At 35.8% G+C, this 72,089-nt stretch overlaps 4 protein-coding genes, 2 long non-coding RNA genes and 1 pseudogene across 17 annotated transcripts; 6 read left to right on the top strand and 1 right to left on the bottom strand.

The window, feature by feature from the left end:
• Positions 1-2,052: 2,052 nt before the first annotated feature.
• Positions 2,053-2,795, bottom strand: LOC113303975 (histone H2B.3-like). The gene has a single exon (XM_026553068.1). The coding sequence runs from the start codon at positions 2,714-2,716 to the stop codon at positions 2,264-2,266; it is 453 nt and encodes a 150-aa protein (XP_026408853.1). The 5' UTR covers positions 2,717-2,795; the 3' UTR covers positions 2,053-2,263.
• Positions 2,796-5,713: 2,918 nt separating this feature from the next.
• On the top strand, positions 5,714-7,980 carry LOC113301234. 3 transcript variants are annotated; one of them, XR_003336116.1, is made up of 7 exons: positions 5,727-5,825; positions 6,229-6,386; positions 6,466-6,526; positions 6,800-6,894; positions 7,024-7,037; positions 7,122-7,247; positions 7,613-7,980. It is a non-coding gene; the product is annotated as an uncharacterized LOC113301234 (long non-coding RNA). The 3 variants fall into 3 exon arrangements; XR_003336117.1 differs by having other exon boundaries at positions 5,730-5,825; positions 6,319-6,386; XR_003336115.1 differs by lacking the exon at positions 6,229-6,386 and having other exon boundaries at positions 5,714-5,825.
• Positions 7,981-19,485: 11,505 nt separating this feature from the next.
• On the top strand, positions 19,486-19,585 carry LOC113307230 (annotated as a pseudogene).
• A 3,333-nt stretch (positions 19,586-22,918) lies between these two features.
• Positions 22,919-26,967, top strand: LOC113303978. 8 transcript variants are annotated; one of them, XR_003337949.1, is made up of 9 exons: positions 22,919-23,405; positions 23,502-23,585; positions 23,751-23,884; positions 23,990-24,218; positions 24,314-24,384; positions 24,527-24,603; positions 25,633-25,721; positions 25,826-26,247; positions 26,696-26,967. It is a non-coding gene; the product is annotated as an uncharacterized LOC113303978 (long non-coding RNA). The 8 variants fall into 8 exon arrangements; XR_003337950.1 differs by having other exon boundaries at positions 23,990-24,136; XR_003337947.1 differs by having other exon boundaries at positions 23,751-23,890; positions 23,990-24,384.
• Positions 26,968-29,846: 2,879 nt separating this feature from the next.
• Positions 29,847-31,790, top strand: LOC113306715. Of its 3 annotated transcripts, none has more exons than XM_026555627.1 (5): positions 29,847-30,153; positions 30,242-30,382; positions 30,468-31,190; positions 31,265-31,405; positions 31,494-31,790. In XM_026555627.1, the coding sequence occupies exons 3-5, from the start codon at positions 31,011-31,013 to the stop codon at positions 31,638-31,640; spliced, it is 468 nt and encodes a 155-aa protein (XP_026411412.1). In that variant the 5' UTR covers positions 29,847-30,153; positions 30,242-30,382; positions 30,468-31,010; the 3' UTR covers positions 31,641-31,790. The 3 variants fall into 3 exon arrangements, with proteins under 3 accessions (XP_026411412.1, XP_026411413.1, XP_026411411.1); XM_026555628.1 differs by having other exon boundaries at positions 30,472-31,190; XM_026555626.1 differs by lacking the exons at positions 31,265-31,405; positions 31,494-31,790 and having other exon boundaries at positions 29,851-30,153; positions 30,468-30,669.
• Positions 31,791-38,097: 6,307 nt separating this feature from the next.
• On the top strand, positions 38,098-38,688 carry LOC113306461 (trichohyalin-like). Its single transcript, XM_026555394.1, has one exon. It carries the CDS (start codon positions 38,098-38,100, stop codon positions 38,686-38,688), a length of 591 nt encoding a protein of 196 aa, XP_026411179.1.
• Positions 38,689-48,599: 9,911 nt separating this feature from the next.
• LOC113306829 lies at positions 48,600-49,887 on the top strand. The gene is made up of 3 exons (XM_026555744.1): positions 48,600-49,340; positions 49,426-49,566; positions 49,650-49,887. The coding sequence occupies exons 1-3, from the start codon at positions 49,152-49,154 to the stop codon at positions 49,800-49,802; spliced, it is 483 nt and encodes a 160-aa protein (XP_026411529.1). The 5' UTR covers positions 48,600-49,151; the 3' UTR covers positions 49,803-49,887.
• Positions 49,888-72,089: the final 22,202 nt, after the last annotated feature.

Here is a 72,089-nt window from a genome sequence, read left to right on the forward strand (position 1 = left end):
AGAAATGGTTGGATCTATGGGTCCTAGCATCTCTATTGCTAATATCAATAGATTTATGATGTAGTTTGTATGAGTTACTTTTAATCCAAACTGGATCATTTAAACGTGTCATGATATTTAGAAATTGGTATGGAATGGTTGGATTCTTTTTCAGACTTGGTCCTGTAACTCTGATGTTGCGTGGTTTAAGTGCCTTCGTCCATATGATTGTTGGTAGAAGACTTTCTCAGATTCAAATAGAAGAAGTTTGCACCTTAACTATACTAATCGAGAGCTCTTTTAGTGGAATGGGTGATGATACTATCACATGGAAACACAGATAAATAAGGGTCACTCACTGTCAACTTTCCATTCAGAAATCCAGAAAGAAAACCACGGCACAAAGCTAGACCATGGCCTTGGAAGATAGGATTCTTTCTAATGGCTGGTGTACAACAAAAGAATAGTCGCCGTGGATACTATCTACAAGAGACAGAAGCTGTTGACAAATGGGGTTTTCTTTATTGCTTGGTAAGTGAGTCCGCAACTCAACTCCTCTTTCAGTGCAAAGTGCAAATTCTCTGCTCAGGTTTGGGACTACTTCGTAAACAGTGCACTGGTGGTGGTCTCCAATGCTGCCTTCCTAACCGCATGTATTCCATAATCCACAGAGGGAGATGTAAATTAAAGCATCTCTGGTCCCCTTATCACTACTGCTATATGTTGCTCTACTTGGAAATGCAGATATGCAATTGTTTTAGAAGACGCTATGCGCAAAAGTTGAGGTCGACAAAGTAATCAAACAAGTCAATATCCATGCCTTTTGTTTGGCGAGAAATGGTGAAGCTCTTAAAGGTTCTAGTTGAGATTCTGTGTTAGCTAGATGGGACAGTTTCTAATGAATGCTGCAAATTTCTCAGGTACCTTTGAAGATAATAGATACTAAGCCTACTCTTATTCCCATTGAGATTCTACGTTCTGCTCTAGGACTTCCATGCATAGATGCATAAAACAACAAGGTTCTCATTCCCTAGTTTCAATTTTAACTTCTTCTGGAACAATGGGAATAAGATCACTAGGCCTACTCTTATTGTATGAAAGAAAGCCTGCTACAACTAAGTTTGGAGAACACGACTTTCAAATGTTTTACACTCAAGTCCCATTTGTGTCCAGAAATCATATACAGATAACTACTTCTCTTCCTCGGCATACATAACCCAATTCATAGATGACTGTTTGGTGAATCTGCAACAATTACTCAACTACTTAACATGTGAATCATATGATTGCTAAGTTTAGCTAGTGTAGGTGTTGGCTCAAATGCCTTAGACAGCGGAGAATGCAAGACTGTGCCGTGCAACTTCATGGATCCACAGCTTAATGTCTGCTAACTTATGCTCTCACAACATTTGTAACTAACCTATCATTAAAACTGGAAAGGCAAATATGCATAGGAATAACAATTTACTGCTTACAAATTATGAGGGGACAAAGCTACTCGAGCAAACTAAACCCCTGACTTCTAACAAATTATGACAAATTAACAAGAAAAGGAAAATCAGAAAATACCTTACACATTGCAAGTCTCCGAGTTTCTTTCTTCTTTATCAAAAGGCCAGCAGGCCAGAAGAATCACAAGCCCCCACTCTAACAACAGAAAACCGACCACTTACAGAGGTTTTAATTTTTCTTTCTCGTCTCGTCCATGTGAATGGTTTTGAATCAATTCTTCAAAGAAAACACTGAAATTTTACACCTTCAGTTAGATTTCACAAGAAAATGTATGTACCTCCCATAAACACCATTGCAGAAGGATCCGCATCCATAACTCATTCTCCAACTCGTTGAAGAAGAGACAAAAGCCAAGGTAATTGCATACTCATACTCACAGTTAGAAAGAAAACAACCTACAAAACCTCTCAGGGTTGAATCTAGCAATTCACAAATCTTTTTAGCAGAAAACCCAACCAATAATACTCTTTGTTTATATTTAAATGAAACAGAGAAAAAGAAATAAAAAATGCAGTATATATGATTCAGATTCAGATAATTTAACAGTTCTAGATTTCAAAATGGGTTTCAAATTTTCAATCTATTTCTTTCTCAAATTCAAGACATTTGATTCCACAAACAAGATATTGGATCTGAAATTGATTACTTGCTTTAGAAGATTGATAGAACTACTAATTACATATATAAACCCTGATCCCCAAACAGAAACCACAAAACTAAATCTAAAGAAACCCTAATTTTTCCAAATCTAAGAAAACAGAAAAACACAGATTTAAGAACTAGTGAACTTAGTAACAGCTTTGGTACCCTCAGAAACAGCATGTTTAGCTAATTCACCAGGAAGAACAAGACGAACAGCAGTCTGAATCTCCCTTGAAGTAATGGTTGGCTTCTTGTTGTACCTCGCTAATCTCGACGATTCAGCAGCCAATTTCTCAAAGATATCATTGATGAAACTGTTCATGATTCCCATAGCTTTACTTGAAATACCAATATCAGGATGAACTTGTTTCAAAACTTTGAAGATGTAGATCTTGTAAGTCTCAACTGATTTCTTTGATTTCTTCTTCTTCTTATCTGTTGATGAAGCATCTTTGCTTGGTAATTTCTTCTCAGCTCTGGGTTTCTTTGCTGCTGGTGCTTTCTCGGCTTTCTTTTCTTCGGCGGGTTTCTTCTCTGCTGGTTTCTTCTCTGCCGGTTTCTTCTCTGCTACTTTCGGCGCCATTTGATCGGAAACTTGGACGGAAACTGAAACGCTCTGGAGAGACAGAGAAGAGAGGGTAAAGCCGTAAAGGTGTTGTGTTGGTGTGAAATTGGAAGGAGAGAGTTGAGTTATTTATATAGGGGTTTGGTAGAATATGATTGGTGTACTTCGTTTCATACGGATCGATAGTGCCACCGTTGATTGTTTTAAAGCTAATGAAAGGCTAAGATGTTTCAAAATTACTGAAAAGAGGGGGAAGGTTTTGTGTTGGGCGGGATACTCGAAATTTTGGGGTAGGATATTTATTTTTTTTAAATAAGAAAAGAAGATTCATCCATAGATTTACACTTTACATTGAGTTCATCTCTAACAAGACATTTCAACCGGAAGATTAGAGTTCCAAAAATTTATCAACTCTAAAATTCCCAGGCCTTTTAGCTAAGCTATTAGTAACTTTATTATATTCTCTATGCATAAAAGTGTATTTCCAATTTGTAAAACTTCCTAATAAAATCCTGTAATCCCTGACATAACCTAAACAACCATTGATAGCATTTACTACATTCACATAATCACCCTTCAAATGCAGATTCTGCACTGCTTCAGCTTTTGCCCACTTAATAGTTGCAAGTGCTGCCAAAGCCTCAACCTGTTCCTCATCATTAGTTATTCTACGGATTGATTGTGCGCCCCCACAGTGACCTGCATCATTAAAAGTTGTTAATCCTAATCCCATGTACTTATTCTCTTTCATAAAAGCTGCATTAAAATTAAATTTCTGAAAGCCATAATCTGGTAAACTCCATGGTGTTACAGATCTGTCATGACTTGCAGCATTTCTACCTGCCAAAATTCTCATAGAATTTGCATTCCATTCATTAACATCTTTATTAACCTGTCTTACCAGATTATTCACCTGCACTTGAGCATTGTTAAAAACCACATTGCATCTAAGATACCATATTTGTCAAATAACAAAACTAACAAATTGAATAAATTTATCTTGTGACTCCCTTTGATTACCATTAGATTGAAACCAACTAGTAATCAAATCCTGCAGATTCATATTATCAATGTTACTTGCAATATTTGAATCTAAAGCAAATCACAGTCTTTTAGTAATCTCATACTCAATGAAAAGGTGATTCACAGTTTGAGTATCCATATGACAAAGAGCGCATTCACTAGGGATAGATGAAACAAACCTAGATAATTTGCTTCTAACATAGACACAATTATGCATACACTTCCACGGAAAATGCTTTATTTTCTGTGGGAGGTTAAGTTTCCACAAAAATTTCCAAGGGAAGTTATAATTTTCACTACCATGAATGTCCTGCATAATGCATTTGTAAGCTGACCTAACACCGAACTGGCCATTCTGAGTTGGTTTACATCTAAGTATATCCTTTCCATTAGAGGGTATTATGATTTGACAAATGTCACTGACAATATCCCTATAGAAAAGACAGTTAAGAATCTCAGCATTCCATTAACCTGTTTCCCGAACTATTAAATGATTAACAACTTTCATATCTCTAGAAGCAAAATTGGCATTAAAACAAGTATCTCTACTAGGTACCCAATTATCTTTCCAGATTTCAATAGAAGCTCCATCTGCCAGCAATGGTGTTTCCTAATCAATTCTACTCCCCAGCAAATTCCTTTCAAATCCAGGACACAAAATCATTGTTGGTAGCATGCAGGGGATTAGAATCAAAAAAGTACTTATGACACAGAATCTGAACCCATAATGCATCTGGTTCATTAAGCATTCTCCAAGTCAATTTGGCCAGGAGAGCAATATTAAGATGTTCACTTTTTCTTATATTAAGGCCACCTAGTTCAATAGGTTTTGAAATATTATCCCAATTTATAAAATAGTCACCTTTGATAGGACCTTTTTTATTCCACCAGAACTTCCTCTGAATAGCATCTAGTTTATCTGTCATCTTTTTTGGTATAGGGAAAACTGAGAGATGGTGGGATGCCAGAGTTCTTAAGGTAGACTTAATAAGAACAGTTTTCCCAGGTTGATTCAGATATTTCCCTTGCCAAGAAGCTAGTCTATTTTCACAGGACTCTCCTAGATGTTTAAAAGTCTCCATTTTATTCCTTAGAAGCAATAAAGGAACTCTTAAGTATTTTTATCAGGGGGGCCAAGTTTGCCTCATATGTTTTTTTTCTTTTTCCTTTTTTTTTTCTTGAAAATGAAGGATATATTGGGAAAGGAAAAATATTTACAAAAAATATACACAGGATTAAGGTAATCCTATTGAACCATCAAAAAGAAAAGCGAAAAGGTTTTATAGCAAAGAAGCTATAGTGTCCCGAGCAAAAAGTCTCTATAACAAACATAGTTGACACTATCTAGAAAAAAAAATGTGAAAAATTAAAGAGTCTGGTGATAGTTCTGTACACTTATCTCAGACCTCATCATACACTTGTAGAGTTCACATTTTTGAACTATTTCCGATGATTAAGTTTTAGTAATTATGTGAGTTTTCATTTTAATGGTACAGTTTGCCCCTTTGGTTGTCTGAATTCTATTTGTGTCGCATGAATGAATGTACGCTTATTTTCCTCTGAGGAAGTCGTTTTAAATTATTTTTATCTTCTTTATGTACATATGGAGATTCATTCACTTCTTTATACTGTCAGAAACTAGATGAATGTGGAGATGATGAATATTCAGATTGAGATGCTCAGGTAATAACACTACACCAAATTCAGGGATTAGTAACTAGATTTCGCAACAGCTTAGTGGTTGTGGCGAATTTTCAGTTGCTAATTGTTGTTGCAAAAATTTCACAACAACTTGAATAGTTAAAAAACTTGCAACTGTTGGATTCAGTTGCGATTCGCAACTAAACCCAATTGTACGCGTGCGGAAAATCAGTGCGGTTGCCTACACTTTCAACTGACTCATTATTCAGCCCATTCAGATACTTGAGAAAGCTGACTCGGGTCTCTTATCTCTACTTTAATCATCGAATAACCTCACATTCTCCATCTCATTTTCTTCCCCTCTCTCGTTCTCCCCTGTGAGTTTTCCATGTTTCTACTACCACCACCATTGTTATCATCAAGATCAAAATCAAACCCTTATTGTCTTCGTCGAGGAACAAAGGTATCGTCACTATCAGCGCGTGAACTATTTCTTCTCCTTTTTTCTTTCACTTCTTCGAAGTAAACCCTAGATTCATATTTTTTCTTCTTCTCCTTTTGATTTTTTCCACTCAAAATCTTTAACCCTATTTCTGATATTAGATCATATTCATGCTCACCATGTTATTATGCGGATTAATCTGGTTATAAATCATTTACAAATAACAATTTTTTTGACCTAAAGAGGGAAATCAAAGTTAATCTGATTGCAAGTGCGTTTTTCTGTTCTGTGAGTGTTTTTTGGCACGAGATTTCCCCCAAAATCCCTTCTCCTTTTTCAGAAGATCTATTTATAAACCCATTTGGTGAATCGTTGACTCTTTCCTCAAATTTAAGTAATTTGGGTTTTTTTCTTTAAATGACAGATGTAGATTATCAAACAGAATCAATAAATGGGTTTGTTTTAGTTAAGGTTTGGAATTGGCTCATTAATGGATTCGAGTTTCATGGATTAGGGTTTCTAATAAATTGGGGATTTAGGCTTCATGGATTTGAATTACAGATGAAAAAGATGAAACTTATGGTGAGAAACTAAAAGAAGAAGATTGAGCTTATGTTCTGAGGTAATCTTTCTTACTCATTTTAATTGATTTGAATTACAGATGAAAAAGATGAAACTGATGGTGAGAAACTAAAAGAAGAAGATTGAGTTTGTGTTCTGAGGTAATCTTTCTTACTCATTTGAATTGAATTTCTTTCATTAAGTTGTATTATCAAATTTGGGTATTGTTATATTCAACTTTGAATTGAAGATTTGGAAGAAATGGAGTTGAGTTTCTAGTGGTGTATGTAGATGATATGTAGATGATTATTAGGTTTAAATCTATGAAATAGATTTTATATTATCCACATTGTTAACTGTGAAATGTTATTACTTGTCTCTCCTGGTTTCTTACTGTTACATTTATAATCTGCACATATTCGTGAATATCACAGGCGCCATCCAAATTCTCGTGCTTTGGATGTATACAAGGAGGTTGAGGAGTTGCTGAAAGAAGAACCACATGTGGAGTTCAGTGGCGAGGTTCCAAGTATGTCATCGTGCTTGTATTTTCTTCATTTTCTCTGACATAAATGTTTTTCTTTGCATTCTATACATCTTAATTTCAGCTATTTTCAGTTCCACTGATTTGTTATTTTGTACTGAATGTGCTCTCCAGGAAGGTCATGGATGGTACGTGGACTTGCACGAGTTGTATAATGAGTACATTAGTTTCCCTTGATGGTTAATCTTTTGTGTATCTGCTTTTGAATGCAGTATGGAGGCAAAGCTCTTGACCTTAGAAGACAACAATCTCGTTCATAGGCAAAAGCAGTAATCACCCCTTGATATGCTGCTGCAAAAGAAAGCCTTCTCACATAGACTTAGGATTTTGATTTTCAGGTAACCACTCTACTATTTACTTGTTTATACAATGCTAGTAAGTGATTCTAATATGTTGAGCATGCGAGAATTTAACTAATAAATTCATTAGATGGACATTTGTTTATTAGCATTCAGAAACAAAGTGACTACTGAATCTCACTTTAACAAGTAAAGGTTCCCTATTTTTGCATATATGTGTTGGTAACTTTATAGATGGGGTGCACTCATAACACTTTTTCGGAACTGGTGTTATTGTGTATCGTTCTCAAAAAATGGGTTTCGTTGTTGTTGACAAAAACACGGTTGATGCATCAGTTTCAGATGTACTGCTCTCGTTTGGCTTGGTTATTTAAAATTGACTATCTTTTTGAATTGTTTTCCAGGAATTGGAAAAGGAACATACTGCGGAAGGTGTACAAGCAGCTGAAAGCTTTGTGGTCCTTGAAGGCTACAAGTAGTTGGGAGGGAACCTCAGATTGATAAAATATTGATGATTCCTTTGTATAGTTGGGATTTAGGAGGGAATCACAACTGGAAACTGGACTGTAACACTCCCTCCCTGCTCACCCTATGTTTCTCTACTGAGATTTCTTTATTTGGCTGTTACTTGTCATTATTTGAAAGCAAAACAATTTAGGAAAGAACTCTATGTTTGCTATTAGTTACATCCTTTCTCATTCCTTATAAACCGAAGAGTAAACCCATGTATGCCTTCTTTTGAATTGGAAGATTTCTTTGTTCAATAATAAACAATTGTGGCGTAGAAATTTATGCATGTTTGTTTTGCCTCTAAAAGCTGAAGCATTTCAGTGAATTTCAGTACTTCTACAACAAGTTGCAGGGAAACTCTGCTTTATGCTGATTTTGTTAAAGGGAACGCTAAGTTTGACCGGTCAAAATCACTATTTTTTTATGTTGCAAATATTTCGCAACTGCAGTATGTTGTTGCGACCTCCTAATTTCGCAACTGTTTGAAAAGTTGCGACAATTTTACGTTGCAACAGTTTGAAACTGTTGCGACCGAAAATTCGCATAAGCTTATGAACCGTGGCGAAAATTTGCAACATTGACTTTCGTAATAGGTTGAAACTATTGCAACCCCGCTTTGCAACAGAACTTGCCATTACAAATTGCTAAAAAAATGGTGTAGTGATGTAATGCTCGTATCAATACTTGTTTATTTGTGGTTGTCTTTTTATCTTCATTATGTACAAGGAGATTCAATCACTTCTTGATGTTGTCAGGAACTAGATGAATGTGGATTGTAGATATTCAATCACAATGTTCTGTACAGGTATGTGTCTTCGCATACTCATCATGCTTATGGTTTTTCACTGCCTATGGTTTATTTGTTCGTCTCCATGTTGATGTAACCAATGAAATCAGTATGAAAATGTAGTTGATATTCTTGTCTTGATGATGGTTCTGTATTATGTTCGACTAGTCATGTAACCTAGCATATAAGGTCTGACATTCTACTCGTATTCTGAATGTAGTTCGATACCTTTATGGATGCCGTTTCTCTCTTGCAGATGGTCTCATGAGGGTCACTGATGTCATGGTTGATGGTAAGATCGTTGTTGCTGCTGGATAAGTTAATGTTGGAAAGGGTTGTGCTTTTGAAAAAATTTAGGACTTGTTTCACTTATTATTAAGAAACCTTGAACTTGTTAATTAGCAGCTGAATCATTTTTGTTTTTTATGAGTTTGGACTAAATTTATGAGTACAATTCAACGTAATAGAGTTGTCATTGTGTATTAGATGAATCTGGTTTTGTATGGAATTTGAATTTGAATTGTAATTTGAATTTTAGTATTTTAATATTAATATTAATTTTAATTTGAATTTCATTTGAATTTGAATTGTGATTTAAATTTCAATGTATTTTGAGTTTCAGTTTACTGTAATTTGAATTTGAATCAGAATTGTTTCAGCCCAGTCAGAATGACAGCGGTCATCCAACCAGATCTGACATATATTTTTATTATTAAAATAAATCAAATGTACGACGTCATACAGATATCGTGCTTAGTGGCATTATGAAAGCATCGTTATTTAGGAGCACCTTGAAGACTGGCTATCCCATTTCCTCATATTATCTACCATTTTGTCTACTGAGACAAGTCATATGACTTTGCTATAATGATGAACATTACAAGAAGAATGCAACAAATTAGAAGTAGTCAAGTTACTTATGTTGAGCACTGCTAGATCGAACTCGCAAGTTTTGCTATCTAAAGCTTGTTGTCAATGTTAGATGCACAAAATTATATATTAATTTCTAGTCTACTAAAGTCAAGTCTAGGGCTAAAATTAGAGTATGGTAGTTGAATATCATACATGACGGAATAACCCTCGAAGAGTGAAGACTGAAGAACAAAAGAAGGTATTTGAATAACTTCATCAAAGAGGTATGTGAAGACTGAACAATCCTATTGACTTTATGGCATATATCATTATATCTTATGAGACTATGTCATATAATTTTAGTAGATTTAATATTCCAAAGAAGAAATTTTGGGTTAAGATTGTCTTGATAAATCTCTCGAAATATGATTTAAGTAATTGATATTCTTAAATGCTTAATAATCCTGGTTAAAAAAATTTTATTGTTCATGAAGTATTTTTGTTTGAAGTTGATCATTTGTGAATTTCTCAAGCAATAATATTTATTATCTATATGACGATTGAGAATGTTCGAATTATTTGAAGAGAGTTTTCAGAACATTGGGTACGCATAGCCTGTTGATCTGAGTTCGAGAATGAGGGAGGTACGCGTATCCCTGGGATCTGAGTTTGCAAACGGCCAAGGTATGCATACCTAGTACTTAGAGCCTGAGTCCGCGACCGTACTTAGGTATGCCTACCACCCGGTTCTAATTTAAGCAGATGCTTATAAACTGTTTTTACAAATATGTTTAACTCTCATAGACACTTTTAAGATAACTTTGTTTACTAAATCACTCTATGTTTGTGGACCACAGTTTTAGTCTAGAGTGTTATTGGACACCACTTATGCTTGTAAATTTGATAGGCATACTTACCAACAAAAACATTATTATACACAGTTCCAGAACTTTGGATTATAATGCATATTCTCATGTCTGATTTCAAGGAAGACTTCTCACATTCTTACATGAATTCTTAATAAGAATTAATTTCATGTAAACCGAGATGTGTTTTGCTTGGATCTCAAGTTATCTTAGATTGAATTCAAAGCTACCTAGAGCCTTAAAATCTATAAATAGAGAGACTCATGCAACATGATTTCTCAATCCTTGGCACTCTTGTGCCGTAATTGCTTGCCAAAGTCGTCCTTTATAACCTAGGTTTCCTTTATAAAAAACATAATTAGGTTAAGAATGTGAAGACTTCACCTTAGGGATTCGTGAAGCCCGATCTGATTATTTTTTATCCGATAGTTCATGTACTTGAATCTTGTTCTTATTTACCTTAGAGGTTTTCGTAATCTCAGATCAGGAACGAGATAGAAAGAAATTGCATTCTTCTCTGACTTTGTGATTCCTCAAGATAGATATCTAAACTCTTATTTGATTTGTTTGGATTGTTCTTACGAGGTGGTTAGTAATCCAGGCTTCTCAGCTAACTGAATGTAAGTGTTTCGGGTTTGTGAGGTTTGTTGGATTTTTTCAACTGCAAATAGTTTTAAAAACCTAGATGAAAAAATCAAAAGGGAAATCATATAGGCTTATCTGTTAGAGGCAGATTGGTACCAAAAGTATTCACTAAGGTTGAAGCAACTCTTAGGTTGTAAACAATTCAGCTAAGGGAATCAATTTCATAGAATCTTGCAAGGTTCAAGAGACGTAAGGAACACTACAGCAGTTGAATTTCTTGGAGGTTTATTAGGTCTCAACCGCATTCCAACACAAAGTATGATAGTAAAAGCTGGACGAGGTCCCGAGGTTTTTCTGCAGGTGTAGTTTTTCTTGTTCATAATTATTTTTGTATTTAATATTTTATTATTTTATATTTATCATAGGAATAATACAAGTAATACATAATCATCTGGATAGTTATCACCCACTCTTGTTAAATTGAATATCTTGAAAAATATATTGCTAGTTTCATACTTGTTAGAACTCGAATCCTCTTGATTTGGGTACGACTAGATTGATCTTGGATATTAATTTTTTTAGATCGTTAAAGAACTCTTATATACAATCTGGTTCATAAAGTACTCTTTGTGAATCAGAAGTGATTTAGATATCTATCTTGTAGAATCACATATTTTAAGACGAAGAGTACTTTGTGATTTCTATATATCTTGTTCCTCATCTACAAATCAGAAACTACAACGATTAATAAGAAAAAAATCTGGATAACAAGAACTATTTGGTGAAAATAGTGTGAGCGGGATCCATGAATCCGTTAGTGAAGTTTTTCAAAGTCGTAACCTAATATAGTTTCACCAGAGGAAACTTAGGTTTTAGAGGACAACTTTAGCCGCAACTAGGATAAGGAAGTTCCAGGATTGATATTCTAGTGCGGTGAGTCCTCTATTGAGTCGTGATGTGATGAAGTCGCCCTCGTGACAATACCTGTAAGGGTGCACCTTTTGACCCTTGGATATTATCTTATATATGTACCCAGACAATATTTATTAAAAAAAGTATTTTTTATTAATTTTATTAACTTTTAAGTCCATATATTTAAGTTTATTTTTCCTTTAATTCCTCTGGCATTTAGTCAGTCATATTAAAAATTAATTTTTAGTTTTCAGTTTCTAAACCTAGACGCGGGTTTTTTTTTTTTTTTTTGGAATATATATGAGGATTTGTGATTGACGGTGTCTTTGAAGGGATGCATACTTATGATTAGTAATTGGTCTTGCGAGGTAGAATTCATTAGGCATCTTCGTAAGTTTTGAAGGGAATAAGTTCATCCTAATCCTGAGTTTGATTGATATCTTATTTTTTTGAAGATCCCTCAGCATATAGATTTCACACTTTAATTGATATCTTTCTGAAGGAAATCTAACAGGATTTCTGTTAAACATAATAGTCATAAAAGTCTTCACTTCGGTTGAAGCAACTCATAGGCCTGTATAGGATGTCAACTAGGGGAATCATGTTGTGTAGGGTCTTACGAGATCCAAGAGACATAAAGGAGCACACAACTGAAGCTGAATTACTCTTAGGATCGATCCGCTCTCAACTGCGTTCCAGTATGAAGTTTGATAGTAGACTAATGTCTGTAGCGACTTAATACAATATGTCATTCAAGTTTTGGACTAGGTCCCATGGTTTATTGCTTTGCAGTTTTTCTCGTTAGCAAAAATTCTGGTGTCTTGTGCTATTTCTTTTCCACATTATATTGTTTATATCTATAACAAAAATATCACAATTAGTACGTTGAATAACCTAGGAAGTTTTTGAGCCTCAAGGATTGTATAGAACCTACAAGATTTATTATTGAGAATTCATATCTTGAAAGATTTATTACAATACTTGTTCTAATTGGGATTCGGTTCACTAGTGGAAAATGGATTTTTTTAAGTCTGTTTAGGTTTTATAAGTAAGACTACCCTAGGCTTTCTTTATATACATGGCTTCCAAAGATAGTCCTTTTTGTAACAAAAGTAAATCAATTTCCCATAGCAGTCTTAATGTTAGAGGACAATTTTGGAAATATAGAAAGCTGATGTGATTTGTAGATAGTGGTAAAAGTGGTTCGATTCTCAGACTTGTGAAGGATATTAATTAGACTTAAATTCTAATATTAAAATAGAAAACTCACTAAAAATTATAGAAAACTCAATCAAAGATGATATCAATACTAAAAGAAACACTGAGGCTAAGATTCCACTATTTTCCAAGTTCAAAGTGATTAAACCAATACTTATATTTATGCAATTTTCTCGTTTAATTTGATTCTAAAATATTGCAACAAGTAGATTTTCAAAAGTAGTAATTGTAAATACCAAGTATGAAGCATCAAAAGTCTTAAAACTAAGCATACTCCATCAAAATAGATCACAATCACTCAAATAAAAATCATATTCAATAATAGTTCAAGGCAAATAATCATATAATTATTGCAAATAAAAAGATAAAATAGAATATACCACTTTTTGTTGGGAAAATAGCTTCCTCTATCGCCTCAGCAATGGGGTTTAGCTCCTCATATTAATCATGATCTCAAAATATGTGTTTGTTGCTCAAAAGATGATTAAAAGAGTGAAAAGTAATAACACAGACTGTTTGCAACAGTGTATTGGTGTTGCAAAACATCTGTTACAATGGAACGGTTACATAAAACTGTTGTAAATACTGTTGCTTTGTCGCTGATTTTAAGACCCTAGAATACGACTGTCCTGCACAGCTTAATGTTCTTCAGCTGTTAAACAACGACACTATTCTGCGACTGTTTTCCGTGCGTCAATGTTCTTCGCGTTCTTCCTCTTCAGCAGCAGCAGCAGAAACAGAGTTTGGTAAAGCTCTGATTTCTTCTTCTCTGGCTCTCCTTAGGTCCCCAAACTCTCGACACCTCTTCTATATTACCCAAGACATCTATTTATATCAAAAATACCGATTAAATCTCTCCCAAATCTTCCAAAACCTCTTTCTTTCTCTCACGGCCAAGTTGCGCCAATTTCTTGTTTTAGAATTTCTACGCGTTTCTGAGCTTTCCTTTTTATTCTAAACTCTTCCTTAGATATATACAAATCTTTGGGAAAGTTTACAACACTTTAATCTCTCTAAATTCCCTAAAACAGGTCACACACGTGACTTTCCATATTTTCAGTTGTGATAAAAATCCGTCAATTGAGCCCAGTCTAATTGATTTAAACACCCATATCAGATTCCTAGACCCATAAGGAGTCTATCCTATGAAAATCAGAGGTTTAATCGACCTCAAACTCCTCCAAACCACGATTGCCAAAATCTGTTCTTCAGTGCTTTTTTTTTTTTGTATCTCATTCACTCTAATTCACCCTAGCATTGGTAACAACTTGAATTGTGAGCCCCACATAATCACTTAGAGAAACATAGTTTAAAAACAAAACAAAATAAAAATAGAAGTGAAAAGGACTCAACGAGATATGGTGAAACTATCATGTTATTTCTAACACCTGAGCTCTGTGCTTTTATGAATAGACTATTTTAGATGTTGCCATCTAGTCAGATTGGTTCCTCAACTCCTACAACCAAAATGCTTCCATCCACTTAGATTGGTTAGTGCCATCCTTAATAGGGATAAATTTCTAGGCTCTGGAGTTTATTTATTGCAACGAAAAGGTAACAAAAAGTTCTACCCCACCCCCAAACTTAAATCTAACATTGTCCTCAATGTTTCTAATCAAAGAACAATACCAAAAATATAAGTAACATGAGGAAATAGTAAAGAGAGAAGTCGGAAAGATAGTACCTGGGTGAAGTGTAACCAAAAACCTACAAAAATATTATACAACATATAAAATCGCCTCGATGGTCAATCAAGGTAAACAGGGTCCTCCAGAGGGACCTCCTCAACATCACCTGTAGGAAAAGGCTCTAAAAAGGGCTTCAATCGCTGACCGTTAACGTTCGAAGAACTACTACCATCTGGTGTCTCAATCTCAACAACGCCATGAGGAAAAACAGTACGGACCACAAAAGGACCGGTCCACCGAGAGCGCAACTTCTCGGGGAATAGATGCAAAAGAGTGTCATATAGAAGAACTTTTTGACCTGGAGAAAATGACTTTCGTAAAATATTCTTATCATGCACAAGTTTCATTTTGTTCTTATACTCCTTAGCACTATCGTATGCATCTCTACGAATCTCGTCCAACTCATTGAGCTGGAGCTTTCTTTGAGCTCCTGCCTTTTCAAGTGAAAAGTTTAAGTTCTTAATAGCCCAATAGGCTCGATGCTCTAACTCAACAGGCAGGTGACATGCCTTGCCAAACACTAAACGATAAGGTGACATTCCAATGGGTGTCTTAAACGCAGTACGGTAATCCCATAAGGCATCAGTAAGCCTCGACGACCAGTCTTTCCTATTTGGATTAACTGTTTTCTCTAGAATACGTTTAATTTCCATATTGGAAACCTCTACCTGACCACTAGTCTGAGGGTGATATGGGGTTGCTACTTTATGGGTAATACCGTATTGTTTCATTAAAAGAGCAAACGGTCTATTACAAAAGTGTGAACCTCCATCACTAATTATAGCTCGCGGCGTACCAAAACGTGTAAGTATATTCTCTTTCAAAAACTGGACTACGACCCTGTGGTCATTCGTTTTACACGGAACCGCCTCAACCCACTTAGACACATAGTCTACAACGACAAGTATGTAAAGATAACCAAACGAAATAGGAAATGGACCCATAAAATCAATGCCCCACACATCAAAGACCTCAATCACTAAAATAGGGTTCAAAGGAATCATATTTCTACGGGAAATGGTTCCTAACTTCTGGCAACGCTCACAAGAAACACAATGACTATGGGAATCTTTAAACAATGAAGGCCAGTAAAGTCGACACTGCAAAATCTTAGCAGCAGTCTTCTTAGCACTAAAATGACCCCCACATGCATGTTCATAACAAAAGGAGATAATACTAGACTGGTCACTCTCAGATACACATCTCCTAATAATCTGGTCCGGACAATACTTAAACAGATAAGGATCCTCCCAAAAGAAATGCTAAACCTCGGCTAAAAACTTAGAATGATCTTGCTTACCCCAATGTTGAGGGGTTCGACCAGTAACAAGATAATTCACTATATTTGCATACCAAGGTGATTGGGAAACAGAGAACAATTGTTCATCAGGAAAGCTATCCCTTATAGGAAGGGAATCACTAGGGGAACTAACAACTAGCCTAGACAAGTGGCCTGCTACTACATTTTCTGCACCCTTTTTGTCTCTAATGTCTGGGGAAAATTCCTGTAACAATAGGATCCATCTAATCAATCTAGGTTTGTATCCTTCTTAGATAAAAGGTATTTCAAATCAGCATGATCTGTATAGATTATGATCTTAGAACCTAATAGGTAGGACCTAAACTTATCCAAGGCAAACATGATGGCTAAAAGTTCCTTCTCGGTAGTTGTGTAGTTCATTTGGGCATCATTCAGAGTTTTGCTAGAATAATAAATCACATGAAGTAGTTTGTTTTCTCGTTGTCCTAAAACGACGCCTATAGCATAATCTGAAGAATCACACATAATCTCAAAGGGTAGGTTCCAGTTAGGTGCCTGGACTATCGGGGCAGTAGTGAGTAAAGTTTTAAGCTTCTCAAAAGCCTCTAAACAAGCATCATCAAAGACACAATTAACATCTTTTGCAAGCAAATTGCAAAGAGGTCTAGAAATCAAGCTAAAATCCTTAATGAATCGATGATAAAAACCTGCATGCCCTAGGAATGACCTAATATCTTTTACGGTTTTTGGGACTTGTAAAGTCTTAATAAGGTCACTTTGGCTTTATCTACCTCTATACCCTTTTAAGAGACGATGTGCCCTAACACAATTCCTGATTTAACCATGAAATGGCATTTTTCCCAATTAAGCACTAAATTTTTTTCCTTACACCTAGTCAACACTAATGTCAAATGATGCAAGCACTCATCGAAAGATGAACCAAACACTCAAAAATCATCCATAAAGACCTCTAAGAACCGTTCTACCATATCAGAAAATATGCTCACCATACAACGCTGAAAAGTTGCTGGGGCATTACATAGCCCGAAAGGCATGCGTCTATACGCAAAGGTACCAAAGGGACAGGTAAAAGTGGTTTTCTCTTGGTCTTATGGGCAATAACGATCTGATTATAACCGGAGTAGCCATCTAAGAAGCAATAGTGACTATGTCCAGCTAATCGCTCTAGCATCTGGTCGATAAAAGGAAGGAGAAAGTGATCCTTACTTGTGACCTTGTTCAATTTCCTATAGTCAATACACACACGCCATCCCGTGGTCACTCGGGTTGGGATTAATTCATTATTATCATTCTGGACTACAGTGATACCTGATTTCTTGGGGACAACCTGAACAGGGATGACCCACTTACTGTCTGAAATTGGGTAAATAATACCCGCATCTAACAACTTAAGAACCTCTTTTCGAACTACCTCTTTCATGTTAGGGTTCAGTCGACGTTGCATCTCCCTAGAAGGTTTGGAGTCTTCCTCTAAATGAATCTGATGCATACATACAGTAGGAGTTATACCCTTAATGTCTGCTATAGTCCACCTTAAAGCTTCCTTATTGTCTTGAAGTACATTTACTAGCCTACTTTCCTGATCACTATCCAAATTGGAAGCTACAATCACAGGTAAAGTCTCAGATGGGCCTAAAAACACATACTTTAGAGTATCGGGTAGTGGTTTAAGGTCCAACTTTGGGGGCTCTTCTAAAGAAAGAATTAGGGTAGTCTCAGAAACTGGTAACGGTTCGAACCTAGCTTTCCATCTATCAGTGTCTAACACAGGGGTAGAATCTAATAGCATTCACCTATTCAATAGTGCTATCGTCGTCAAAATCTAAACCAAAATGGGATAAACAACTTTCTAATGGGTCTTCAGACAAGATGTTTGGTAATGACTCCTGAACTAAGGCTTCTATCATGTTCACCTCCTCAACACATGTGTCATCTAGCTCATGAGGTTGCTTACTGACATTAAAAATGTTCATCTCTATAGTCATATTACCAAAAGATAAACTCATCACACCATTTCGACAGTTAATGATTGCATTATACGTAGCTAAAAATGGGCGACCTAAAATCACAGGTATCTGGTTCTCTGGTTCAGGGACAGGTTGGGTATCTAGGACCACGAAATCCACTGGATAAATAAACTTGTCGACCTCAATAAGAATATACTCGAAATCACCTCGAGGGATTTTAACAGACCTATCAGCTAACTGAAGTGTCATCTGAGTAGGTTTCATTTCACCAAGTCCTAGCTGTAAGTATACATGGAATGGCAGTAAGTTCACACTGTCTCCTAAGTCAAGTAAAGATTTTTCTACCCGGAAGTTACCTATTGTGCAAGCAATGGTAGGAGAACCTGGGTCTTTGTACTTTGGAGTTGTGGTGTTCTGAATGATTGAACTTACGTGACTAGCTAAAATGGATTTCTTATGGACGCTAAGTTTTCTCTTTCGCGTACACATATCCTTAAGGAACTTGGCATAAGCAGGAATTTGCCTAATTGCATCTAATAATGGAAGGATTATGGTAACTTGCTTAAAAACCTCCACTATGTCATTAAAGTTCGATTCCTTCTTTGTTGGTACTAATAGCTGAGGAAATGGGGCTCTAGGCCTAAAATCAGACCTTTCAGGAACCGAATTCACATCATCAGAAACTTTATCAGTCTCTTCAGCTACTGGTCCTGAGAGGTGAGATCCTGAGGGGTGAACTACAGTATGTTCACTATCGGGCATGGTTACCTTATTGTCTACAACTCTACCACTTCTAAGGGTTCTACCAGCATTCAATTGATTCGATGGTTTTGCACCTAATTCATGAACTCCTCTAAGGTTGGGTTGTGTTTGACTATGAAACTTACCTTTTTCTCTCAAAGAATCACTTATCATACCAACCTGGGTTTTTAACTCGGAAATAGCCTGACTATTTTCTTGTCCTATCCTGTTACTAGCTTGTAGACTCTGTTCTACGGATAACTGGAATTTTGCATTTTGCTGAGTTAACAAGGCGAGAGATTCCTCTAAACTTAGATTTTCTTATCTGACTGATTCTGAAACTGAGCTAGTCCTGAAGGATTCTTAGTATAGCCAAAACCTGGGGGAGCATTAGAATTACTAAACTGACCTTGACTTTGGCCCTTAGACCACGAAAGGTTCGGATGGTTTCTCCAACCAGGATTATAGATTTCTGAATATGGGTCAATCTTTTGACGGTTATCAAATCTAGTGTTATTATAAAGAGCATTGGCCTGCTCTTCAATATTCTGGCCTTCCCAAAAAGGCTCCACTCTACCACTAGTCTGGCCCACTTCTAAGGCTTCTAACCTTTTTGCTATAGCAGCAATTTTGGAATCTGATTCATAGCCTCCTTCTACCCTATTAATGTTTCCTCTACTTAAAAGAATTGTTTTCTGGGGTGCCCTACTATTTTCCCATCACTGGTTTTTTCGGCGATTTCATTGAAAAATTTCATCGCCGCATCAACAGTTTGGTTTTCAAATCCACCAGTGCATAGATACTCAACCATGGTCGTTGTGGAATAATCTAAACCCTCATAAAGGATCTGAACTAGCCTAACCTTTTCTAAACCATGATGAGGACACTGGGATAATAAATCATTGAACCTTTCCAAATACCTATATAAAGATTCTCCCTCTTGTTGTGAAAATGTGCATATTTGCGTCCTAATAGACGATGTTTTGTGCCTAGGGAAAAACTTATTGAAAAAGGCAGATGTAAGTTGTTCATATGTCTCAATTGACTCGGAGTCCAAACTATACAGCCATGACTTGGCCTTATCTTTCAGGGAAAATGGGAATAACCTAAGTTTCAAAGCATCATCATCTAAGCCTCTAATTCTTAGAGTACTGCAAATTTCCTCAAAACCCTAACATGGTAATAAGGGTTTTCATTTTCTTTCCCTAAAAAGATTGGGAGCATCTGTAAGGTCCCAGGTTTCAGTTCATAGGGTGCCTCTGTTTCAGCTAACTTAATACACGAAGGACGGGTAGTCCTAGTTGGATTCAACAAAGCTTTCAAAGTTGCCATTTCTGGCGCTATCTGAGCAACAGGGATTCTCTCCTCAGTCAAAGGACGTTCAAAAACAGACTCTTCAAAAGTCGGACTTTCTAGATTAAGGTAATCGAGACGCTTCGAACTACTAGGTTTCTCTTTAACAAATCTACCTAGTGCGTCTCTTTTACGTTCAAGCATACAATATAATTTTCTAAATTGGAAGGGTAAGCAAACACAGATCAAGGCCGACTCAAACAAATCAAACCTATTGATTTCTAGCAAACAAAAAGCATGATGGCTCCACTTAGATTGTTTATAGACCAGCTTCTAATCCTTCAAACGAGAATTCGTTACAATTTAAGCAAACCCCTCTGGAATCAATTCGAGTTAACGTAAGTTGAATAGAGGCGAGGGAAGCTCGGTGGAGCTTCGATACCCAAGGCCTCACGGTATTACAAGGCGGCGCAGTCACACATTCAACTTACAGAAACCGTCAAGAACTTCGAAGTATGCTTAAAAGAGTAACCAATATTTTTCGAATGACTTTCCTGTTAAGCTCGTTACCCTATCGGTCTCGTTCTAGTCAAAATTTTAGGCTTAGGTTCGCGTAGGTTACGTGTTCCTAAAGCGGGCAAGAAGAGAACGATGATGAAATCCGAACCCTTATCTTGTATGGCAAGGCCTTGCCCTTTACTAGAAAAATAAATGTCCGTATTCAGTCCTCAACATATATGCATACGAAGGAGTCCAGTAACTCACTGACAGGGGATTCGCGAGTGTTTAGAATCTTATCTCCCGTTCCAGACGGGGAATGAATCAGTTGTAGTCGACTCGGGCCACTGACTCCGATGTCTAGTGTACGAACCCAAGGTGCAGAGACAATATCGTAATTGTCCTCCTTCTCTGCAAACAATTTATATTTAAAGTACCCTTCCATAGGGTAATAATAAAAAAAATAATGCCCCAAAGTCCAAAAGTCCAACAAAAAAAATAAAGAAAAATTACAAAAATAATAAACCCTAATACAATTTTTTTTTAAAAAGAAAATAAACAAACCCTAAACTAAAATTGTCTAAAATAAAATTGTCTTCTTTTCTGTTCTTTTTTCTTTAATCTTTACCTCCAAGTCTTTATGAAATCACCAAACTCTTTGGCTCAATTTTCTTTATGATCCAGAACCTGTAGACACAAGATAAATACCCAAAACATAAAAAAGACAAAAATAAAAATAAATAAATAAATAAATCTAAAACCCTAAAAACAAGTCCGCGTCGGCGGCGCCAAAAATTGATGTGATTTGTAGATAGTGGTAAAAGTGGTTCGATTCTCAGACTTGTGAAGGATATTAATTAGATTAAATTATAATATTAAAATAGAAAACTCACTAAAAATTATAGCAAACTCAATCAAAGATGATATCAATACTAAAAGAAACACTGAGGCTAAGATTCCACTATTTTCCAAGTTCAAAGTGATTAAACCAATACTTATATTTATCCAATTTTCTCGTTTAATTTGATTCTAAAATATTGCAACAAGTAGATTTTCAAAAGTAGTAATTGTAAATACCAAGTATGAAGCATCAAAAGTCTTAAAACTAAGCATACTCCATCAAAATAGATCACAATCACTCAAATAAAAATCATATTCAATAATAGTTCAAGGCAAATAATCATATAATTATTGCAAATAAAAAGATAAAATAAAATATACCACTTTTTGTTGGGAAAATAGCTTCCTCTATCGCCTCAGCAATGGGGTTTAGCTCCTCATATTAATCATGATCTCAAAATATGTGTTTGTTGCTCAAAAGATGATTAAAAGAGTGAAAAGTAATAACACAGACTGTTTGCAACAGTGTATTGGTGTTGCAAAACATCTGTTACAATGGAACGGTTACGTAAAACTGTTGTAAATACTGTTGCTTTGTCGCTGATTTTAAGACCCTAGAATACGACTGTCCTGCACAGCTTAATGTTCTTCAGCTGTTAAACAACACTGTTCTGCCACTGTTTTTCGTGCGTCAATGTTCTTCGCGTTCTTCCTCTTCAGCAGCAGCAGCAGAAACAGAGTTTGGTAAAGCTCTGATTTCTTCTTCTCTGGCTCTCCTTAGGTCCCCAAACTCTCGAAACCTCTTCTATATGACCCAAGACATTTATTTATATCAAAAATACCGATTAAATCTCTCCCAAATCTTCCAAAACCTCTTTCCTTCTCTCACGACCAAGTTGCGCCAATTTCTTATTTTAGAATTTCTACGCGTTTCTGAGCTTTCCTTTTTATTCTAAACTCTTCCTTAGATAGATACAAATCTTTTGGAAAGTTTACAACACTTTAATCTCTCTAAAATTCCCTGAAACAGGTCACGCACGTGACTTTCCATATTTTCTGTTGTGATAAAAATCCGTCAATTGAGCCCAGTCTAATTGATTTAAACACCCATATCAGATTCCTAGACCCATAAGGAGTCTATCCTATGAAAATCAGAGGTTTAATCGACCTCAAACTCCTCCAAACCACGATTGCCAAAATCTGTTCTTCACTGCACCTATTTTCCCGCCAAAACCTGGTTTTTGAAATGTTGAAGATGGTTGCCCCTTATCCAGGGTAGGGGTGCGATTAGCAACTTCCTGGAAATGGGATGCCCCTTAGTAATTAGGTTACCCCTTATCCAAAGTGAGAGTCCGAATAGCAAATGTCCTTCGGGTGCTTTCCGACAACTTTTCGAGCCAATTTTTTCCAAAAATGTTTATTGGCCAAAAATACCTACAAATGAATAAAACACCATAATAAATACAAAAATGAGCCTAACAATATATAGAATCGAGACTAATCGGACACAAAAATGTATCTATCAAAAGCTTCCACTTGGATTTCTATTAAAACTGCCTAAGAACACGTGGATTTTTATTAAATGTGCGTGAGGAACTTGTTTGTGTGGTCCCACTTGAATTCAGTTTCTGATGGAAACTAGGTTCCATAATAACTTCTAGAAACAAACGTGCCTCTCCCATCACTTCTTTCTGACTTATCCTAAACTCATCTCATAGAGAATCCTTTTCTTTTCTTACCTGCAACTCTTTCTCCATCTTGAATCTTGATCTCCTCCGCTAAACTAGAAACTGAAACCCTCTCCGATAATAATGGCGAAATAGAAAAATCAACCAGGGAATGTCTCGATCCTATACCCAAACCCTTTTCTTCATCTACTACAACAGTTTTTTTCTCACTTTCAAAACGAAAAACCTTATCTTCTGAACTATTTTCATCATCATTAAATAAAATCTTTACTATCTCTCTAAAAACCCAAACATTCCCAATTTTTTGTTCAATTCACCAGATCTATTCAAAGTTGATTAGTAACTGGTGTTGTTTGTGAACCATTTAAAAAAGTTACAAAAGAACACAAATTGAAAACCTTAACTGGTATTGGATTTCTTTATGTGATGGGTAATTCTCAGTATTACATCTACAAACATCTAATTGCAGAGTAAGAAACACAAAATGAAATCCCTAATTTTTTTATTCTCAGTTTTCTTATAATTTTGCTTTATACTTCATTGATTTGTTAATTTTTCCGCTGAAGCATATCGGTATGAACATGTGGAATATATCTAGGTAGAGAAGGGACACGAAGCCGCTCGAGAAATTGTATGCTGGGCAGAACTGGGTCAGATTTGTTTTTTTCCCGATTCAATGATAGTGTTTGCCAAATTTAATTTTGTTTTGATGGATTTGTTATTTCAATTTCTTGAGCATCAACAAGTAAACTTAGGGTTTCAGATTCCTACTTTGTTTGTTCATTTGAATTGAAGAATCTTGGTTTGATTTTCAGGGGTTTGGAATGGGGTGCTGGCTATTACAATTGATATATTAACAAGGGATGAAACGGCAACTTCATTGTCTGAGGAAGATCTATTGGGGATGAGTGGTATTACTTAATTTGTATGTCCTTCACTCTCAGTTCTGGTAAAGGTTTTGTTCTAACTTGGTTGTCGGGTTTCGTGAAAATTCTGATTGAACATAATGTTTTCATTGATCTCAAATGTATTGATCTCTTTGGTATTATATTAGGACATTGTGGAGAATTTGGTGTTGGTGGGTAGGTTTGAAGGAGGAGGATCATGTTATAAGAGAGTATTTTTGGTGTCTGTGGAGGATTAGGAGGTGGTGGTGTTGGTGCTGCAGACGGTGATGGACTAGGAGAGGCTGCTGGTCGAGGTAGAGGTGGTGGTCATGGGCATGAATAAATATTGTAGACTCTTGTACATCAAAGCCTGTTTGAACATAAGATATTCTGAAAGTATCTTATTTTGTGTTGTTTGACATTGCGCGCTCTTAAAGTTCTTACATCACTGATATGTATGGTGTCTGGCTAACCTTCTACTATTTATGCAGACAAAGGATGGTGTTCACAAGCCTAAGGGCACATGGATACGGAGAATGGGGAGTATGTCGAAGACGATGAGGTTAGGTTCTTCTTTCTGTACTTGTAAGTTTAATTTTTAGTTTATCATGTGGATGGTACTATCTCTTTTTTTTTAAATAAATGTAAATGGTACCATCATTGTTTGCAAAAATATAATTTTTTTATTGGTTTTTGATTTTCAGTTATTGCCGCCCTGGTTTACCACCACAAGTTTTATGCTCGCGAGGTGCTCGATAGAAATCCTGAAAGAAGATAAAAGGTGTAGAAAGGCATATTTGACTCTTGTCTTAGAAAATAGTTGTTGCTATCATGTTGTTTAAGTGTAGTTTCCTCTTGAATAGTTTGATATATATTTTGTGGTCCAAGTAAAAAGTGGTCCAAGTAAAAACCATGTTCCCATGTGATAATGTAGCTAATTCTTAGCATTTGCTAGCAATTTAGATTGTTTCCTTTGACCAGAAAAATAGCATAATGTGCGCGGAATAGTTAATACACGTAGATAAAAGATATTTTGTGTAAAATAAGGTTGGTCACATGTTTTTTAGGAGTGTCTTTAGATTACATCAGTTCATCATTTGGATATCACATTGTGTGTAAGGCTTTATTCTCATACATTTTCCAAGTATACTGTTTTCCTTTCCGACCACAATGTGTTAATGAAAATCCTTTGCCGAATTGAATTCCAGTAGCCATATTTGTTTTCTTGCTTAAAAAGGAAGCTATATGCCAATTTTCCTTGCACAAAATTGAAATGCATTAGTGCATACAACCTTGGTGGTGTGATATCCATAGTGGGGTTGATTAGTACTACTTCAGATTTTCTCCAACTTGTTATGTTAATTTGAACTCCTTAAAAATAATTATTAAGTCCTGCTTATTAAATCAAAGAAATAGAATGTTAGTGGAATGAATATGGATTAACGTTCGGAGACCCGTAGTTGGCAGTAACGGTAATGAGTCTTCAATGGGTTTTAAGAGATGGATTATGTCAGGAGTTTATATGTTGAATGATCTTGAAATTTCAAAGCATGATTCAAGAATTGGTTCTCCTAAGATTATAATCATTTCTATAAGATCTCATATCTTTGCTTACCCAAATACGGACCAGATCTGTCCTTCCCATATAAAATATGCAAGTAACTGCATAAATGCCAGAATACTTGTAAGATTTTTTGTTATGGAATTAAAATAGGTATATTCTGCTTCTTCTTTTTTGTAATGTGTTTGACTGAAGTGTCCTTATAAGCTTCAGATAGTATCTGATGCCGTATTTTTTGGTTTTTGTAAGGTCCAAGCAATTGTCCAGGAAACGCTGAATAAACACGAGACACCTAAATAACTTGCAACAAAAGAGATGGTGTGGTTCATGGTAGAATGGTAGGTTTATCGTACGCTTTATCTTTTGTATTATTTGGGTTCCTCTAGAAATTCAGTGGAAAATTTCCAATTTACTACCTAAGGTAATTGTTTTTTGTATGTAGTCTTGTTTTGCTGTGATTGGGTTCGAGCTGAAGAAAAAACAAATGGATCATATATGGATGCAGAGATAGGTTCGTCAACTTCGGAAGGTTTATGAGAAGCTAGCCAAATTGTTTATTGCGCTGATGAAACTAGGAAGCATTGGCATCTTGTTTTAGAATCTCCCAAACGATCAGGCCTAAATGTGAATGCTTATGAAGCTCCATATGTGTTTACCGCATCTGTGAATCAAGCTCCACTAATTTTCAACAACTGTAGCTGACAATGAGTATTGGGATAGGGATCAGGTAATAATGCTTGTCTGAATACCTGAATTTTGCTTCTTTTTATTTTCTCTATGTACATGGTGATCTAGCTGAATGCATGGTCACCTCTTCATGTATCAAAAACAAGCTTAAACCAAGGATCCAAGACCGTCATTCAGGTATATATCTTCTTTACAAGTTAACAAGCACCACCATTAGCTGATTAAAACTGCATTATTCTCTGATCGTTGCTTGCAGCAGCTACTTGAATTTTTTATTGCACTACCATTGTTGTACTATTATCACCAGCTTCTCCCTCGCCAATTATTCTTTTCACACTCATAAAAATTTCTTCTAGTTTTGCCCATGTAACTATTCTGAATCAAACTTTTGTGTCTAATTTTATGGTTTTCGCCTTTCTCTTCTTCAAATTTTGCTGTCTGAGCAAGTTGTTTGGTGTCTGAATGCGTATTTCCAGTAAACCTTTTTGTCGTCAGGCTTATACATACCCATATGAAGGCTGAATCACTTGAAACTTTTTGCTCTCTTTTCAGTTCTTGTTTTTATTACTTATGTCCTTGGGTTGCTTACTCTGATATTTTTTTTTTGTCTTTGGAGTTGTTGCAGATTAGTTTGGAAGATTGTTAATCTGGATAGGGCGGATACATGTTTTGATGAACAAGAGATGGATTGGTTTTATTTTATTTTATTGTTTGTATGTTGGCTTCAACCAATTGTAAGAAGACATCTTGAAGAACTTAAAATGGTTTGAATTCAGTAGTTGTGTAAAGTTTTTTTTTTGCGGTTTTGGCCTGAGTGGCAACTCAATTCACATGTGAATTCAATTAATAGTGTGTAACAAGTTTCAAATTTGAATTGAATGGTGAATGTTTTGATCAGTTTATGCAAATGAGATTCTAATTTCAATTTAATGAGTTTTTAATCTTAGGTTCACTCAGAAATAAGTCAGATGATTCATATGAATCAGATTTTCTGAAATAGGGTTTAGTCAGAGTTACCAGTTAGACTAGGATTCGGACGAATCAGCTTTTCTTTAGTTTTTAATAGTTAATACAAAACTAAAGAAAAGTCTGTGGATGTTGGTGCCAACTGCTAAGCTGCCAAAGATAGTCGTAACTTTAAAAATTAAAAGAAACTCAGGCATAGTCGCTTTTGGAAATAAGACTACAGATTTGGGGCTCCCTAAAGCAGTCGTGTTTAGGGGATATAAGGCTTTTTCTGGTTTTTTGCATTTTCCACTAGTGGCTCTGTAATAGTTCGGATACATACTAGGTTACTACTTGGATATTGATTTTTGAGATCACCCAAGTTAAACTTGTCTTCATATCATGTATCAGATCTTTATTGTTGATCTGTGCTACTGATTTTGACAAGTTTCTCCATACAAGTCTCCGAATTAAAATTTGGTGGTGTACTTGGTACCCCCTCTTTTTCAACAACAACCAATCTTCTTGGTCATATGGAGATGCACATCCCGCAGCCTATGATATTTTTTTTGAAGCACCCTATGATATTCTTGTAATCAACATAAAAATTAGTGATGTGTTTCTTGTAGCAACAACATCATTATCTTTTTGGACATCTTGTGAATTAATACATACAAAGAAAAACTAAGGGTTTTTTTTCTTCTTTTTTTTCTTGATTCCCTAGACTGGTGGTCCCTAGACTACTTCGAAACTCCTTTCGTTGAAGTAGATTCTAGCAATTACGGGGTTCGAACCTCTATCTCTATAGTGGGAGGGGGCATGAGAACCATCAGACCACTTGATGGTTCTCGAAACTAAGGTCAAAAATATTTAGAAACATAATATATCGAAACCTGCAAGACGAAAAGCGTTGAAAGTAGGCCATTAACATTCAACTAAACTACCAACGACATGCTTTTGTGTCTCCTATGATTTACAAAGTAAAAGTGACGTCAGTAAAATAATAAGACTTTGTGTTTGATTGTCGGAATCAGTTAGTTACACACAATTGTTACCCACCCAGTGGCGGAGCCAGATTTTTTTTTTAAGGGGTGCCAAAAAAAAGTTTATATAAATATTTGGACTTTGGTGGACTAAATCCATTTTTTTTGGTAGGCTAAACAAGAAATGACAAATAAATATAAGGGACATTTAGTGATTTTGTAGATTTTAGGGGGCTAGAGCCAGGATTAGTTAACCCTTGGCTCCGCCCATTTACCCACCCAATTTTGGGGAGGATAAAACTCTGGGATTGCCGTATTCATAATATCATCCAAACTGTATTCTTTGGTGGATTGAGGTAGGTCTAGGGAAGTGTCCCTCGTTTTGTTTTCCCGAACATTTTTTCCTGATAAAATATTGATTTTTGGTCAAGGTAGAAAAAAATCAGTAAAAATTACGTGACTCAAGAAGGGTTTGGAATATTTATCCTATCTTAGAATAGTAGAAAAGAGTTGCAAAAGAAAAAAGCCGATGGGAAGGAGTGAATTTCCGATTGAGAAGAAGATGCATTGCGTATTGGATTACAAAAAAGCGAATCATGTATTTTATTCTATTTTTGACGCATAGTTATTCTATTTTGTTCCTTCTATTTTTGGAAGTAGAAATCACGGCTCTCTTGCAAGAAAGTTCTAGGACTGAATCCTCCGTATGCCACTTTTATAGCATACTCCCAAATCCAAAACCTTTTCCAGTAGCAAACACCCGGTCGGCTAGAGAATATCTTCTAAGAGTCGGACATAGGTTTTACGCCGGCCTGTCCAAGTCTTGCACAACTTGCACTACGGCAAGCAAAATACTTGACGCTACCCGCGTCGCGATTGTTTTGTTTTATTTTGGACCGGATGGACAGTAATCACCGTGTTAATGGGATTACAAATTCTCGATCATTAATGCGGATATACTTACACCATGTCCCGGTTGCAGAAGTTACGGGGTGTTTTCCCTTCACAATCCTGCCAACTGCAGCGCTACAGGGGGCTCTCCCCCTTCACAAACTGCAGGGTTGCTTTTACGTGTTCGCTGATTTGCGTTGTAAAGAAATTTATAGGAAATAAAGAAGAGGGGTTGTTAGTCTACATACCTGAAACCCACCTCTTCCATCATTTCAAAAAAAAATTATATTTTAAGTTTGAAACTCGCCAGCATCAAATTGCCGGTGTCACTGTAAATACAATGGTAAAGTCATTGGGTGATGATACCAGAGACTTAAGTTCGAAACTTGCCTCATCAAATTCTTTACCGATCAAAATATATATGAGTTTCAAACAAATATGGGGTTTTATGGACATATCGATTATACATGAAACCAATCTAGTTTTTTAAAACCGAGGACGTACTATTATTTATTGTACGGAAAATGGGTCATTTGTCCAAATATTTTTAAAACATGGTTCAAATGGACGAGTAAAGATTAGTATGGGTGAAATGGAGACCAAAAAAATAACAAAAATGAAACTGGATTCATCCTGGCTTAAATTTAAAAATGAGCAAGGATGAAACTGGATGCATCCTGATGTAAATTGAAAATAAGAAAAAGTATTTGAAAATGGGTAGGATGAAACTGTTTACATCAAGAAATTGTTGATTTTGATCTTTTTAACCAATTTTGTGTTTATTGTACGGTTTGACCGGGACTTTAGCATATACCAGCATGTGAGTGTATTAGCTTTTTATCTACGGAAAAAGCAGTTGGAACATATTCTGGCCGATGGAGGTCATCAAGAGATAAAACACTTTTTAAATGTTTTGTATTATTAGCACTCATTACACATGTGAATTCACTATAGGACCCTAGGTTGCGAGTTATAGGATACTTTCTTTTTTCCAATGGTCGAGAAAATCAAATCATCATTTGGGTGTACATACTATTTTCAGAGGGGGACTGATTAAGAACTTCATTAGACATTAGGAGGAATTATGGAAAACGACGATGATGCTATTACAATACGGATCCAGTCTGCCAAGAACTGGTTAGAAAGTCTAGCTAAGGGTCAAGAATCTACTGAGATAGAAACTAAACCCCTTCAAAATCTCTACTCTATTCGCGTCCGGAGAAACTTAATTCACTGCAATTTCATAGTGCCCCAAAGCTTATCTGTAAGTAAATGTTTCACTTTCATGGAGTTAGAACTCATTCTTGGTAAATTGGATCTGATTATGGTTGTGATTTTGATTATATATGTAGGATGGAGATGGGAGATGGCATGTAGGAGCAATTGCAACACAAATCGACGTTATTGGGGCTACTGTTGCATATACTTCCTTCGGAAAACACTACGTTTCTGTTGATTTCAATATTTCTTACTTCTCCACAGCAAGAGTTCAGGTATGTATAAGTTTGCTCCAATATTCTTGGAACTGGTTTGCTCCAATATTCTTGGAACTGAATTTGAGTTGAAATGGATGGATAGGAAGAAATGGAGATTGAGGCAAAAGTATTGGGACATAAGGGGAATCTTTCTTCGGTGATGGTGGTGATTAAAAAGAAAGAAAACGGTGATTTGGTTGCTATAGGTAAAGAATGGATGTCTGCTTTTAGCAACCATCCTAAAAGTAAGATGTAATTGTAATCCATCAACTATTAATTACAATTTGATTACATGTTTCCAAGTTAAACCTGTTCTTGATATTTCTTTTTCCTCTTTGGAGTATGATAAATAAGTGTTTGATTCTGATAACAATGACAAAAAATCAGCATAAAAATTAAAGAACAGAGTAGTTGATTCTTCCGTTGACAAAACCAGCTAAACAGAGTTGGCCAATAAAAGAGGTCGAAATGTGCACCCTCGTTTATAAGGGATGCACAAATTCGCACTCTGTATTGAATTATTAAAAAACATTTTCAATGACTTAGCCTTGTGGGTCTGGTTTTGAAATGCAAGTCAATTTTGCATAAAGTCTATTCCCACTCGGGGACTGTTTAGGAACTTCTGTGGAGAGATTAGGCAGGAACTATGGAAAACGACGACGATGCTAATACAATACCGATCCAGACTGCCAAGGACTGGTTAGAAAGTCTAGCTAAGGGTCAAGAAGCTAGGGAGATCGAAACTCAAGCCCTTCAAGATCTCTACTCTGTTCGCGTTTGGAGAGGCTTAATTCGTTGCAATTTCATAGTGCCCCAAAGCTTATCTGTAAGTAAACGTTTCAAGAGAACTCATTCTTGGCTGAAGTTGAATCTGATTATGTATGTGGTTTTGATATGTAGGATAAAGATGGGAATTGGCATGTAGGAGCAATTGCAACCCTTATTGATATTATTGGTGCTACTGTTGAACATACTTCCTTTGGAAAACGCCATGTTTCTGTTGATTCCAATGTTTCTTACTTCTCCACAGCAAGAGTTCAGGTATCAGTCCTCCTCCAATACTCTTGGAATTGATTTGCTCCAAATCCAATATATTTGGAACTGAATTTGCATTGAAATGAATGGTTAGGAAGAGGTAGAGATCGAGGCTAAAGGACACAAGGGGAATCTATCTTCTGTGGTGGTAGTGATTAAAAAGAAAGAAAATGGTGATTTGGTTGCTATAGGTAAGGAATGGATGTCTGCATTTAATCACCATCCTAAAAGCAAGATGTAACTCCAATCAACCAGAAATTAGTAATCACAATTAGATTAATTACATGTTTCAAAGTTAAAATTATTCTTGAGCTTATCTTAATTAATTGATGAAGTCATTTTTTCTTTTTGATTATTGCTTAGAAATTTAGACGGACCTTTATGTGTTGGTTGTAAAGTAAGACGTCATGATCTTAACAAATAAGTCACCCACAAATAGCTCTAATTCACATTTGAACAAATGCTATGACTATTATTATATTGTTGGAAAACGATTAATAAAAAATAATTTTTCAAAGTTTAAATAAAAATTATAATTTATTGTTTTCTTTTGTGAATGAAACTTATTAGTCTCACATTGTGGAGTTTCCAATTTTTAGTAGTTTTACAGACCAAGATCCAAAGGGATCAATCTTGTTGGGAGAGACTGCCCAAGGAAAGAAAAAGGTGACTTCCAAATCAGGGAGAAACTATATAAACCTTTTAGTCCCACATCGGGGAGTTTTTCTTCTTAAGTTGTATTTGTCAATTATATAAACAAATTCACTATTTTTGTAAAATCTATGGGAAAGGGGTTGCTCTATATTTAGAGGGACCTCTAAAGGAAAAAACATTTTATATTGTTTTCTCAAGTGTTCGAGATTTTCTTTTATGGTTTTTTCGGAGTTTCCAAGCTCAAGTTGAGCATCAATTACATATGCTAGTAGTAGGTGTAGTAGGGTGTTTTATCCTGGAGATATCCGTCCTGTGAGGGCTATAGCATCGCTCTTGAGTGTATCCGGGCGCTAATGTCTTAAGGACAACGTGTTGAACACGTGACTCACTCTGTTTTTCCAAAGTTTTCCTTGTTGCTGTTGCAGAGATATGGGGAGCTCGTCCGTTTCATCAAATCGATCACTTCCATTATAAAGGGGCTAAGTATCAATAACTTTTTCTTATTTGATTTTTCCTTTTTTTTTTTATTATTGCATCCAACAATCTTAAGACATTAGCATTTGTAATAATCGAAAATGGTTGGTTGGTTTGTGAATCATGGATGTTAATTGTGGAGTGAAAAACAAAAACGAATTTTTGGTCAGCTGTAGAGTTTCGAGTTTATCTCTTAACCTAGAAGTAATTTCGATTAACCCTTTTGACACAACATAGTAGACATCCTGATAGTTACTCACGTAAAATTTCAGAATTTTTGGAGTTGTAAAATATTTTTTTGATATTTTACAAAACAGAGAAACGTTCCTGAAAAATTCTGACGGGAAGAATTTTGTTGTTAACTAAAGTAGTTTTTATGAGGTAACCATGAGTTTTTTGATATGGTGGTTCAAACGAAGTTTATAAATCTAGATATTATCTTCAAAACTCATATTTTATCTGAACTAAGGTTTGTAAGATGTGGTGTATTAGGTGATTGGGAAATTACCGTGTCCGTGGTCAGAGTATAAACGAAGTTTGTGATATGAAATTGAAAAGGAACATGGCTACCAGGCGCATGTGGATGAACACAAGTCTTCCAAAGATGACAAAGGCGAGAACATCAAACACAACTCTAAGCGTAGTCTTCATAAGAAAGGTATGTTTCATAAAACTGAATCCAGCATTACTTTAATTAAGGGTGATTGTTATGTTTGTAAAATTCCTGGCCATACGGCAGTAAAGTGTAGATAACATAAAACCTTAATAAGTGGAAAGTTAATGCTAATTTAGTTGAAACAAATTAGAACGAGTTCATTGACATGATGTCAGAAGTTATTTTAATAACCAATGTGAGAGACTGGTGGGTGGACTCTGGAACCACTAAGTATGTTTGTTGAAACAGAGACCTGTTCACCTCTTATCAGAGGATAAGGGATGTCGATAAACTCTATATGAGTAACTCATCTGCGACAGAGGTTGCATAAAAGGGAAAGGTCGAGCATAAGCTCATATCTGTAATATTCTCACACTGAATGAAGTTTTCATGTTCCGAGCATATGAAAGATCTTGTATCTTATTATCTTGAAGATGGTAAAAGATTGAAGATCTTAATTAAATGTGGAAAACTTTTTATAACTAAGGGAATTGTTTTTTTTTAGGCAACAATTATAGGACTTAGGGTCTATATAAGTTTAAAGGAAAATCTGATGAAGTGAACACAGTTGATTCTTGTGTTTTTTTTGTGTGTCTTTGATTGTTTTGCATGGTAGACTTGGAACTGTAAAATTATAAGTCAATGCATAAACTGCCTAGCATAGGCTACGTACCCAAATTTAGTTTGGATCTTGAACACAAAAGTGAAATGAATATGCTATAAAATATTTTAGCACAAATGTTCAGAGTAATTCTAAGCCCTTAAAATTAATTCAGTTAGGCCTAGTTGACATGAGTTCAACCCAAAACCACTATAGTAAAAGATGGTTTATAACTTTCGTGGATGATTGTACGAGGTACTATCTTGTATACTTTCTTAGGGATAAGGATGATGCCTTAGAAGACTTAAGATGTATAAACTTGAAGTTCAAAACCAATTAGAAGCCTTGAACATAACAATTGTATCCTTAAGAAGATGATAATTGCCATGTTGATTAGTTCAGGATTACCTGTGGCCTTGTGGAGGGAGGCAGTCCTCTTAATTAGTATATCCTGAATATAGTACCCTTAAGGATCAGATGAAACTCCATATGATTTATGGAAAGGTAGATGACCTTCTTATGAATGCGTCAAAGTGTGGGGTTGTTTGACTAAGATTGTCATTCCTCTTCCTAAAAAAACTAGATAGAAACCAAAAATGTTGATTGTGTCTTCATATAGGGTATGCGGAGTATACTTCTACATATAGATTTTTGGTTGTGTGTTCTGATTTTTCATACTTTAGTGTGATTTTTCTGACTTTGTTATGAATACTATTACATAATCTAGGGATGCTGAGTTCTTTGAACATGTTATTCTTAAACATATACCTCATTAGAGATGTGTTGTTGATCCCCTAGATTTGTTTTCAAATAGTCAGAACTTATCTTAAAGGAAGATGAAGTTAAGGTTGAGCCTAAGAGAAGTAAAACAATTAGACTTGAGACTTCTTATGAAGCCGACTTCATAACATGCCTAGCTTAGTATAAGCCCTGGACTTGTAAAGAAGCCTTGATATCTACTGAAACACTATTCTAGTAAGAAGCTTCATTTAGTGAAATGGACTCAGTCCGTCGGAACCTGACTTGGAGGTTTCTAGTTTACCTCCAGAGAGTAAGACCATGAGATGTAAATGAGTCTTTAAGAGGAAACATTAGGTATATGGAACTGTGGAAAAATATTAGGCTAAGTTGGTAGCTAAAGGCTATAAACTAAAAGAAGGTGTATATTTCCTTGATTCTTATTCACATGTGACGAGATTTACTTCCGTTGAGATGCTAATTGTTATTGCTGTCATAAAAAAATTAGAGATACATCAGATGGATGTTAAGACAACTTTTCTAAAATCGTGAATTAGATAAAGAAATTTACATAGACCAACCTGAGGACTTTGTAGTGAAAGGTTATGATGACAAAGTTTGTAAGTTGAACAAAATTTTGTATGGTTTATAAAATAAGCACGTAAACAGTGACATGGAAAATTTGATCATGTGATAATGTGTAGTGGATTTAAGTTAATGAATCTGACAAGTATATTTACAAGTAACTTGTTAAGGATGCCTGTGTGATTGTATGCTTGTATGGTGATGATATGCTTATACTTGATACAAACATAGATGTGATTAATTCCACTAAAAACATGCGCTGAATGAGAACGTTGACTTGAAAGACTTAGGCCATGTTGATGTAATCTTAGGGATGAGGATTAGAAAATAATCTAACATATATAGTCTTAGTCATTCTCATTATGTTGAATTTGTACTTAAGAGATACAATCAATGTGATTGTAAGCCTGCTTGTACTCCGTACGATTATTCTTGTAGACTCAAGAAAAAAGGGTAATGGAGTATATTAACTTGAATACTCAAGAGTTATAGGATGTCTGATGAATTTAATGAACTGTAAGAGTCCAGACATTGCCTATATTGTGAGTAAGTTAAGTAGATATAATTGTAGTCCAGAGCAATAGCATTCAGATGCACTGAGTAGAGTATTATGGTACCTAAAACACTCTATTACCTTTTATTTGATTTATGAAAGGTATCTTGCTGTCCTTTAGGGACTTTGTGTTGTAAACTGGATAGTTGACTTAGAGGATTCTAAGTCTACGAGTGGATATGTTTCACTCTAGCATGAGGGTTTGTTTTTGGAAGATTTACAAACAAACATATATTGCTCAATTCATTATGAAATCTGAGAGTATTGAGTTAGATAAAGCACGAGAGGGGGCCGAGTGCCTAAGATGCTTTTTAGAATACATTCCTCTCTGGCATAGGCCTGTGCCAGCTATATCTATACATTGTGTTAGCCAACCTATAGTAGCTAAAGCTGAAAATAACTAATCTCAATCGGCGTTATTTTCATTGATTGGATAAAGTCCAAGGAGAATATCGCGCAACCTTTGACGAAAGGTTTATCCCAAGAGATAGTTAGAAATGCATCGAGGGGGAAGGGGATTAAGCTCATAAATTAAACTTGCCATGAAGGATACTCAACCTTGCTGACTGGAGATCCCAAGATCAAGGTTTCGAATGAGACAACTAATTTGTGGTGGGTAAAGGTAAACACTATCAGAGAATTTTATTCTCTCTCCCTTCCCTATGGTGTAGACGTGATAGTGTGACTGCATGTGAAGGATGACTTTTAAGAAGTCTTAATGAGTTCTATAGTTTCAATTTAAGATTGAAGTGGGGTGTAGCAGTAACACTCTTTATGGAAACTCACCTATCTTAATGAGGAAGTGGGTCGCTTCCTATAAGAATATGAGCTTTGATTCTCTAGAGCATTCTGAGAAACAGGATATGTCCAGGGCCAAATTGGACAAAACGACACGAGCTTGGCAGCAACCTTGGAGATATCACCCGTGGTTGTTATCGCGAATTACATCAAATGCTAGCAGTTCAAGACATAGTTCACTGTCTCTAGCAAGTAATTCCGGTAATATCTCACTAAGCAAAGGTTCAAGACCTCATGGACACCTCTGCCTAAAATGGTATTTCCTGCATTTTTTATGTGATTTTCGTTTTGATCATTTTGGTATTACTGGAACTTATTAGTTCATGCTTTTTCACTTTGGTATTACCTAAAGGTCACTAAGGGTTCACTAGTTCATACTTTTTCACTTTAGTGAAAGATACCTATAGTCTCACCATGTGAGAAATAAAGATGAAAGCTCTCAATACTATTATGATTTGTGCAATCCAAAGTATGACCCTGGGGTCAACACACTTTTGTTTGAGAGAGAGGACGTAGAAATGACTAGTATGATTTCAACACTTGCACGATCAGTCTGATTGGATCGTGAGATTGGGATGTTGATTTACCAAGATCTATCTGTGTTTTCATGTTTTATTGAGTTTTCATTCATGTGGGGGATTGTTGGAAAATGATTAATAAAAAATAATTTTTTAAAGTTTTAATAAAAATTATTATTTATTGTTTTCTTTTGTGTATGAAACTTATTAGTCCCACATTGTGGAGTTTCCAATTTTTAGTAGTTTTAAGAAACTATATAAACCTTTTAGTCCCACATCGGGGAGTTTTTCTTCTTAAGTTGTATTTGTCAATTATATAAACAAATTCACTACTTTTGTAAAATCTATGGGAAAGGGGTTGCTCTATATTTAGAGGGACCCCTAAGGGAAAAAACATTTTATATTGTTTTCTCAAGTGTTCGAGATTTTCCTTTATGGTTTTTTCGGAGTTTCCAAGCTCAAGTTGAGCATCTACTACATATGCTAGTAGTAGGTGTAGTAGGGTGTTTTATCCTGAAGATATCCGTCCTGTGAGGGATATAGCATCACTCTTGAGTGTAGCCGGGCGCTAATGTCTTAAGGGCAACGTGTTGAACACGTGACTCACTCTGTTTTTCCAAAGTTTTTCCTTGTTACTGTTGCGGAGATATGGGGACCTCGTCCGTTTCATGAAATCGATCACTTCCATTATAAAGGAGCTAAGTATCAATAACTTTTGCTTATTTGATTTTTCCTTGTTTTTGATTATTGCATCCAACAATCTTAAGACATTATCATTTGTAATAATTGAAAATGGTTGGTTGGTTTGTGAATCATGGATGTTAATTGTGGAGTGAAAAACAAAAACGAATTTTTGGTCAGCTGTAGTGTTTCGAGTTTATCTCTTAAAGAAGGGGTAAAAGAAATGCTGAAAGAAGAAGGGGTGAAATTCCTGAATAACCAGAGATAGGAGAAAGAGAGAATCAAAGAAATGCATCTCCAATTAGACCTCATCGTACACAATAACAAAATAATGATATTGATTATGATCGAGTGAGTATTCATACGGCACGAACGAATTCTATCGAAGAAGATGAACAAAGAACTGGAGAGGCAGGAAGGATTGAAGGAAACGAAGAAACTATGACAATTGTAGAACTTAGACAAATATTGATTGCACAACGACGAATAGAAGAGGAAAATCATGCGAACTTGATACGTCAGAATGAAGATTTGAGAGAAGAGAACCTTAAACTACAAGAACATAGATCAAGAAGCACTACACGATCAAGATCTAGGACAAACAGAAGTTCATCAAAACGAAGTCAATCTAACCAAGGAGGTGCTAGGAGAGAACAACCTTTAGATAATATTGATGAGAACTTACAGGTAGGTGATAACTTACAAGATCAACGCGAGGAGAGACGCATAGAATATGATCGATACGAACAACCGCGTGAGCATCATCACCAACAAGAAGGCCAAAGGAATAACAAACGTCAAAATCTAGGCGAACGACATCGCACACATTATGAGACAGATAATGATGAAGAAAATGATCCAGAACAACGGAGAATTCTATTGCATGACAGAGAAATATTGAGAGATCAATATGCACGCGAAGAAGAGGATGGAAGACATAATGATATTCGTGAACGCATGAGAGATGAAAGACAAAGGCGTAGGCGAAGAAGAGAAGAAGATGAAGAGAGAGAGATCCAAAAAGCCATGTGACAGAATAATCATGAGAATAGGTTGAGGCAAGCGAGATTAAAAATACCTATGTGACAGGACTTAGATCAAACTATGAGTGAAGAAATTCTTAGAGAAATGACAGAACTAAGAGAAATGATGACTGCGCGAAGACATGGTGGAAGGAGACAGCTAGAAGAAGCAGTAGAGGAAGCTGGAAAAACACCCTTTTCAAGTAAAATTCAAAACACAACAATACCACCTAAATGCAATTTACCGGTATTCACAAGTATATTTGATGGAAGTACATGTGCAGTACAACGCATAAAAGCTTGCAGTCGATCTCTGTTGCAATGGGAAGCGAATGATGCAGTGTTGTGTAAGTATTTCCCTGCCAGCTTGACAGGGGAAGCTTTGCAATGGTTCGAAGGGATGCCAGTAGGAACCATAAGATCATTTCGTCGTTTACAAAACGTCTTTTTGGGATAATATATCAGTAATAATATGTCAAGACCCTGGATTGAGACAGCCTTTGGACTTCGCAGAAGGATCAATGAGAGTTTGCGTCACCTAACCACACGTTGGAGAACCATGTGTACTGAAATGGCAAGAAGGGTAGATGAAAGAAATCTTATACTAGATTTTAACAATGCTCTTTACCTACAGATTTATTATATACCCAAATCTTCAGGATAAAAGACACCATAACAATGTCAGAGCTGCGCGAATTTCAAGAGGAATATATAGCACTTGAGGAGAAGCAGAGAGATATGGAGTCTTACCCGGTTGCGATACCCCATGTGAATAATGGGAACCCAAGTTTTCTCCCAAGAATGACAAATGCGGTTGTGAGTACATCTCAAGGAAATCAAGGAAAGAATATTAAGGAGGTGGAACAAAAGCTGGTAGCAATGGGTAGTGAAGATCAAAGAATGGACAATCCACCAGAAGGTTACGGGTGCTAACAACCATATTATAATAAAAGACAAGGAACTGGAAAGGTGGTTTGGGAATAAATAAACTTGCCAAAGTTGAATACTACAGTGGGCAAAATCTGGGAGGATGTTATATTAATGGAAGAAATTCCTGAACCACGTAATGTAGGATATGAACCACCACCTGGGAGAAGGAGCAAAGAATTCTGCGTATACCATCGCTTCCATGGTCACACAACGAATAATTGCAGGAATGTGAGGAAATCATATTGCGAATGATTGAACAAGGAAAACTGGACCACTTCTTAGCAAAGCAGCCATAGAATTTACCACCACCATCGCCACCAGGAGGAAATGCATATGGTGCAGAGAAAGGAAAGAATACATATGTAATTGAAGTTGGTGCGAAGGCGAAAAGCTTATACTGTAATTCGATTATACATTCGTTCAAGAATATAGAAGACATTCATGACAACATCTTAAGTCAGGTGCATGCGAGAGATAGTGATGGAAGAGAGATATTTAACCTTGCGAAGGTATCACCACTTAAGGATTGGAAAAAGAAAACTATTTCATTCAGTGCGGAAGAAAAACCAAGAGCAGGAGAACCAAATGAATGTCCATTAGTGGTGAGGTTAGGGATTAACCCGAAAGCAAAAGTAGAAGATGATGAAGAAGATGAATCGAATACTTGGGCTATAAACAAAATACTCATAGATCCTGGGAGTTCTGTTGATATCCTCTTTTATCATACATACAAGACTATGGGTGGAAGAGATGATGAATTAATTCCTTCAACTTATAAAATTTGCGGCTTTAATGGTGCTGCGAATAAGCCAAAGGGAGAAGTGACAATGCGAATTCCTCTACAAAGTCTTCCAACAAAAATTGTATTCTGTGTTGTTGACGTGGAGTCACCTTATAATGATCTAATTGGGAGACCATGGATGCATAGTATCTTGGGTGTGGCTTCGAAATTTCATCAATGCATAAAATTTCCTTTACCTCAAGGTCTTGGAATAATAAGAGGAGATACTAATGAAGGTGGAAACTGTCTGGAAATTGATATTGACAAGTGTGAAGAGCGAGAATGCAAACGAAGAAATTGGAAGATAGTCAAAGAGGTGAAAGATTAATGGTAGATGTGGTGTCTACAATTGGAAAAGCAGATAAGCAGGGTATTGAGGCAGAACCTTCTGCGAATAATAATACTAAACGAGCCAGAAAGAGTACTTCTAAAGAAGGAGAAAGAACGCAGAGGCAGAAGTTATGTTCTCATGAAATGTGTGAATATTCTCGCACAGTGGAGACTTATGAAATCATGCGAAGTAACGTTCTGAGAAGCATCTGCAAACTTAAAGAGATGTAAAAGGTGAATGAAGAAAGTGAATAGTACGAAAGGCACAAATGTTTTTCTTCATGAGTGAGAAATTAATAAGAATTCTATGTACTAGAGTTGTATAACTCAAGCATAAGAATGTAATGAAAAATTCTATTTGCATATGATGATGTCATATCAATAGAAGGCAAATATAAGTCCTAATAATAAGACCTTAATAGAAGGCAACGGAAATAAAAACTCTAACTAGGGAGGCTAGGCATCCGAATGTGGCGTGCAACCTAGTTCGCATAAATGCAAGAGGCAAAAAGTAAGACCAATCGCACGTCATAGTCGGGGAAAACCTGGTAAGCATGACTCAATGGAAAGCCACATCGACCCTGGAACTTGAGTCATGGATATTTGGGGTGAGAAAAACGAGTATGCCCATCCAGGAAAGACACCTAAATCGAAAGATTGGGGTAATAAGATATTTCCTAAGGAGTGAAGAAACTCGATCAGGGCGCCGAGGTACACGGTTGAGTCAAGAGTGCCCGGGGCGTATGGAGCATACCTTGCCACTCTTGAGAAGTCCTGACTATGATGCACTCGGTCTGAAGATACCCCACTTAGGGTGCAGTCTTGTAACCATAAACCTTATAGGTGGAGGGTTAAGAGGATGCGAAATCAACTGGTTGATGTATTACCGGATGGGAGGATCCAACCTTAACCCCGTAGAGGTAAGCCTCCTTGAAGGGGAAACCAGGGGGAAGATAAGGACGGCACCCTCCATTAGGGAGATGAATTGTGTCAAAAGATGTAAATGTCATGAGGCTTTTTACTCACGGGAGTATTAAGGCTTGTCATGTCACATCAGAAACCTGAAGAGGTAATGATACAAGAAAAAGATAAGGCGAGATCAATGGGTCGATACATTATAATGTAAAGACTTCCTGCGATTTCGTCGCACAAGAGCAAAGAGAATTTTGGGCAAAATAAGACCTTTAATTAGGAAGGCAAAATAAGACCTCATGAGAAAAATAAGATGTATGCTAACTTTATTTTGCAGGAAAATGATTATACTGCGAATAACTTCGTATGATGAAGAAGAGAAATAAAGCAGAGAACGACATTATGTTCATTAGCCTATCAGTGTGCGACAATTAACAGAGGCAAGAACGGGAATGAAAACATAAGAAGAATGTTATTTGCCCCATCTGATAGTCTCATGCACATGCGAGAAAGGTGTACAAGGGAAACATATATTAAAGGAGCAAAAACTAATTCTTAAAAGGTGTACATTGAAGTAGAAATTCCAAACATGAAGATATACAAGGAGCAGAAAAAGAATTTACAACAAGCAAAAAATAATTAATTTTTTCCTAAATTATCTTCATCATTTTGCTCAGCCTCAGAATCACTTACTTCTTCTTCATATTCTTCCTCACTATCCTCAATATCAGGAACATCTTCATTTGGGGGAACTTCTGTGAATATATACTTTGAGAGAGGAACATCATTATCAATGCAGACTTTCTTAACAGAAGCATCACGAGCACGAGTGGCATCCTTGCCATTATTTGAAACAGTGACGATATAGTTCTTCTTTAGCTGCTGATACTTGGCATTGCAAGCAGATAATTGTGTTTTTAATTCTTCAATCTCCCTAAGATAATTCTTCTCTTTCTCTGCGAAGAACAAATAAGCAAGTTAGAGTTAAAAAAGGTATTGTCCTCAAGAAATGACAAGTATGACAGAGCAACAAATGACCTTCATGATTGGAAATAATGTCTTTAACCAGTGCTGAATGTTCAGATTGAAGGCTCACGTTAATGGCTAAACCTTTCCTAGCATCATTCAGAACCCTAGTAGTCCAGCTAAATTCATCTTCACTTTCTATAAGAAGTTGAGAGCGAATTAAATTTCTCTCGTCAATAAGTGCGTTCTTTTCGCTCAAAGCTAAGTCACGTTCAACTTGATAAGGATAGATTCTTGGAATTTTTCTAGTTCCTTCGCACCCTTGAGAGAAACCTCATATTTTTCACTAATGAGTTTGTTCTTCCTGGCCTCCAAAATCTGAATTGTTTCTTTATTCTCGTGAAGACGGCATCTAAAGTTATTGAGTGTAGTCAATAGAGGTCTATGATCCATTCTAAGAGCAGTATAGTTCAGCCTTAACTCTTCCAAATTAATATTTTAAATTACTTTAGTAGGGTAATTGTTTAAAGAAGAATTGAGATGTTCTAAAAGAATTTCCTCATCGGGAAAATTAGATGCCTCATTAGAAAGGTTATAAACGTCTGCAAACATAGAAAAATAAGAAGTGTGAATTATCACATAAAGCAAAGAGAATGGGAATGATAAAAGTTAAGTACCAATGAGTTCATCATTTATTTCTCGGATTTCGCGAATACGTTCAAAATTGGAAGTATTTTCAACTTTAAGTTTGGTATTTTCTCCCTTCAATTTGAGAAGTTTCCTTTGGTAATCTGAGGAAACTGCATAAGATAAGCGAGATACCTGTGAAAATATAAGGAAAGCATTATATAACGAGGAGAAAGAATAGAAATAATATTAAAGAAAGTGCGAAGATGTGAATATTACCATAGAACCAAGTGCATATTGGAAACTTGGGTTTATTGCAGAAGCAGCTCCGCGAAGAGATGGGTCATCCAAAATGGGAGCTTCGCTGACTTTAGAAACCATTTCAAAGGTGCATTGTAATTCATCATTATTAATAGCTGATAGGATATCAGAGAAAAGACTGGATAAGTCTTTCATGGAGGAGGAGGTCGATGGATCTTCAGAAACAAGAAAATCATCATTTTCGGATTCAGGACTTGAAGAAGGGTCAGGTTCTTTACGCTTCCTGGATGAAGATTTAGACACAGGTTTCTGGGGTTGATTCTTAGCTTTACCCATTGTTTTAACACCCGAAGTTTGAACCTGCGCGAATAACCAAGATAAGGAAAAGAGGCAACAATATTGTTAAAATTTGAAAGAATATTCCTTACCTCGATATTCTGCGAAGATGACGCATTGTGCGAAACTTTGGACCTCTTAGCCATAGTCTTTGACCTAACAGCCTAGAATTGAAGGGGTAGAAAAATAAGTAATAAAGAAAATAGAGTCATGCGAAGTTTAGAATACTTCTGCGAAGATCTCATACCGCTTTCTTATTCTCATCTTCGGACAGAAACAATCTCTAAGGCTGATAAGCAGAAAGTTTCTCAGGCAAGGGAAGATCGCTACCATCAACAGCTCTCCTTGACGCAAAAGGACCTTCTAAGACCACAGAACAATTAAGCCAACACGTTTCATTAGACCTGCGAGCAGTGCTATTGGATTTGTCGTTCCAATCTACGTCTCGCATAATTTTCTCATCTTCAACAATACCATCTTTTCTTCTTAAGTGAATGGCCCACTTGGTGGATTCGTTCTTCATGATCGCAACATAGTAATGTTTGAAGAAATTATCAAGAGTATAATCAGCATGATTGATAGCTTTGTCACGGAACAATTCATTTCGTACCTCATAAGCATAAGAAGTTCCTAATCCTGCTGCGCGACGCGAATACTCCAAAGCTATTCTAATAGCATCACCACTTAACTGAAATATTCCCCGTGCGAATCGATCATCAGCTAGAATTTCGTAGAACAAGGGAATTTTTGGATTATACAGTGGTATAAGAAGATTATTCAGAAGTTGTCCTAGTGATACCATGACCTTCTGATTAGTCCATTGTTCGGAATTGATTAATTCAAGATTGAGTTTGGATGAATAATCAGAATTAGAAGGAAGGGAAAGCGAATAACCTCTGGTATCAAATTCTTTCTTGAGTCTGTTGAATTCTATCTCCATCTTTTTGCCAGCAGGAGCCATTATAAGAATGGGAATGATGGGTTTAAAAGTAAAAAATTCCTGATCAAGATCAAATCAGTAAGATTATAATCAAATCAGTAAAACTGAGATTAAGTTGTAAGGAGAAGAGAGGAAAACGCGGAGAATGATTAAAGAAGATGGGGAAGAGATGATAGACTGTAAAAAAAAAAAAAACTGATGATGATAATTGCAGTAACAGGTGAAAAAGAAAGGAGAAGTAAAAAGAAGAAAGAAGAAGACGAAGGAATATAAGGAGATTACGAAGAAGATTTACTCTCGATTTTCGAGGTTTATCTCATTTAATGCGAAGAATAAACGGATAGGAAGAAACGATTATAAGGACGTGTCAGATAATGAATGGTCAAGAAAACACACATAAAAGAAAATTCAAATTTCGGAAGTGTGTCGGCAAAGTAGAATATGAAAAGTTGAACATGTGTGATATTTTAGGATGGAGATTTCTCATATCGTTCACTCTATAAAGAGAACGAAATGAGAAGAGGCAGAATGTAGGAGTGAAATATCGCACATTCATTATGTGTGCGAAGTAAAGGTTATGTAATGTAAGCGAAGATCATCGCACATAGTAAAATGGAGGTGACGTATTTGATGATGTCAGCATAATCACGAGTAAAGTGTGAAGATCTGTGCGAAGTGTAAAGTGTGCGAAGATGAAGGAATGTACATGAGCGATTGTATCGCACAGTGATTCCGAAAATAAGGGATCTATTAGCTGTCGTCTACTATTTAGTACCCTATATAAAGGGAAAGACTATCATGTAATAGAGAGATCCTTAGACTGTGTTAGACAAGAGATCAGGAGAGAGAAAGTTTATTTGGAGAGCATGTAAAACCTTTGTATCATCTTGTATCCAATTTAAGATTTTAATGAGTAAATAAATGATCTTTATCATGTTTTCTTAGTATATTGTTCAGATTCTTATACAAAGTGTGGTTGTAGGATTTCCTGCAACTACATTCTTCTTACTACTTGTAAGAAGTTTTCTGTACCTCCTTCTTTTTAATAAAATCTCTTCTTTATCAAAAAAAAAAGTAACCGGAGCTGCGAGCTGCTAGAGTTTGATTAAATCAACCAATTCGCCTCATCAACAATACGCCCAGTGCCGACCCCATAGGGAAGCAGAGAAAGCCCCACTATGGGGCAACAAGGCCTGGGGGAAAAATAAAATTGTTTTGAGGTTTGGGTTTTCATCAAAAAATGTTATTTTTACGGGTTTGTTCATAAAATTATTTGACATGTGAGGCAAAAGTTGAATAGATTTAGGACTAAACTGGAATTTCATAAACTCTTCAAACTAAATAACCATTTCATCCTTAAAAATTAAAAAAACAAAAAACATCGAAGATGTTAAGAATTACTCCCTCCGTTCATTTTTAATAGGCTGGTTTTGTTTTTAGAGAAAATTAAGGAAATTAAGTGAACTAATCATTGAAAATAGTCTTCATGACACTTGTCAATAAAAGAAGTGAACTGCAATGGTCTCCATAACACTTGTCAGCAAAAGAAGTAAAGTAAAATGGTCCACACGACACTTGTTATGAAAAGAAGTTAAGAGAATGTGGTCCCAGAAAAACTTAAGTAATAAGTGACTTTCCCAATTAGGAAACCAGACTATTTTTTTGAAACATTTATTTATAGAAACCAACCTATTAAAGAGGAACGGATGGAGTAGTAGTTACGCCGTAAAGGAATTTTAATTATCGTCATTAATCTTTCGTTCTTCTTTTGTATTGTTGTATATGTAATTCTCTTTGTAGTTAATTACTGGTGTTAGCATTGATGAATGCCAGACACAAAAAATGATCATCGGATTTGTAGTTATAGAGTTTGCAATTGCGTTAAAATGATCCTTAATGAAATTACCATCACCTATAGAAAACTTCTAGTTATAGATTTTGCAATTGCGTTAAAATGAACCTTAATGAAATTACCATTACCTATAGCCCATGATTAAGATTCATAATATATGATACCCAAATAAATACTAGTTTACTAGATTAATCTTTTATCATATTAATTAATTTATTATCTGTTTTAATTTTTCATTCTAATAAACAAAAAAATCGTTGAGAAGATAACAAAAATAACAAAGATCGGAATCTTGAATTATTCCTAAACCAATTCCTTGAAATTCTCATAAGACAACTCATTAATTAATTCCTTGAAATTCTCATTGCCAGCTAACATTAATATAAAACGTAATTAGCTCATCTAAATTCTGTTTAAAAATAATTTTTACCTCTTTTGCGTTTACCACCCCAATTTGAATGTGAAAAATCTGCTTTGCACAACTGCATGGTGAATGCGAAAATCCTAGTTTTCACGATACATAGAGAACGACGATTTTAATTTGTTGGAACCATTTTTATGTGAAAATCCAAATTATCCAAAATTTCAGTTGTCAATTTTTTATGATAATTACAAATTTCCATCTGTTATGATCAGTTAAGTTTGTGAAAATTACAATTATCAATGGGTCCTTGAAAATTCACTTCATAAAAATAAATCGCCTGAAAATAATGTGAAAACATAATTTTTTTCATAAGAAATATGGTCGAGTCTTTTATTTTACATGTCATTTGACCTTGAAAATTTTAGTTCTCAAAAGGTTTAGTGATAATCTAAATTTTCAGGTGTTATATTTTGTGAAAATGACAATTATCATCGACTTCTGAAAATTGATAATCGCAATTATCATCAATTTCTGAAAATTCTAGTTTTCAGAATTATCAGATGTTCCATTTTGTGAAAATGACAATTGTCATCGACTTTTGAAAATTGATAATCGCAGTTATCATCAACTTCTCAAAATTCCAGTTCAAAATTCTACTTTTTAAATTTAGCGATAATTTCAATTTTCCAACGTATTTTCACAAGTTATAAACAAAAACATTGACGCCATATTTACTTTAGATCGTCAATCAAAGTAGAAAATGAATTAGAACTTCCGAAACAAACTAGAAAAAATAGAGTGTTCATCAACGATTTATATGATTATTGATACAAGTACAACAAGCCTACTAATATACCTTTAAGCTAAAAAAAACAATGAACCAACTATCTGTAGGAGGATGATCCCACACGTGGACTACCAGCTATATGAATCCATTAAGGATCAAACTTAGCATGGGATGGCGGTGTACAATGGTGATGTAGTTATATATAATGGTGGCGGTGTACGTTCGGTGAAGATTAATCCTAATAACACTCACAGAAGAAAGGTATTGGAAAAGAAAGAAATGAAAAGAGGAGGAAGAAGAAGATAACTTATCTACCTGCATCTTAAAGAATCGGAAAGGTAAAATATTTTAGGTATGAAAAATATCAATTGAGAGGAAATAATAATGACACATTTTATCGAAGATAATATCCATAACTGCTAGAATTAGTGGTAAATATTTTTGACCATAGATAACGCCATAATTAATTGACCAGTTATCAACATAATTTATTTTAAAAATATTTTTGTTAATAATATTTAACCAATTAAGGTAAAAAACGCCCTAAAAAAACACCCACAACTAACTGTTGACCGATAATAAATGGAATTATCGTATTATTATTTTCGTTGAAAATACAAAGGTTAATTTAATCCTAAAAAAATGTGAAAATCTAATTCAATCTAATACTACTAATCTTAACCGTAAACTTTGTTTTTGGGCCACACCTATTCGTAATCTTAACGACGAGTTTCTGGAAGAGAGAGGAACTCCTCACAAATTTTATTTATATATACATCGTATGAGTTTAATTTCTTCAGCTTTTAAATTTTCCTTTTCTCATCATGCCTCTGCCCCAATGTGTAATAGCATTAACTTCTCTGAGTGGAGTGGGAATGTTTGATATCACTTAAGATATCATGGATCTCGATCTTGCACTGCAAGTGAAAACCTGTATTCGTCGTTGAAAGTAGAAGGAAGATTAGGATCTCCAAAATCAGCAGGACAAATAAGCAGCATGCTAGTGCGAATAAAATTGATGCAAAGGATTTTAGAGCAATGTATGTCATTCGCATTAGCATAATGATTACATCACATTTCTTCTAATATTTACAGAGATCTTTGTCCTTCTTGAGAACCATGCCTAAGCTTGGATTGCTTCGCGCTGCATCATCACAGCATCCGAAAACAAAATCTTAAAGCAAACCGAGAGACAGATTGACGATGCAAGAAATGGGAGAACTGAGTCAAGAACCGATTCGCAGAGAAGCGAGAGCGACTGTTTTTCTGCTGACCGTTTTTCTGTTCTGTAGTTTATTTAAGTCAATTATTTGGTAGATGAGTCTGTTTTCCACTTTCCACATCGGGGCTGAAGAAAGAGAAAGGAGAGAAATTTACACAAGGAATAATGACGAGAAATGATGATGATGATGAAGTTAATACAATACCGATCCAGATTGCCAAGGAGTGGTTAGAAAGCACCGCTCGTGGTCAAACTGGTCGTGAGATCGATCGTCAAGCTCTTCAAAATCTCTACTCTCTTCATGTCCAGAAAGGCTTGATCCAGTGCAATTTCGTAGTACCCAAAAGCTTATCTGTATAAATTCCTAACATCTCATAAAATTAGACCCAGAATTGGTTTGGTCCTGTTCTTGATTCTTAATTCTTGTTCTATATTGTAGGATAGAGATGGGAATTGGCGTGTAGGAGCAATTGCAAGCCTCATTGACTTGATCGGTGCTTCTGTTGTGCATACTATACATGGAAATATCCATGTTTCTGTTGATTTCAATATTTCATTTTTTTCTACTATTAAGGTTCAGGTGTGTATATTCTCATTCTTATGCTGCTTATCAAGAAAATTTATTAGAAGTGAATTTGAATTTGTTGAAATTGGGTTGAATAGGAAGAAGTAGAGATTGAAGCTAAAGTATTAGGAGATAAAGGAAGTTTATTTTCATTCACGGTGGTGATTAGAAAGAAAGAAAATGGTGATTTGGTTGCTGTTGGGAAACAATGGATGTCTCTATATGATCTCAATCATAGAAGTAAATTGTAATTGGAAATTTGGAACTCTTAATAAACCGATTTCCATTGATGTAATTGCTCGCGTTAAATCACTTCTTAATACTCTTTTATTTGTATTTCCTTTGTCAAAAATGGCAAATAAAAACAAACAAATGTGGAAAACACGACATGGAAGATATGCAGGGGTACTCATTTTTCTTTTGTTTAGATCGGTAGAATTTTTGATGCCCACAAATTTCGAATTCAGGTCACTGAACTCTTGCTGCCGGCCGGAATAAGAAAATGAATTGCAACCCAGTATGAAGTTCAAGCTCAACAAAACCTCGTGTGAAGGAATGTTTTTGGACCAAAAATGAGTATAGTTTGTGTTTTAAGTTGGCTTTTGCATCTCAATGCATATGAGTTGTCAAGTGTTCAAAACAAGTCTTTTAGCAATGTGGCATACCGTGGGTGACATGACTTTTAAACGGAGATGGGGCTTAAAAATTGAGTTTCTTCCTATGGGGTGGCTAATCCACCCATTTGCCATGCCAGCTGGTCTGGCAAACTGGCTGCGCTATTATGGTAGAAAAGACAAGTGCTCGAGTCTCCACCGAACGGTTGAGACTACACCGCTAGCGATCGAGTCTACACCTCTAGCGGTCGAGACTACACAACTAGCAGTGTAGTCTCAACCGTTCGGTGTTAAAACCTCCAACGACTCTTTCTCCACCGCTATAAAAATGGCAAAATATCACACAAAAATTACACCAAACTTTTTACACAAAAATTTTCTGTCTTTATCTATCTTATCTTTCAAAATTGCAAAGTTTGAATCCCAACTTGAATTGGCTACCCAACTTGATTTTTCTGGAGTGGTGCTTGAAGCCGCCCTTAATAAGATATGTGAAGGTTATAAAGAAATAGGTAAAAACCAAAGAAGTCTATAAGTTTTGGATATTAACCAAATCAAACCTCCAACTAAGAAAAGACAAAGAAAAGTTCAAGGGAAGGAAAATTTGAAGGCAAAGAAGAAGATAAACAAAGGAGACTCCGTTCATGAGCGCATTGATTGGAAGTTTGGTGAAATGAAGAAGATAAACAAGATGAAGAACGTCCCAAATTTTTAATTTATTATAAGTCATGTCATAATCTTGATGAATGAAAGAGGCACTAATGTAAATCAAAATTCTAAACTTTTAATGAAAGATGTACTAGTTTTATATTAATAATATCTTAAAATTAAAATTTGATACAAATGAAAGATGCATCATATTTGGTCATCTAATCTAAACTGATCATATTTGGGCAACACCCTCAAGATAAGATAACAACCATCAAATTGAAAATATTTTCCCGCTCTGTTGCGCCATTCGAGACGACACAATTGCTTCACATCAAATTCGGTTTGGCCATTTTGTCGGTTTCGATAGCCTTCAGTAAGTGCAGCAACAAACAACTTCACATCCTTGCTGATTATTCCGAAGCGAAGACACAATCCATTTGCATTTAGATTATTGAGGTTCAATATTTCTTCTTGAAATCTATGAAATATGCGACTCCATACAATCTCTTTATGTTGATGTTGTCCATCATTGGCTATATCTTGCATAACAGAAACATAATGCCTGCAAATGGATTCATCTTCAGCTATGCTAAATTTGCGAGCTCAAACTCGAACTAACATATTGGATTTGTGGAGTGAAAGAATGGAGATTGAAGAAATGGTGTGAGTTGAAATGAAATTTGATATTGTATTTATAAGATGATGAAATTGTGACCGTTAGATGAGATGATATGAGCGGTCGAGTATAGACCGCTGGCAGTAGAAACAACACCTAACGGTCGAGTCTCGACCGCTCGGTGGAAATTTGACCTGGCCTGGTTAAGTGGAAAATTTTCCACTTAGCCAGACCATTTTGCTTGTTTGCCAGCTCCATAGTGGGTGCAAAACTGGCAAATCTATTGACTTGCCACACCCATAGGAACCGACCTTAAAACTTAAATTTTTACGTTTATCTCGTGTTGGTACTTCGTGGTACTTGGTATTATTGATGTTGCTAGGTGGTTTCGTCTTTTAAAACAACTTTAACAAAAATGTGACACAGTACCGTTGGGTGACTGGTGACAACAATGTTTTTATTAGCAGATGGTACACTAACCAAGTAGTACATATTCTATTGAATTTTGGTGTCCCGTTAAATCCTAAATATGAGCATGACTAATTAGTCCATAATGCTTCAACGGAAAGAAAAAAAAATCTATAATATTGGAAATCGGGTGCCGGAGGATAAAATTCAGAGAACAGAAAAGATGTTGTAATTCCGATTTCAAGGTCTTGTGATTCTTTTCATCAAATATTTCGACCCTTTTCAAATGATTGGCGAGTATAATTGGTCAATGAAATAATGATTTCAAGATACAATGAAGCACTAACAACGCTGTTGGACTCAAGAGTTGTACTCCCTTGTCATGCATTCTTCTCCAACAGACGCCTTCAAAAGACATCCATCAATGGTACCTCTTGGAAAAGACACCTTATGTGAAGAAACACCTTTGTCATGTATTCTTCCCCTTGGCTGCACTAGCTTTTACAATCAATCTCTCAGCAGCCACAACAACTGCCACAATAGCAGCAGATAGCCTCTGCACATTTATCTTGTTTATGATAAAAAAAAAACACCACAATGTCAGCATCTTTGAGGTTTTCAACTATACTCAATTGGAACCTAGGCCTGATTTTTGGGAATTTAGAGCAATATAATAATGCTCTAATTACTAAGTCGGCCTAGAAACTGTGTACAAAATATGAGAAACCTTGGGTGAAAATTATAAAATCAAAATATCCTCCATATTTGTGACTTTATACATATGCAAGACAAGCATTATAACTTTTAATGGATTTGGAAGGGGATAAAGCAACAGTTAGAAACAATATGGAAATATTATTGATGGGAGGTTAGGAGTGGGACTAAAGCTTTAGTTTGGTATGATAAGTGGGTCAAAGAAGTTGATAAACCACTTGTTCCTAATGATAGTAATCCCGAACCAATTAGAATTGTCTCTGTGTTTGATCTCATGCTAAAAAACCCTAGAAGATGGAATGCTCATATTATACATACACTATTCCAGGTGACATCGTTGATTTAATTCTAAAAATGTACCTAGTACAATATGGAAGAGATAAAATGATATAGGAATCTAATAGAACATGTGAGTTCAGAGTCAAATCATCTTACGAAGCTCTGACTTCTGATGCTTATCTAAGGAATCAATCAATCCCAAGTGCAATTTGGAAACAACTTTGGAAGATAAAATCCCCTGATAAGGTTAGATCTTTATTTGGAAATGTCTAAAAAAGATTGTTCCCACTATAGAGAAGTTAAGCCAATACATGAAAGACATAGACAAAAGATGTCCCCAACGTCACAAAAAAAAAAAACAAAAAAACTGCAACATCTTCTTATTGATTGTGACTACTCTAGATCTATCTGGTTAGCTATGAATGTAAATAAAACATTCAATCTCAACATACTGAGGTGGTTTCTTGGATTATTAGTTGGTTTACAAAAACACAACTCTGATGCATAATCCATAAACTTATGGACTCTAAGAGTAATGATTACTACCTGGTTTCTCTAGAAGAATTGATGTCTAAATGTTTTTGAAAATAAAAATTCTAATAAATGGTGTACTGTTAAAAGCATACAGAACTTGGTGATTCAGTGAAGTTCTGATACTCAACAACAGGTTATTGAAGTTATATCATATAACATTGAAATTTGGTCTCCACCAAAGGAAAATCAGCTGAAAATAAATGTTGATGCTTTCTTTGGTCATTTTACAAATTACTCTGAAATTGTCCTAATTATAAAAGATCCTACAGGTTCAAGTTGGGCATCAGAGGCAGATATTTCTATAGAGGACTAGATGCAGAGAAGGTTGAATGATTGGCCATGAAAGAAGCTATATTGTGCGCTAAGGAGCTAAAAATCGATAACTAAAACTTTGGAGCTGACTGTACATTGGATGATTCAAGGGATTGTAGGATAAATAAGGCATGTTCTTGCTACTTTTTTTTGTATTTTGGTGTGAAGCATGTTAAAAGAAAAACTAATATTGTAGCTCATGTAATACCTAACAATGCTAGATCTGACAAATCATATTTTTATTTTTGGTGTAACATCTCAGATGACTTTTGCAAGCTTATTGGAGATGATTGGTTTGCCTGTCGGAAGTTATGTAATTCCAACTAACGAATGAAGCTGTTCTCTGTATAAAAATAAATAATTATTATAAAGAAAAACTTCTAATTTTGTAGTTTGATCGTATATAGGTTCTAAAACAAGTACCTAAAACTGAAAATCACATACCTAAAACAAGTACCTAAAACAAGTACCTAAAATCACATAGTGTCGCCATATTTTCTAAAATAGCAAGGATGCAAAGGCAGAAAACCACTCTCAGTTAGAAAGCGCTTTGCAGATGTCATTGTGGTACAATGATAAAGTCATTACGCAGATACCAGCGACCTGAGTTCGAAACTCATCAACATTAGAACGTGGGATTTTGTTTCTTTTTATACCTATCTGGGAGTGAGGTGGTAAATCTATTTGAGGTTTAAACTTTAATATAACCTTCGGGCTTGAATTTTTTTTTTCTTTAAAAAAAAAGAAAAAGTAAGCGCTTTGTCAACACATCAGATGTGCGACATAATTGTTTATAAAATCTCTAGAATACCATAATTTAATTGCTACAACCAACACGTCAAAAGAAATGTGGAGTGTAATAACCCTCTACGACTGTAACTTGGTTAACGATCATCACTTCAAAAAAAGAAAATGTTTCGAAGAGTAACACTACCACTGCTACCTTAATTGGTGTAGATTTTATAGTTTTTTCTAGCTGGTTTCGTCTTTTAAGACAAGTTTAACAAAATTGGGACAATGTACCATGAGGTGATTTTTTTTTCTTTACCATCATATGGTACACCGAACGGTACAGAGCCTACAGATTCTACTGAATTTTGGTTGAGTAGGTGTTTAATTTTAATGGTAGTATGAGTACCCATCATTTTTTATTTTTTGGAAAGAAAAGTTACTTTTATTAATTAGAAACTTATATCGGGTACAAACGACCCAATGAATCATTCTTTACAATTACATTAGAAAAACTTGGGTATGCGTTATTCCAGATACAAGTGTTACCCTGTCCTAGGAGTAATAGTTTTCCGTCTATCGTAAAGTTAGCCAATCCATCTGCTCCCTTATTTGCTTCTCGATAAGTATGTGTTAACTTGAATTCTCCCATCAAGTGTAGATAGTGGTGTATATCTGATATCATATTTAGAATGACCCATGGTGTTTGTGTTTTATCTTTTTCGATTAACTTCAACAGTGTAATCGAGTCCGTTTCGTACCAGATTTTCCTCCAAGCTTGTGTAGCTACCCTTCCCGTTTCCAGTAGGAAGGTCCACGTTTCAGCCACCAATGCAATCGTTGTTCCAATTGGTGATGCCATTGCCATTACCACCAGACCTTGTGTGTTTTTACAAATCCATTATGTCCCTGCAATCTCTGGTGGCTCGCGTGATTTACCTATGCTTGCTCCATCTGTGTTTATTTTTATCCAGTTGTTAGGTGGTGGAAACCATTTTACCCATATCAGTTTTTGAAAAGACGAGGGTACCCAAATACACCACAATATTTTGTTTATCAACCTATAAGTCCTCTACTGAATGTGATCGTCTATGGACATAGTCAAGACAATACAACAATTCGGTTCACACTTCGTGTGATCGTCTATGGATACGAGTTCAAGATAATACAACAACAAGATCACTTGTATGATTGACTATGGATACAAGATCGAGACAATATGACAACAAAGTGTGTACTTGATAATAGGTTCGGTAATAACCGAAACTCTATAGGATAAATATCAAGTATTACAGAGTTAACGTACTTGTGTATTTTGCTTAATTATACAATTATAATGCGGAAAACAAAGTAAAATACACATCAAGATTTCGTTAACGAGGAAACTGCAAATGCAGAAAAACCCCGGAACCTAGTCCAGTTTTGAATACTCTCAGAATTAAGCCGCTATACAAAATCTAATACCAACTTTGTATAGTTGAGACCAAGAAGACTACCCCTATCTACTTAATTCCCTCAGTATCCCTACGCCTTCGACTTCTAGAGTCACGCACGTGAATAGAAATATCTTTGGATTGTATTCCAAATAGCAAAGGAAGAATCTGTTTGGTAACCACTCTAATCAATCTTGCTAGAAGATATTAATGAGTCGTTGACAAAGGATCTTATGTTTAATCTAATAAGCTCCTTTGTCTGGTTAGATCAATCTAAATATTTATTACCGAAATAATCAAATTCTGGATTCGCAAATTATCAGTATAGGCCGATCTCACGCAACTAACCAATCAAGTCTATCAAAGATAAACCGATTCTAGTCGGATCCCATCCGATCAAGGTTTGTGCACTAAATCCACAAGATACGAAAACTAATAAAAATTCTGCTTCGCCTTCAAATCTTCTATTTCCTTCAAAAACCTGCACAACAACACTTGAATCCTCTTATGATCAATCGCACATAGAACAAAGTCTGTCAACAATGGATTATCACAAGATGAATTTAGATCTAACAACAGTTCGAAATATCCCAATCGATACTTTGATCTAGTCTAAGTAAATCTTATATCAGAAGAGAAGATTCTCATGAATAAACAAACTAGGTGAAATCAAATTTTCAACAACCATTAATCAATCAAATCAATAATCGAAAACTAAATAATACTGCCATTATCTAGTTTCCCACTAATGGTACTCGTAGAGCTTCTTGATCCCACCAAAATCTTCAAACGAGCAGTCGTAAAAGAATTCACCTATTAGGATACTTTCCTCTCCGAATAGACGGATCCACCAGAAACTACAAGAAATGAAGTTTGCCTGGCTCTTAGGATAGTTTGCTAGAATTATAGACCAAGGTTGTTTGGATACCACGGAATTTCCAAAACCGAAATTGTTCTTAAGATATGCAATGAATGCCCAAATTCGGTTTTCCTAATTCTAATAAATGTAGTCCAATATTTCCGAAATCTATCATAGAAAATCTTCAATTAGTAAATACGCATTACTAATTTTTTTCTCTAGAGCTATGCATTAATTTCTGGTAATTAAAGGACATAAAACCAAAAACCTTAACTAAAAGACCTTCAATTTATTTCGATATAGGGTCACCTTGAGCATCGAGGAATATATTTGAACAATAAATGATAAAAGTTATGTACATGTTCAAATATGTTGACATCATGAAGATTCTCCTCTTGGTAAACCCTTAAACCCTAATTCACACACAACATGAAAAAATATGTGAACCACAGTTTTATATCATGAAACCTATTATACCATCACTCCAAAGAATGTTGTGATCGGATATAATAAGATTCCCAAGATAGGTTGTAATCCGTTAGGAGACCGGTTACACCTTGCTTCTCGAAGCCATCATCTGACCGGTTACACTTGTTTCCCAAGATAACTATGTGACTGGTTACACTTTGCTTCCCGAGGTTATCATGTGACCGATTAACTGGTCACATGGTGTATTGGAGATCAAAGTTACACTTTGCTTCCCGAGGTTATCATGTGACCGATTACCCCAACCTCCAATACACCATGTGACCAGTTAACTTTGATTTCCAAAGTGTTTATGTGACCAGTTGCATCTAGCATCCCAACATAGTGCTGTGATCGGTTACACTAAGTGACCGATTCTAACCAGCTACTCATTATAGGCCGTGACCGATTATACCTCAAGTCTTAACATATTCAATAGGTTCTACCACTGTCAACTCCATTGGTCATCCAAAAAAGATATTCAAAGAATAACAAGACCAATCATGATTTCCCTTTCGATTATGAAAACAAGTTCATACATCTACTTCCTTAAACTAATGTAAAGATACATAGTTTTATAGGATAAAATCATATTTATACGATGCACACATAGTCAACTAAATATATACAATAGATTATGTCGATGTCATCTTCACGAAGTTCCAAAAGATAAGCGTTTATACTTCGTACTATGCTTCCTTGATACTTTGATCATATTATTATGAACAAGCCTCGTCACTAGAGTAGTATATACAATATATACAGCTTCACATGTTATGTTTTCAATATAGCACGACTTGAAAGATACATTAGGGATTGAAACAAGATCAAGTCAATATTACTAACCTCAACTTCTTCTCATTCTTCAGGTCTTCGGAGTAATACTTGTATGTCTCAATATTCCTAGACTTTTTAGTCTAACCTAAACGAAGTTGACTCTAGTATTTAATAAAGCGACTCTAGATGATTTTTTTTACTAAAATGTGACAACCAAACTTGACATACCAACGCTTGGTGAGTTCAACCGAACTATGCTCTAACAGTTTTTTTTTCCAGTTTACTCCTGTTGTGGAGTTGTGGTTGCATGGTGGTAATTGATAATCTCATGGGAGGAAAGTGCTTGTGGGACCATCTGTATTCCTGTGTCAAAATCAAAGCAATTTGGAACGTCTGATTTGGCATCTGTATAGTTTTATTGTACACTGTTAGAGCACTTCTCGGTCGAACTCGCAAGCGTTGCTATCTCAAGCTTGTTTGTCAAGTTTAGTTGTCAAAACTATAAGTCTTGATTTCTAGTCTACTTATAACTATGTCTCGGATTAAGATAGAATGTGTAGTTGAGCTTTAGACTTCACGGCGTTCATCGATTGAAGACGAAGAACTACTAAGGGGATCTTGTGGAACTTCATCAAAAAAGGTATGTGGATATTCGAACTCATCTATCACTCAGAAGTCTATTCAATTCTATCTCCTATTGAGACAAAGTCATATAGCTATATAGACTTTACATTATACACATTTGATATTTCGAGATGAGTTTAACTCGCTTATATCTTTCTCGAAACATGTTGGAAAGCTTTTTGCTTTAACCACGTTCATCCTATTCTTGACGAAAGTCAAAATATGATCATGTGAAAATCACCTGGTAACATCTTACATGATTTGTGTGAGATAGTCATTTGATGTAGGCTCGGAATGTTTCGTATTGATCATTCGATCACTTGAAAATTGCTTATAAGCTAATAGTTTGTGTGAGATAACTATTGTCATCTTCTAAGAATGTTTCAATGATTGAAATGGGAGTTAAGAGATAAAACCCATGTCTGGATACATTACAGTTTGTGTACTTAGTGTACGAAATTTTTTGACGGAATTCAGGACCGGAAGTTTGCATACCCATTCGCAAACTTATTCAACTGTTTAAGTCAGGGTACTTAAGTTTGCATACCCATTCGCAGACTGATTTAACTGTTGAAGTCCGGGAACCAAGTTTGCATACCTGTTCGGAAACGGTTTCAACCGAGTTCGGTCCGGAGCTAAAGTTTACGTACCCGTTTGCAAACTTTCGGCTTGTGACCAATGTGCGGAACTTAAGTTTGCATACTCGTTTGAAAACTTAAGTGGTTTAAGTTCTAAAATCGGTTAAGTATGATTTCATAATCATGAACAAATACATTTATAAATTAAGGAATGCAATCTTTGCAAACCGTGGCTAAAATGTTCATGAACTGATTCTTTTGAATCAATCCAATTTTGCTTCAATTGTGTCTTATATACTTCTAAGAGAATATAAATAATTGAACAACTCTATGAGTAACACAATTAGATTCATTTGATTATCAATTGATCTAGAAGTGTTAAGATGACAAGGTTAAGAGAAAAGTGTTCATATGGCTAACTTCGGTTAACTGTTATTGAGACAACTCAATATACACGTTTAGGTACGGTTACCCATATCTAAATGAAGGTATATTTCATTTGTGTGTAACAAGCTAAATTAAGACCATCTAACGGTGGAAAGATATTAGATTGAATCTTGAATCAGGTTTCATCTAACGGTGAATATTGATTGCTTTGTTCCAAAGTTATCAAACCCTGATTTGAAGACTATATAAGGGAGAACTCTAGCAACTGGGAAACGTAATCCCTACACCTCATGTGTGATACTAGTTGCGGCTAGAGTCGATTCTCCTTTAACCTAAGTTTTTCCTAAAATCATTATAGTTTAACGACTTAAAGACTTCATTGGGATTCAGAAGCAAGACCCAATTATTTTCTCTGTAGTTGCGTGTTCTGGTCTTATTTTGTTCTATCGTATTGAGTACTATATTTTCTAAGATTTGCTCGAGATTTATCTCCGATAGGTAAGATATAAAAAGTAGTCAGAAACCTCTTCATCTCATTCTTTGTGATTCCACAATAACTTGTTATACTACCATATAGTTAAGTTATTGTGAGGTGATTGATATTTCTAGTATGTTCTTCGGGAATATCAGACCGGATTATCAATTGGTTCCTGTTCACATTGATTTACCAAAAGACAGAACAAAACTTCGTAGGTATTTCTGTGGGAGATAGATTTACCTATTAAAATAGACTTTTCTGTGGGAGACAAAATTTTTTATCAAGTCTTCGACTTTGGGTCGTAGCAACTCTTATTTGTGGGTGAGATCAACTAAGGGAATCAAGTGCGTAGAGTCCTGCTGGGATTCAGAGGCGTAAGGAACGTGACTGTACCTTAATCAGTGTGATATTGGTTAGGGCTCAACTACATTCCAGTACAAAGTTAAGTTGTAGTAGGGTAGAGTCTGTAGCGGCTTAATACAGTGTGGTGTTCAAATCTGGACTAGGTCTCGAGGTTTTTCTGCATTTGCGGTTCCCTCGTTAACAAAACTTCTGGTGTCCGTGTTATTTCTTTTCCGAATTATATTTTCTATATAATTGAAATATCAAAGGTTGTGCATAGTTCAATCAATTGGTAAATATAATCTTTGGTTGTTGATTGAAATTTATTGACGCTTGGATATTGGTATTTGGTACCATCCAAGTTATTTCTCATATTGATCCGGCTCACATATTTCTATTTATTCGATTGCAAATTGATTTGAGAAATTGAGATATAAATCTTGGATACTTTTCCGTGATTGAGTATAACTGTCTAGTTGATTCTCTTGGAATTGTATTGGAGTTGTCCATACATATTTCCGAACGAAATATTGGGTGTGCACCCTTACATTTCTAGCCAACCAGATATTCCAAATAATGAAGATACATAGTGCGAAGGTATTTCTATCTTGTGCAAAGAGGGTGAACTCTTTGAAATCCTTTGGCACCTGGATTCTTGTTGTTGCAGTTTGTCGTTGTATCCGTCTTATGTGTTGCTGGGAATGATTTTTCAAACCTCCATGTTGTAGACTTGATGTTTGTCCAATTAAATTGGGCAGTGAATGTGGTGGTATTGTCAATTTGTTATACAGGTTATTCCTATTATCATTTCTATTTGATTCAAGATGTACTTCCATGAGATTCCAAGTTTCTCGTGCATCATTGCATTCAAACAAACAATGTTGAACTTATTTTGTATCTACATTACAGATTGGGCATAAGCCTCAAAAGTTGGTAAACCTTTGTGACTGACTTTCCAACAAGAAAAGTATGATTCTTGGGCGGCAATCCACTTATCGTATCCTTTTGGACCGAAAAATATTTTCTTGATTTGTTGGATTGGATGACTGGGTTGCAGACCCTCCTGCCAAATTTGGTTGATCATTTTGTATCGATTTGATTAGAGTTTCATACCCACTTTTGACAGTATAGTGTCCAGTCTTTGAAAGTGGCCAAACTTTACAATCATGATTAGGAGGGTTTTGGATGTGTATACTTCTAATAGCATAAGAAATGGGCGGTGTGAAGAGTTGGTTCAACAATCATGTTTCCAAGTAAAAGAATACGGCTTAATGAGTGTACTAACCAGATTTTCTCCCAATCTCCTGGAGTTGTTATGTTAGCATGCGCCGGAATCCAGTTTTCTTTTATGAATGTGGTATTGTCATCTTTAATATGCACAACATAATTTTCCTTCATAAACTCATCCACCTTGTTTAGATTTTTCCAAGCTACGCTTGCTGTGTTCGGTGGTTTGTGTGTTGCATTCAAAATGGACCCTTGAGGGAGATATTTGGTATTGTACATTCTGTGCATATTGTTGTTGGTTGTGCATGAATTTTCTATATTCATTTCCTAGTAGATCCAAGTTGTGTTTCTTGTTATCCCGAATTCCAAGTCCCCCTGACTTACTGGCAAGTTGAGTTTAGCACGTCCAATGACGTCTAGCTTTCTTGTGTTTTTTTCATGGCCCCAGAATAAATTTCTCGCTATCTTGTCCATTTTGTTGTCCACATGAGATGGTAGTAATCGTTCCATCATGATGTTATATTCCGTATGATGCATTTGTCTATTCATTGATAGACACATTTTTGTGTCTAAGTTGTCCTCAATTTTCTGTCTTTTGTTGGTACTCAATTTTGTACTTATTATGGTGTTTTGTGTGTTTGTAGGTATTTTTGGGAAATAAACATTTTTGGAAAAATCGGCTCGAAAAATTATGCGGAGCACCCCCGGAGGACAATTGCTACACGTACCCCCACTTTCGCTAAGGGGCGCCCACGTCTATGTGTATCCCATTTGTCTATAGCACCCACCGGTTATTTGGCACCCAAGACGTTGGATAATGGCTAACCTCCTTCTTCATTTGAATTCTGAAAAATGGCGGGAAAACCAAGTTTCAACTGCCAGAATTAGGGTTTGGGATTTGAACTTGTTACAGTGAGACTAAAGGGCTGGAATTAATGGGTATACACCAATGGGCTAGACAGGGATTATGTATGTGTTGGTTTCGATCCAGTTGGGATGAATACCAAGATTCGAAGAAATCAGGGAGATACTCACCGGAGGAGATATTCACAAGATTGCGCGAGCAGCAGAGAAGTTTGCACGTGCTTGGAAGACCCTAAAAACTATTTGGAGCGTGAAGGAGTTAAATATGGCAATTTGGAAGCTTCAGAACGCATGTAAAGATCAAAAATCTGAATTATTTCCTAAACTGGCAGTGAAGAATAATGTCGAGTAATGGAGAATTATATGAAGTTATTACGTGAGAATTTGTTGTTGTTGGGTTATAAATAGGTGCTGGGATATCATAGAAGGTTTACGGAGAGTTTGGGAGAGTTTTGGAGAAGACAGTGGCGATAATCAGAACCACCAGAAATATTTTTCTGTTGCTGCTCATCTGAAGAACATGAAGAACAGACCATCCAAGACAGTAGTTTTTCAACAGTAGAAACGACACACATGCGTGGGTCGTAGAGCTACAGAATCAGCGACAGTACTGTTCTATCGTTCTTTTCAGTTTGTAACAAATAAAACGGTTACAAACCCGGTTTTATCATTGCTTATCCCATTTCATCTTTGTAAACACCCTTTGAGCAATAAAAATGAATTTTGAGCGTGTTTCCATGATGATGAGCTAATTCTCGCACAACCAAGGCAATGGATGAAGCTATCTATGCATGAATGATTGGTAACAATTTTATTTTCTCTAATTTACAATTTATAATTCATTCAATCACCGCTTTTGCGGATTTCTAAATATTCACATAATTTTCTTAATTACTTGTGATTCAATTTGATAGATTATACTTTGTTTAATCGATTGATAGTCTATTCTTAGGGAATACAATTAATATTTGGGAATATGTTTGATTATGTGTGAATTAAGAAATAAAGGACTTAAAGGATAGTTAGAGTTTTGAAACATATTTGGTATCGTTCATTCATGTGTAATAGTGGAATCTAGTGTCTTGGTTACTTTTAATATCTTGAAATCAATTTTGCAATAAATTTTCTATTTTTAAGTTTTATAAGTCTAAAATCTTTTGCTTTCACAAGTCTCAACGAACTTATTACTACAACTCAATTGGAAATCAGATCAATTTTTGGCGCCGCCGACGTGGACTTGTCTTTAGGCTAGAGTTTTTAGATTTTTTTTTTAGGTTTTTATTTGTTCTTCTTTACGTTTTTGGGTTTTTGGATTTTCCTTACAGATTTTGGAATTTGGAGCGAAGGAAAAATTAGCCAATGCTTTTGGTGAATACTTAAGGATTTGTAGTAAAAGCAAAGCGAAAGGAGCGAAATAAAAGATCAAGAAAAAAATTAATAAAAAAAAAAGAGAGAGAGACAATTTTTTTTTAGATTATCTTTTTCTTTTGCACTATATTTTTGAACTGTGGACGTTGGGACTTTTTAAAAAAAAAAAAAACCTACGAAAGGGTAGTTTAAATATCAATTGTTTGCAGAGAAGGACGGCGATTACGATATCACCTCGGCCCCTCGGGTTCGTACATGACATAGGAGTCGTGGCCCGAGTCGACTACAACGGTTCATCCCCCGTCTGGTACGGGAGGTAAGTTTGTCGAAACACTCGTGAATCCCCTGTCAGCGAGTTACTGTATTCCTTCGTTTGCATATATGCTGGGGATTTGAAAACGGCTGCTTTAATTTCCTAGTAAAGGGAAAGGACTGGCCATACAAGATAAGGGTTCGGATTTCATCACCGTTCCCTTCTTTCCCTCCTTAGGAAAACGAAATCAAACGCGAACCTAAGACTAAAATTTGACTAGAACGAGACCTATAGGTTAACGAGCTTAATAGGAAAGTCATTCTAAAAATATTGGTTACTAGTTTAAGCATGCTTCAAAGTTCATAATGGTTTCTGTGAGTTTAATACGCCGCCTTGTAACGCCGGTGAGGCCTTGGGTATCAAAGCTCCACTGAGCTTCCCTCGTCTCGATTCAACTTACTTAAACTCGGATTGATTCCAGAGGGGTTTGCTTAAATTGTAACGAATTCCCTTTCGAATGATTAAAAGATGGTCTAGAAACAATCTAAGTGGAGCCATCATGCTCTTTTTTTTAATAAAAATCAGTAGGTTTGCTGTGGTGGAATCATCCTTGTTTGTGTTTGCATAGAACTTCCCTTCCTTTTAGGATTTCTTTCTTTTTCTTTTGTTTTTCTAGTGTATGCCCGAGGTTATTAAAGAGCGTGCTTGGAAAAGAAACACTCTAGGTCGTTTGATTAATGATAAACCTAATAGATCTTCTTGTGAAGGCGGGGAGCTCGAAGACTCTTCTTTTGAGAACCCTATCTTTGGAAATTTCATCTTTGAAAACTTGACAATTAGTACTCCTAGTCCTTTGGTAGTGCCAGAAATGCCAACTTTGAAATCTTTATTAAACCCAACTAGGACCTCTCGTCCGTCTTGTATCAAGTTAGCTGAAACCGACGCAAATTATGAACTCAAACCTGGGAATTTACAGATGCTCCCAATCTTTTTAGGAAAAGAAAATGAGAACCCCTATTTTCATGTTAGGGAATTTGAGGAAGTTTGTAGTACTCTGAAAATTAAAAACCTTAGTGATGATGCGTTGAAACTGAGGTTATTCCCCTTTTCCTTAAAAGATAAAGCCAAATCTTGGCTGTATATTTTGGCTTCTGAGTCAATTGAAACCTATGACCAACTTACATCTGCCTTTATACAGAAGTTTTTCCCAAGGCACAAAACATCGTCTATTAGGACACAAATCTGTACTTTTTCTCAACAAGAGGGAGAATCTTTATATAGGTATTTAGAAAGGTTCAATGACTTAATATCTTAATGTCCTCATCATGGTTTAGAGATAGTTAGGTTAGTTCAGATCCTCTACGAGGGTTTAGATTATTCAACAACAACCATGGTTGAGTCCTTATGCATAGGTGGGTTTGAGAATAAAACTGTTAATGAGGCGATGACATTTTTGAATGAAATCGCCGATAAGACCCAACAATGGGAAAATAGTAGGGAACCCCAGAAAACAATTCTTCTAAGTAAATGAAATGTCAATAGGGTAGAAGGATCTTATGAGTCAGATGCTAAAATAGCAGTCATAGCCAAAAGGTTAGAAGCCTTAGAATTAGGTCATTCTAGTGGTAATAGTGGTAGAATAGAGCCTTCTTGGGAAGGCCATACTGATCGGTACCTGATGTAGTATTAATTTTGCGGTAAATAAGAATTCGTTTCTCGGACTTGAAAAGATTTTTAAAACACAAATATATACAAAATTTGTCACAGGATCAAGAGATACTAGGACTCAGGATTCCACCAATTCTTATACTCATGCGAATCAACTATTAATTCTAGACAATTATAGCTTACAATGATAACAAATATCGACTCTTTTCTTTGTGAAAAATAGATTTTGTAAAGTATTAGATGTAAATCATAAGCATGATGCATCAAGAGTTCCTAGACTTAGCATACATCATCAGATAAAATCACAAATAATCAAGAAAAATCATAAATCAACTCATAATAGTGCAAATAGTCATAAAAGAATTAAATAGAATTACCCATGCATAAAGAATGGTTTCCTCCATCATCCCAGTAATGGGGTTTAGCTATTCATAATAATCATGTTCTAAAAATATATATTTGATGCTCAAAATATGATTAAAAGAGTCAAAAGTTATAAAACAATGATTCTAAGACTCACAGAAGGCGTCCAGAAAGAAACGATAGAACTAAACTGTTGTAAACGAATGATAGAACCTGAGCGCTGTAAACAATGACACTTCCTTTTCGCTGCTGGAACTATTGAAGAACGACTGTCTTTAAGTGTCTGTTCTTCGTGTTCTTGAAGCTTTTTAATGGCAGCAGCAGCAGCAGGTGAACATTGCTGCTGGTTCCATTTTCTCGCTCCTCCTAGCTCTGGATCGACCCCAAACTCTTGATAACCCTCTATTAGCTCCCAAGGGTCCCTTTTATACCCAACAGGCGCAACGAATCACTCGCAATAACTCCACATAATGCTCCGTTACTCGGAAAATATTTTTTTCCATTTTCTTCACTGTCAGCCGAGATATAATCTTCTCCATCCCCTCTTCCTGCGCATATGAGATGTAATGCTTCCATAGTTGCATAAACACTTAAGAAGATCAGATATCTTCCCCATTTAGTCCACAAAACTTCCCAAAAATTCCTCTCACAGAGAACTCGAGCGTATCTCCCCTGTTTAACTCTCGATTGAAAGTTAGCGGATTCTACCTAAATTTAACTCATTCCAATGCTCAGAATAATCTTGTGATACTCAATAGATATGACCCAATTAATTCCAGCCATTTAGTCTCTCCACAAATCCATCGAAAATCAATTTGAAAATCTGCCAGGGAGAGAATATATTTTCCCGCCAAAACCATTATTTGAATTTTTTGTTTCCCGCCAAAATTGTTCTTGATGTTTTGATCAATTGGTGATTATCCAGCCAATTCTAACTGAATTCGATCATACCACTATCTATGTTTAGCTCAATGGAAGATACCCAATGATTTTTAGCTGTTTAGTCTCACTATAAGACCTCCAAAATCCTAACCCTAATTTGACAGCACTATTCACCCATTTTCCCTCCAAAATTCAAATATTTGAAATGTTGAAGATGGTGTCCCCTAATCCAGTTTGGGTGTCCCTTTAGCAATTTGGGTGGAAATAGTAATTTTGGGTGGAAATAGTAATTTTTCTGGGTTCTTCCAGGACATTTCTGGGATGTTTCCGGTGCACTTGTGGGGTACTTCCGGTGCGCTATCAACGGAGCTCCAAACGCCGCATTTTAAACCAATTTCGCCTCAAAAGATTATTTTTCCAAAAACACCTATAAATAAATAAAACACCATAATAAGTATAAAAATGGGCACTAACAGTATATACAAATGAGATATATTAGACACATAAATGCGTCTATCAAATACCCCCAAACTTATTATTTGCTAGTCCTCGAGCAAAATTTATTTTTGAAAAGATAAAAAGACTACACTTAGCACGTGCAGCAGGCCGTTAAACCGCTAGGTGGCCCTAGCGGCGGAGTGTTGTCTCCGGAGGGTTTACCAGAGGTGTACCCACAAAACCTTTACTCCTAATTGGTCACAAGTATCCAAAGAGCTATGAGGACATACATATTCTCAACCTATCTCCAAGTAAGTAGAATGCCAGAGAAATTAAAGGTGTCAGCTCTAAAGCTGACTGAAGAAAAGGGGAGACACATCCACACCACTGCTAGATAAAGAGATATCCGCTACACAGCTAGATAAACATTGTAAGATGCGTCCGCTGCTTTACAGCTGGATAAGATTAGGAGAGAGATAAAAAAGAGGGACATCTGCTACACAGCTGGACTAATTACGTGTGATGAGTTAAACCAGTGCTAGAAAGATTTTGCCAGATTGAAAGACTAACAAAGCAACCAAAATGCATCTTTCTTCGACTCTCTCACAGTGCTCAGTAGAAACAAAGCCTTCTTCGGTCTTCAACTGTTGATGATAAACTCTCGAACCTCATAGAACCTTGACAATTAACTCTTCTCTTCGATTACTTGCTTGACTTATAAATTTCTTCTTCCCTATGGCCTTATTGAACAAAAAACGTAACGATGTTTCATTTTTTTTTTTTTTTTTTTTTTTTTTGAAAACAAAAAATTACAAGACAAAAATTTACATGGCCATGAGAGAAGGACTTTCAAAACTTGGATCTTCGCAACTTGTGATGTCTTGGTATCATGGATTCTAACAACTTATATCATTTTCTCTTATAACTTCAACTTTGATTTTTGAATTATTCTCTTCTATTGTTGCTTCTAAACCTAAAACGTCTTCAACTTTCTTCATAGATTTTGATGTCGCTCCGCTTGTTGATGATGATAAGTTTCTACTGAGAGAGAGTCGCAATCCAGTAACTAAGACTACATTGTGAGGTCGATTTGTCTTTCTGGCATTTCTCTGACCTACTTGCCTTTCCATCATGTATGGTTAGGTCCATCACGGTTAACCTCTAAAAGGAACAAGTTCTCTCCTGAATTTCAAGGATCTCAATGTCTTTTTCTCTAATGTCTCAATAAGTTGTTATCTCTAGTATTCCAATTTCTATCTTTTCGGTGAGAAACAGTATGTAAACTTAGCTAACCGGATACCATGTGACGCTAGAAGTTTCAAAAGTGCAACTAAAAAGTTTCTCCCATACCCCCAAACTTAAATCTAACATTGTCCTCAATGTTCTAAAGATAAAATTAAAAACATATGAACAAGGAGAAACTGTTACCATTTAAAGCAAAAGAGTTAAGGAAAGATATTACCGTGTCGCATGAGATTGGGTTACCTCCCAAGAAGTGCTAAGTTTAAAGTCTTCAGCCAGACATCGGAAGGAATTAGTCACCTCATAGAATCAAAAAGTAACAGCCGAAATAACTGTGGGTCTTCAAAACCAAAAAGAGCTGACCAAAGGAAACTACAATAACCCAAGAAAGTGAACAAGGATAGCATGCCCTTATCTAGTTTCCTGATTAAGATATTCATATCTAATTGTGGTTCAGGTTCTAGGAAAGGGTCTAAATAAAATATTTTCATTGGTTGCGTTTCTTCATAGGTGGGATCCGAATCATTAGGTCCTAGAGTCTGGAAAAACTCAAATATGATCTTAGAAGCGCACAATAATAACCTAAATAGCTGAGGATCATCTAAGTCAATAAGATTTGACTTACAAAATTGACCACAATGAGAGTAGTGGTCACTCTTAAGCAAATGTGTCGATTCTAATTTCCTAAAGCATTTAGGTTTAGTCTCACAACTTAATATTCGACACATTTGAAATATAAACGTTCCCACATTTGGAAGAAAACTATTTGTTGGTGGGAAAACAAAGTCATTAGCCTGGGTCAACCACATCAACCAGAGGATGGGTTTCTAACAACTGAGCTTCTCTTTGGACATCATTAGGTTCAGGAAAAAGTATACGAAGATAATCTTGTAAGATGGTTGAGGCACAAATGTCAAGTCCTACACGAGGGAACTTTTTAAGAGTTAAAGCACACGGAGAATGATAATCACCCCCAAACTTAGAGTTTTCTGTGTCTCTAGAAAGACTAGTCACAACTTCCCTAATTTCTAGGTCCTCGGATTCCCGAAAATGGTCAATTGATTCTTGTAAGTCGGGTTTATCCTCACTCATCTCTACGGGTATATCTTCTTCATCTAATACTATTGTTTCTAAGTCGCTAGACTCTAAAACAGCATTTTCGGAATAAACCCGTTCCTCTAAACCACCATCGGCTTCGTAATCAAAAGGAAAAACTACATCGTCTAAAACGGTGGTATCCCTAATCAAATCCTCGTCCTTTTGAATAGGTGAATAATCATAAAAATTATTCGGATTTGAACTAGAAATAATATAATCATTATAAAGATCAATTGGATTAATAGATTCCTGATTACTATTCCTACATATTTCAGATTCTTCATTACTACTATCCTCATCATCATAATAGTACAAAGATGATTGAACCTTATCTAAGTAAGTAGTGTCTTTTATTCTAGCCTCGTCCTCTAAATTAGGCAAATATTCACTATTGATATCAAGGGTAGAATTAGAAACCCTATTTTGGAAATTTAGATTATTTCGAGCAGCATTAGCCAATTGTTCATTTTCTGCCTCTAGACGTGCCTGAATTTCACTGAGCATAACACTTATACGTTTACGACTCTCGTTTATCATCTCAGAATATCGTGTACACTCTTCTTTTGAACTATTCATTGCAACTAAACGTTTATACGTCCTTTCAATCCGTTGTTGGGTCTCTTCTAGAGATAGAACAGGTTCAGAAATATCATAATCAGGACTAGTTTCCAAAAACGAGTAACCAGTACTACAGTGTTCCTGATTTTCTTTCTCGTAAGACCACTTCGCGTGTGGATAGTAATTGGGCTCACCATGGTATGAACCATAACCTTGAAAAGGTTGGCGTTCCCAACTACTATTCCCACCATGGTCATAAAAATGATGATGTCCATATTCAAATTCAGATCGATACTCATTGTATTGGCTTCTATCATACCAGTTCGACATTCTTAATTGCAAGGGAATTCTACACAATCACAAACAAGGATGACTCGACCAAATCAAACCTATAAAATCTAGCAAACAACAAGCATGATGGATCCACTTAGATTGTTTCTAGACCAGCTTCTAATCCTTCGAAAGGGAATTCGTTACAATTTAAGCAAACCCCTCTGGAATCAATCCGAGTCAAAGTAAGTTGAATTGAGGCGAGGGAAGCTCAGTGGAGCTTTGATACCCAAAGCCTCACCGGTATTACAAGGCGGCGCAATCACGCATTCAACTTACAGAAACCATCAAGAACTTTGAAGTATGCTTAAAAGAGTAACCAATATTTTTCGAAAGATTTTCCTACCAAGCTCGTTACCTTATCGGTCTCGTTCTAATCAAAATTTAAGCTTGGGTTCGCATTAGGTTTCGTTTACCTAAGGCGGGCAAGAAGGGAGCGGTGATGCACCGCTGAAATCCGAACCCTTATCTTGTATTGGCCAGGCCTTGCCCTTTACTAGGAATTTGAAAACAGTACAAATTCGTCCTCAATCAATGAATCACCTTAAGGAATACAGTAACTCGCTTACAGGAGATTCGCGAGTGTTTCGATGGACTTACCTCCCGTACCAGACGGGGGATGAACCGTTGAAATCGACTCGGGCCACGACTCCTATGTCATGTACGAACCCGAAGGGCCGAGACGATATAGTAATCGTCGTCCTTCCCTGCACACAGTTTATATATAATTTTTTTTTTAATTAATAATACCCTTCCGTAGGGTATGAAAAACAATGTCCCAAAATTTAAATTCCAAAGTCCATAAAAAAAAACTGCAAAAGAAAAAATAAAGTCTAAGAAAAATAAAAAGTCTAAAAAAAAATAAAAATAAAAATAAATAAAATACAAATATCTCTATTTTTTTTCTCTCTTTTTTTATCAAAATAAAAAAAATAAAAAATCTTCTTCTTTCGCCCCTTTCGCTTTTCCTTTTACTCCAGTCTTTAAGTATTCACCAAAAACTTTGGCAAAATTTTCTTTCGCTCCAACTTCCAAAATCTGAAAGAAAAAGACAAAAACCCAAAAACGTAAAGAAGAACAAAAATAAAAATAAATAAAAATAAACCTAAAAAATAAAATAAAAATAAATCTATATACAAGTCCGCGTCGGCGGCGCCATTTTGATGTAGTATTAATTTTGCGGTAAATAAGAATTCGTTTCTCGGACTTGAAAAGATTTTTAAAACAAAAATATATACAAAATTTGTCACAGGATCAAGAGATACTAGGACTCAGGATTCCACCAATTCTTATACTCCTGCGAATCAACTATTAATTCTAGACAATTATAGCTTATAATGATAACAAATATCGACTCTTTTCTTTGCGAAAAATAGATTTTGTAAAGTATTAGATGTAAATCATAAGCATGATGCATCAAGAGTTCCTAGAATAAGCATACATCATC

This window comes from Papaver somniferum, chromosome 8 (assembly GCF_003573695.1).
Source record: "Papaver somniferum cultivar HN1 chromosome 8, ASM357369v1, whole genome shotgun sequence".
In the NCBI taxonomy this organism is placed as follows: domain Eukaryota; kingdom Viridiplantae; phylum Streptophyta; class Magnoliopsida; order Ranunculales; family Papaveraceae; genus Papaver; species Papaver somniferum.

Excerpts from the sequence above, each read along its gene's own strand:
- LOC113306715 (XM_026555626.1), top strand. The coding sequence starts at position 29,974 with ATGGAAAACGACGATGATGCTATTACAATACGGATCCAGTCTGCCAAG. Across the intron at positions 30,154-30,241 it reads TAGTGCCCCAAAGCTTATCT|GATGGAGATGGGAGATGGCA; the intron begins GTAAGTAAATGT and ends TTATATATGTAG. Across the intron at positions 30,383-30,467 it reads TCTCCACAGCAAGAGTTCAG|GAAGAAATGGAGATTGAGGC; the intron begins GTATGTATAAGT and ends ATGGATGGATAG.
- LOC113306461 (XM_026555394.1), top strand. The coding sequence starts at position 38,098 with ATGACAATTGTAGAACTTAGACAAATATTGATTGCACAACGACGAATA.
- LOC113306829 (XM_026555744.1), top strand. The coding sequence starts at position 49,152 with ATGACGAGAAATGATGATGATGATGAAGTTAATACAATACCGATCCAG. Across the intron at positions 49,341-49,425 it reads TAGTACCCAAAAGCTTATCT|GATAGAGATGGGAATTGGCG; the intron begins GTATAAATTCCT and ends TCTATATTGTAG. Across the intron at positions 49,567-49,649 it reads TTTCTACTATTAAGGTTCAG|GAAGAAGTAGAGATTGAAGC; the intron begins GTGTGTATATTC and ends TGGGTTGAATAG.
- LOC113303975 (XM_026553068.1), bottom strand. The coding sequence starts at position 2,716 with ATGGCGCCGAAAGTAGCAGAGAAGAAACCGGCAGAGAAGAAACCAGCA.